This window comes from Lycium barbarum, chromosome 12, assembly GCF_019175385.1.
Source record: "Lycium barbarum isolate Lr01 chromosome 12, ASM1917538v2, whole genome shotgun sequence".
NCBI lineage: Eukaryota > Viridiplantae > Streptophyta > Magnoliopsida > Solanales > Solanaceae > Lycium > Lycium barbarum.
Genome location: NC_083348.1, coordinates 97,037,741 through 97,098,688, shown reverse-complemented (window position 1 = coordinate 97,098,688; position 60,948 = coordinate 97,037,741). Strand labels below are relative to the sequence as shown.

The following is a 60,948-nucleotide window of genomic DNA, read 5'->3' as shown; positions in this document are numbered from 1 at the left end:
GTAGTCCCACTTATCTGTTTGTACTAGTAGTCACAGTTTTGCTCTTTAGTTTCTTGTCCTCTGATTTGTGCTACTATTTGTTGTTTCTTGTACTTCAATTATCTTATTTATGCTGTGGTAGCTCCTGCTCATTTTTTCAGACTGCTTTATGATGGCCTTTTCACTTTCTTCATCTTCATTTTGATACTGCTTTAAATTGCTTGTCCTTATCTAACCTTTTTTGCCATGTTTTTTCTTGAGTCGAGAGTCTTTCGGAAACAGCCTCCCTACTTTCTAAATAGGATTAAGGTCTACGTACATTTTACCCTCTCGAAACCCACATTATGGGATTTCACTGAATATTTTATTGTTGTGGCTGCTTACTTAACCTCATAGATGTGTACTCCTAGGCTGTGAAAGAAAGGGCGGACCAGGAATTGAATTAGATGCATCGAATACCCTACATGTTATTTTTTAAGAAAATTAGGGAAAATTAGTTTAAATCACATGTAAATTTAATGAGAAGTTTTTATGGTATATAAATATTACAATATGTTTCAGATTACAAAATTTTCAAAAATTTATGACTATACAAATATTATTGCATATTTAAAACCGCAAAGCGTCATTTATTATGATTATTATTTAAATCTAATGAAAAAGGTCCCATGGGTCTAGCTTAATAAGCTTCATTGTTACGATGTCGTTACAGTTCCCGCCTCCGCAACTGTCTCTCTCTCTCTCTCTTCCCTACGTATTCGTTTCAATTTTCGCGTCTGCTTCTTCGTCACATCTTTTTCTCCATAGGAATATGTATAAAGTCCCAAGGATATATGAATCACAGCTGTCGGAAAGGGGTAATCACGCAATTTACTCTGTCAATTGCTTATTGGGGTTTAGGGAGCAGGATGATGGCGAGGTCTTTGAAGGATTTCACACGAAATTAAGGCTATAAGAAGAAAAACAAGGTTGGTTGTTCGATTGTCTATTTTACTCTTTTAGTTATCACTCCTATGTGACAAACCTCCATTGACATTAGGCATCACGCATCAAAATGCAAGCCAGTGCCTCATTAGTTTTATTCTTACTAGGCGGACATCCATCAAAAATGAAAACTCTGTATAGTTACTCTAACTACCTTTGGATTTGTATATACGTGCTCGATAGGAGTTAGAGAAAGCTGGCACCAAATCAAGAAAGATATCACTTTGGACAATTAGACTAAGCATCTCCCTTGTTTCTCTTCTTTAGCTAATGATGAAGCGAATCCCTAAAGTTAAACTAGTCCTTCAAAACATGAGTTTTTCCTTTGGAGAAATTGCTTATATAAACAAGGGCTACTCTATTGGAAGTTGATGCTTTTGCGAAACTTTTTTTTTTTTTTTTTTTTTAGCGTGTATATTTGCATTAGGAGATTCAGACCTTGTTTAGACTATAATTACCAGATTCCGTTTTCTTTCTGCATCACAGCTTTAGTAACGAGAATGGAAGTTTGGTTCATTTTCACTGCTTTTCGGAAGTGTAAATCAGCAGGGGGGATTTGATTATAGTACGGGCGATCTTGCTATAGTTTCAAAGGTCAAGTAAAAACTAAACTATGTGTGTTGCTCCCGAGTAATTCGGCGGCTTTCATCTCGTTGGACCGTACAATAGCTCAAAAAGCTGATTAATGGACAAAGAATATTAAGGGTGCTTTCCTATGGAAATTATAATGGGCTATATAACTTTCTTGTTCTAAAAAAATTCCCATTGGTGTAGATAGAAAAGGATCTGTTCTGTTGTTACAATTTTTTTTTTTTTTATGACATGGGAACCCGCAACCGCTACCCTTCGGGTGCGCACAGGGTAGACCCAGCTACCTTCGGATGTTGTTACAATTTTGTCATTGTTTTTACTTTTGATTTGGTTCCACATATGTGAGACTATTTTGATTTGAAAAAAATACATACTGAAGATGATACTCTTGACTCTTTCTTTCAATATACGATTTACGATGTTGATTAATGAGAAGGCAAAAAGTAAATCTTGATCAATTGTGTAAGTTTTTACTTGGTTTGGTTCCACATATGTGAGGTGACTTTGATTTAAATAGAAGATGCCAAAGATAACAAGCGACTCTCTTTCTCTATAATGAATGAAGTAGTTCATCCAACTGAAATGCAAAATAAATGTCCAAACAATGACCAAGAACATTGTTGATAGAATTTAAACAGAGATAATTGCTGAGGTAGTGATATAGGAACAAGGAAGATAGAAATAATTGTGAAGAAGTAGGGGAGAGAGAAGAAAGAGCAAGATAAAATCCAATATCTCAACCTTGGGGATCCTGACATCACACCCATGCCTAAATGCATTGAATTCTTTTACCTAGAATTCAACCATAAAGTCATTTTTTTTTAGAAAGTAAAAAGCTTTTCAATGATGTCAAAAGAGCATTAAGCGGGCGTTGGGCTATTTACAAGCATCAGCGGCAAAAGCCAGCCTTATGTATTCCTTTTTACACCAGCAAGTAAACAGTTAAACTTGATCTTCCAAATAATGTAGGATAGCCCTTCAAAGCGTCTTTGGTTCCTTCCCTTCCGGATAGTCCACCAAATATAGGTTGGGGTTGTGATCCATTTCTTTCTAAGCTTCTTATCTTTGCTATTTGCACCCCAACATTTCACCATATCGAGAGGTGACTTGGGCATTACCCACTGTAGTCCCGTCACACAGAAGAACATTTGCCATAGTTGCATTGTTGCTTCGCAATGGAGGAATAAGTGTTCATTGCTTTCACTATGCATCCCACACAGGAAACATCTCCATAGTTGCAAGCCTCTTCTTTTAAGTTCATAAAGTGTTAGACAAGCACCTTTAGCCACTAGCGAGGTGAAGCAAGCAACTTTGCAAGGTGCATTGGATCTCCATATTTGGGCTATGCCTATATGCTTTTCCAGGAATTGAAGGATAGTGAGAAATTGTATGATCTAACAAAAAAAATTCCCTTTCTATGGGCTTTCCAACCATGACTCCACTGTTAGCTCATGGGTAAGGGGTTCAATGGGTGGAGCTTCTTTTTTTTTTTTTTTTTTGACAAGGTTTGTGTGGTCGATTTTCTGCATCAAAAAATATGTTCAAAATATCGATGTTACTATATTACAAATGCATGAATTTGCACTTTTTCGCTAACCTAGAGGATCTTTGCGAGTCTAGAGATAATGGTTCTTTAAACTTAGAATCTTTCTTTAAGAATTTGTCTATTACTAACATTTAGGTTACCATTAGATCTAATCAAATCTTATTTATAATCTATCTGGAAGATGATCTAGATATAGGCTGGTCCAATTTATATTGAAGATCTGTTCGGTAAAAATGGGCGTTTGACAAATTTAATTATTTATATTATTTTAAAAAATTGCATGTAGGAATATATTGTTTGCATGTAAATTTATAATGTCTAGTTATGCTTTACATTATTGCCATCTTCAAGGTTTCATGCAACGAGATGTGAAGCCTCCTGATGGCATTTTGGTTATGAAAAGCGCAAACCTCGGTTTAATTAATTGGGGACTTTGCATAATTTATCATCCTGGACCTGAATATAATGCTAACTGGTTTCTAGGTGCTCTCTGCTTGTTTTCATATTTGTCTTTTGCCTGTTCGTTTTATCTGACATTTGTTTGCTAAAACAGACATTGTTTGTTTTCCCTTTGGTTTTTAAAGTTAAGCTGGGCGATTGAAATTTAATTTATTGTAGCTCCGCAATATCTATGTTCGGAGTCATGATCTGGATAAACTACTTTGAATTGCTTGCCCTTATACCGAGGATCTATCGGAAACAGCATCTCTACCTCCCGAGGTAGGGGTAAGGTCTGCGTAGACTCTACCCTCCCAAGACCCCCACTTTGTGCGATTCAACTGGGTGTGTTGTTGTTGTATCATCTGGATTAAACAGAGTAAAATCGTTCCCTAAAATTGAAGGAGGCATGCTTTGCTATTGTAGGATCTACTGGTTGTCTTTTGCAGGGGTGGATTGTTGGAAACACTGTGATTCTGCCGATTGTTAAGTTTATCTAATTATTAACTCAGATCAGCTTCTGTGCTGGATTTATTCTTGGTTAGCAGTCTAAGTCCAAGTGTCTATTTGGGTGGGTATGCGCTGTTGAGAGAGAGTAAATCTATTATAGCAAATGAATTTTGAGCTATCTTCTTCTTTTGTGTTATTGGGGTTGAGGCGTAGTAGATGTTATTGTTGTTTCCTTCTAGTTTTATGGATAAGTGGCTCACTGGGGTCGATGAGTGGACTGCCCTCTAACTTAGTTTGAGCATTCCTTCATCATCGGGACACAGGTGTACAACTTAACTGGAACTTATCAAATTTACCTTCTATTAGACAGCTCTGTCTTTTCTTAATAATTCTAGACTGAAAGGTCTACTTTGTTGCTTACTTGTTTCTGGTTTTGTTGACGTGAGTCCACATGTGCTTGTTACTCTCCCTTTTTTTCTTTGGGTATAAATTAGATTAGTACATTTCTTATGTATCTCATCTGAATTGTGGAGGGATGGCTTATTTGCTTATGTCATGTAAACATTCAATTAATTCTTCCGCAGATATTTAGAGGCCATTTACAAGACTTTGACTACTCATTTTACTTGTGGAGTCTTGGTTGTATGTTTTACAGAATGACAATAATGATCAACTTGTGAAGACTGTCAAGGTATGTAAAATCTCCACAAAAAAACTTATCATCGTTTTCTCTAAAAAGCTTAGTGATAGGAAGATAGAATTATTTTCCGCTATATCATATGCATTCTTTGGTGATTAAGCTGAATGTTAAGGAAGTATCAAATTAGGGTTTGCATATCCAGATAGTGGATCTTCGCGAACCGTGTGAAATTATTATTATGGTACTTTACTAGTTTACTTCTGACCTTTGTAGGATATTTATCTAGAAAGCAACATTGCTTTGAGAAAGCGTGGAAGTATGGTCTGAAAATTGTTCTGAATGAACTCAATTGATGTGTAAAAGAAATCATGGGTCATATGTGACGCCTGCACTCCTATTTACCTTATCAACAAAAAATAAAAATAAAAATAAAAAATAAACATGCACTGAGTTGGGGAAGAGAATAGAGTAATCTAGAAATAGAATTCAACTCTGGTTCATTGCTTGATGCTTTTGCCCCCAACCTATCAAATGAAGCTAAATGGTCTCCACTATTAAAATATATCCCACAAAGTTGGGACATATTTCATACATGAAACATGGGAGATTTCAAGTTTTGTTTCTATCCCCCTTCATGTTGCAGCTTGCAGAAGAGGCAGATAATTTATATGTCCGTCTTCTATACTTTTCCTTTGGGTTGTGGGGTGAGGATGGGCTTATACAAGAGCATTACGTCTATCTGGGGCTTCAGGAATCTTCCAACTCAAATAAGAATACAAACTTGAAGGATCTCTTTGATCAGTCAAGTTCTCGGTGCCCAGTCTTTCATCTATAGTGATCCATCATGTATTTCATGTGTGTCCATGTTTCGCATTTTGTTTAACTGTGGTCTTAAGTTACACAATTGCTTAAGAAAATCTTCACATATATAGCTTACTTAGCCGCATGGTAACTGAGGACTTAAGCATCATTAAATCTGTAGCCTCTTAACCCATGATAACTATGGTGATTCCCCTGCAAAATGGAAGTCAACCTCAGTTATTTTGTTAAATTGGCTGCTTAGTTATTTAACTATACTTATCTTACGCATATGATACGGGTGCTTCTGCATAAGTGATTTCTGATGCTATGAGTCAGTGAAAGGACCAACAAGATCAGATTACAACGGTATATGGGGGCTGTATGTTTTGCAATTACATGTCATGCTTTTGTCCGAGGTGCTTTCCTGATAAAACAAAACTGATACTTAGTGCAAACAACAACATATCCAGTGAAATCCCACAAAGTGGGGTCTAGGGAGGGTAGAGTGTACGCAGACCTTACCCCTAAGGGAGGCTGTTTCCGGGAGACTCTCGGCACAAGGACAAATCTGATACTTAGTATCTCTCTAAAATATCTCTCTGTGGAAATGGATAACTGGTTCAAGAGACCGATCAGTTTAGTGCTTATGTAAATAATTACCACAACTGGAATTAGATCCTCATCTTGCAGTCCGTCTTGCCGGTTTGGTGTGGAATCTCATGACGAATTAGAACAACTTATTGTTTTTTCCTAAGAATGATCCTTCTCAATAAACAATAAATGTTTCTATTTCTTGGTTAGACATAGCAGGAAACCGCGGTCAGTTTATTTGAATACATTCCACTTCTTCGATTTGTTGGTTATATCTCTATACCTAGCTCCGACTACTTAACCTTTTCCTCAACTTTGAGTTACCTGAGACCAGAAAAGATATGCAAATCATTTTCTTTGTTCGTTTCCTCTCATTTTTTGCCATGTGGTCATCTTAATTTTGTGCTTTGCTAAATCAGAACTATATGAATTGGTCCAGAGAAGATTAAGTTCTCTTGGAATGTAAGAGAATTTAATGTTACCACTGTCCAATATTTCTTGATTTGTCTTTCATATATTATTAATTAAATAAATAAAAAAAAAGTTTGTCTTTCTTGGCTTGCTACAAGAATTTGATCCCTTTGAGCAAAATGAAAACACTCTAGCATCATGACATTACTTGAATGGACTTGTTTTAAAGGATCATGTGATTGTATATGCTTGAGATCTAAGGAGATGAGGAACCAAATCTGATGGATGAATCATGGCCAAGAGACCAGTAAACAGCGAAAACATTGGATTATCTCATGCAAGAAAACTCTCAGTATTTGAATCAATATATGGAATTACTATGGATTATAATATTTGTAAATATTGAACTTCAGCACTTGAATTCCAACTGAAGTATTCAGATATTGGTTTTGAAGGTGGGATTCAAGTGAAACACCGAAACTAACACCATCAGAAGATGGCACTAAATATAACCAATAAGAATGTGTTTGTATTGTAGGATACAGTGGCTGAACCAAGGACTTTACTAAGAGGATCCAAAATATAAAGAGCAAACATACAACCCATGCATTTTTGCCTCTGAAGGGGTGCAAGATGAGGATCTAACTCCAATTGGTACTTGCTTACATGTAATGGCGGAGCCACATGCATCCAAGGAGTGTCAACCGATACCCTTTTGCCAAAAAATTACACTGTGTAGATACGAAAAAAGATTTTTTTTATGTATATATATTATGTGTTGAATTCCTTTAATTTCGTCGTATATTTACTTTTTTATATTTTACAACCTCTTTGTAAAAATTCTAGTTTACATGGGGATCTAAGTAGGCGTTTGGCCATGAAAACCAAAACTTATTCACTTTATTTGGAATTTTGAAGTTAGAGTTGAAGATGGTGTTGTGTTTGGTTATAGTTTTTGCAAAAAATATTTGATTGTTTAAATATAATGAAAGTGAAAAAAAGTGAAAACAAGGTTTTTGGTGTTTTTTAAATTTCAAATACTACTTCAAGTTGTATTTGAAATTCTCATAGTCAAACGCTGACTTTCAAATAAAGCAAAAAATTCCGGAAAAAAGTGAAAAAATTTCATGGACAAACGGGCCCTAAATATAGCTTCCCAAGTTGGGCAATTCTGTGAATTGCCCTTCTTTTGGGGTGGTCACGGAATTGCCCTTCTTTTGGGGTGGTCTTTAAATTTTGCCACTCATATTTGAAATCTTTAAGTTTTGCCCTTCGGCTAAACCCCATGGGTTCCAGGTTCGAACAGGCATACACTTGTGAAGGAATTACCAAAGTTATGCTGGACCCGGCATACTTATGCCTTATGGGCAGACTTGGCATAAGTATGCCGGGTCCGGCATAACTTTGGTAATTCCTTCACAAGTTTATGCCGGATCCGGCATAAAAGTTTGCCCATTAAAGTATGCCCTCAACGGCATAAACTTGTTAAGGAATTACCAAACTTATGTCTTATGGGCAGACTTGGCATAAGTATGCCGGGTCCGGCATAACTTTGGTAATTCCTTCACAAGTTTATGCCTGATCAGGCATAAAAGTTTGCCCATTAAAAGTATGCCCCCACCGGATGAGGGTACCTAGGAAGAATTTCATTGTCCTCCTTCCATTATTATTACAGAACTAAAAGACTTCATGGTAAAAACTTTGTGCGTGGCCTCTTCCACTCATCGTTATGTAAATGCTGTCAACAATTATCATAGTGTTAATACTCATGAAAAACTAGGCTTAGATATAATGAAACAAAATCACGACAACTACTCTTTTCTAACACTACCCCATAATATATTAACAAGAGCAGTTATAATATATCCAATACAGGAAATGTAGTAAAGAAAGTCTTTAGGCCACATTGACACAAAAACCACTTGAATTTTAATAGAGCATTTTGATGTCACAAAAAATTTGTAAAAAGTTGACATGAGATCTCAAAGTTATGCCGGACCCGGCATAAACTTATGAAGGAATTACCAAAGTTATGCCGGACCCGGCATACTTATGCCAAGTCTGCCCATAAGGCATGAGTATGTCGGGTCCGGCATAACTTTGGTAATTCCTTCATAAGTTTATGCCGGGTCCGACATACACGCGACCCAAACCTTGCCTTGCAGTTTTCTTTTTTAATTTATGCTTGAGCGGGGGTTCGAACTTAGAACCTCATGATTTCTGCGTGAACGTTCAGTGTTGCAATGCGAAGGGCAAAAATTAAAGACCAGCAATATGAGGGGCAAAATTTAAAGACCACCCCAAAAGAAGGGCAATCCGCGCAAAAAAATGTCCCAAGTTTTGCACAGATTGAAAATGAGAAGTGGATATTTAGAAAAGGTAATTAGTCAATTATATGAGAATTTGACAAATTGTCACCGTGTTAGGATTTTAAGTTCCAAAAATTTAAATGCCTTGTTTGTTAAAATATCATGTGTTACAGGAAAATTGAATCTTGTTAAGTGTGGCTAAATATATGAAGGTTCATATTGGAATATTACTTTTAGATTTTACTGAGGAAAACGTATTATCACTTTATAATGAGAGAGCAATGTCGACTCTTTGTTTCCTTATCTTCTTTTCTTATAATGGAATTCTGAACAATGTCATACAAACCAGGTAGGTATTTCTGTTCAGTTTTGGTTGCTGCATTAGTTGGTACATGGCTTGCATCTTGCACTAGTGAATAAAGAGGGCTATTAGTGTAAGGGCCCAAAAGAATCAGAATTCATCTGCATTTTGAAGATAGGTCCAAATCTAAACAAGGCAAATGGGCGGAGAAATTTGGATGAGCTTTTGCGTGAATAAGTGGAGCTATGGTAGGCTAAGAAGTAGACCTGCCTCTTCATAGACTATTAGGTTTCTGGGGATTTTGCAGTGCATGTGGTGCAGCCCACAATTCTGGGGTCTGTTGTTGCTTTGGGCAGTGTTCCTACTTTCCCCCTCTACTTCTCATGGCTCAATGAAACAGATATAGGATACTAGAGAGAGAGAGAGCAACAATGATTTCTAGTTTTCTACTGAATGGAGTGGTCACAAATCATTATCCACGCTCTAAAAGTAGGGTCACTTTCCAAAAAAAGAACTCTATGCAAATTGGTCTTTTCTCTGCATTTGTTAGTAGGCACCTTTTTTAGTGCAGCCACCGACCGAAGATGCAACTAGAGTCTATTAATTTTGTTCCATTGATTCAATAGTTATCAATGCCCAGCTTATCTAAACAAATATCCTTGTCAGTAGGCTACGAATTGCTGTGAGAAGAGTTCACGACTGAGTTACTTTTGAGAATTTTAATTTGACCATAATGTCTCGACGCAAGTTTCCAATATTTTTATCCGGGTTATGGTGCTACATGTATTTCATCACGAGTATTGTTAAACTTTTCTAGTTCAAAAAGATAATACATCTAGCAGTTGATGTGAGAAAGTAGCAAAACGACTCCAAATTCTTGTTTCCGAGGAAAAACAGTTGATTGTTGGAGCAGACTGACGCCGAATTTGTTGACAATTTCCGCAGTTCGCCACCAAATTTATTGGCCAGGCACGCTTGGCTAATCGTTTGCCGGCACCAAAATCTTAGAGATTCTGATATCAATTTGAAGGAGATAATAAACACGTAAAAAATAATTTCAATGTTATCTCTGAATGATTTGCGAACATAAATTCTAATAGTGAAAATCTATTTATTAGAAACTAGAAAATCTAATCGGATGGTATGCTTACTATAAATTCTATTTAGACACGCATGGTCTTCAATATGATTGTTAAGACTAAACATCAAGGCATTTTAGGGGATGATGAAAATTATTTCACAATAAATTTGGACTTAATTTTCAGTGCTTTTAGAGAGAAAAAATTTGGCTTTGTCTTCCTGATCGGAGATGTAGGTGAAACAAAACGGTTGGGATTAGGGTCGCTTTTGAAATTTGCAGTTGTTGATGACCTTAGTGTTTTATCCATACACCGACACGATGCCTTTCAATCAAATTTCATATAGTTATTTCAGTTGTTTTTAGCTCGACACACGTATGCTAAGATTAAATAAAGAAGTCTAATAATTATGTAAAACGACACGGGTATTACTGCCCGAAATGGGGCAAACTTAATCTTTTATCCTGATTTTAGTCTTTGATGTTATTCAATTCACATGAAAATCATAGATAAAAGATAAAAGATAAAAATACTATAGTTCATTTCATGAACGGTCACTGTGCAGTTACTTTATTGCACAAAAACTATTGAATTAGAAATCACTCTACTTTAACAAAGTTAGTATCACATAACTAAACTCTCCTGAAATAGCCCCCAAGTCCCCAAAACACAAAAGGATATGAATGATTCGCAGCCACGAACACTTGAAAATATAATTATATTAATAATATTATATTTAGTATATAAATATAATTGTTATATATTGTTAATTTAATATAAATATTATGAATAAATTGTTTTTAATTTTAGGAACCAAATGATGGGGAAAAAGAAAAGAGGCAGGTTCAGGACAGAGAAGGGCAAGTTTCTTCCAATAATTAATTGAGAAATTTGGCATCTAATTAGATTGCTACTTCTCCGTTTGGTTCCATTGGATCTTTACAAGTTCTATTCTACCCCACCTCCTATTATTAGCCTCTTCCAATTCCCATTTGTCTCTTCTCACCTTACACATGGCATATATTTTACATCTCCTCCCAGTCTACGGTCCCTTTTAATTTGTTCCTGTTCAAAGAATTGTTTAATTTTAGTGTGAAATCTAAGGATGAATTATATAAGATTATCTGAAGCTCGAGACTATCAAATCAAATATTAGGTATAAAAACATCTGAAACTTGCTCGCAGGTTTTGAAAAATCTAACTTCAGGTTCGTATATTTGAAGTTAGTAACTTCAGATGTTGATTTTTTTAACTTCAATCATGTATGTAAGTCTGAAATTAATTTTAAAACGGTTAAACTTATAAAAATTAAATTCAGACTTACATACATGATATTTAAAACGGTTAAACTTATAAAAATTAAAAAATTAATAAACTCGGAGCGGTCCTCAAATTGGCTATCTGTGTACCTGCTCCGTTCAAGACTTTCTCTGACCCGTCGATTCGTAGCTTAGAACTTCAAATATTATGAAAAGTTAAAAAGAACATAATTGGCATATATGAAAGAATAAAAGTATGGTCGTCGAATCAGATATTCTACGGAATAAGGGTCAGTTCAATATGCAATAAAGGTGGATATTATTTTTGGATATTTTGTGAGAACCATTCTACCATCTCCGTCAATCTTAATTAATATATCGTGGGAGAGGTCACATGATCGACAAGTAAATGTTAATGATATAGACATATCATTAAGATGAAAATGAAAATAGACAGAATGGAATGAGAGATTTAATTGGATCTTTCACTTTACTTGAATAGACGCATCACTAGTATATTATGTGTATAAAATAGGCCCATTTTTGACAATGATCGGTCAGGCTCTAAGCAAGCTGATTCTGTAAGCTAATCCCTATTCGGCCAATCCATCCATATTTAAAATTATAAACTTAATCTCTATCGTTAATAAACTTTTCAGCTACATATCAGATTGTATGGGTCCCATGCATGTTTAAGATAAACTTCCCTTGTCCAAAATGCATATTCCGTCAAATCAATTCTGCATCTCAAGATATTGTTCCTAAGAAAAGGATCTGAAACTATATATGATGACGTTTAATTCGTTATAGAGTTCACAAAACTAAATATGATATGCAAAGTCAATGATGATTTATTTTTGTCTAACAAATGTTCTGATATTTTTTTAATTTAACCTTTACAAAGTACTGTAAATTGATAAGTATTAGGCGGAGAGAGTGTATAAACTAAGGTGTATAAACTAAGGGTGTCTTGTATATAATCTAGATAAACAGTATTGAATGACACATTAGGACTGGGGACGAGACAAATAAAGTGAGATAATGCTAATTATGAAACTTGTTTACCTACTTCAATTCAATAAGGGTCGTAATTTTCTTAATTTTTAGAAGAAAAATAACTTTCAAATTATTTTGATTAATCAAAAATGAAAAATTGAAAAACATTTTATCCTTATCAGATACACCATAATAATACACCATAATAATACCCTATTCAGTTTTCCTGCATGGATATTTTTGAGCACCGGAGCATAGACTAGACCGTGCATGTACCAATATATATGCATAGACGACTTGTATGAATATGACATGATGATTAAACATAATACATTAAGGGGTCGTTTGGTGCATGGTATAAGCTGGGATATTCCGGCATAATTTTTTGTATCATATTTGGTAGAAGGTATAAACTTATCCTGAAATAAATTTATACCTTGTACCAAACAAAATATAAAATGCATCCCATCCCAAGAGATGGAATATCCCCTCTTATCCCACTTATACTGAGATTATTTCATACCATCTTTTAGATGGTATAAAATAATCCCGATAGATGGAATAAATTAATCCCATAATTATAATTCTGAAATAATTTTGCCTACCTACCAAATGATAGATGAATGAGGGAAAGGGATGTTATGAATTTGTTCTTATCCTTTCAGAAACTTAAAAGCTTTTAAGCCAGAGAGAGGGTCAGGGGAATGGAGGGCTAATTATCTAAAAGACACTATGCGGCCATGCTTTCTGTTTCAGTAAACTTTTTGTCTTTTGCACCTTATCATTCCCCCTTTCCCAAATTCAGGAATAATGACTTATCTACATCGCAAGTGATGAGGATTCGTATGTTATTTCCTTCCTTTCTTCACAATACTCGTCAAATATAATAGATAGATTTGTTAACTATTATTTTAAAAAAAAAAAATAATAATAATAACAACGACAACAACTTTTAAATCTAGCCTAGAAACCATTTGTGGTACTTTCTCTAATGGGAGTCTTTCAACGAACATTTAATAAGTACCTAAAATAAGTATTACTAAAAAGATCAATATTTATTAATGGGATTAAAATCTTGCACTTATACAAAAATATTAAGTGGTGTTGTAAGTATGAACATTCTGTTTCTCTTTAATTAATTAACGGAAAAGTTATGAGAATGTCGTAAAAGTATAATTCCCTCCGTTTCAATTCATTAATGTATATGAACTTATTTGATTGAGCATAAAATTTAAAAAGAAAACAAGACTTTTGAAATATATGGTCTTAAACATTCCAATAACATTTATTCAACTTATAACAACAACAACAACAACCCAGTAAAATCCCACAACGTGGGGTCTGAGGAGGGTAGAGTGTACGCAGACCTGACTCCTACCAAGGTAGGACGGCTGTTTCCGATTTATTCAACTTATAAGAGTTTTGAAATACGTAATCTCAAACGTGTCATAATATTTCTAAATCTATAGCGATTTCTCAAATTAACATGAAAAGTGAAATTTAAATTCAGTTGTTTCCAAATTTAAAAGGAATCATTCTCTCTTAAAACAAACCAAAAAGATATATATACTAGGAAGTAGGAATACGAGAAAAGAAGGAATTAGTGACTGACAAAATTCTCTTGGTAAACAACAAAAATCCCATGCTAATCTCATTTAGCTACGGATTAGCAACGATTTTATAAAAAATTCAATTAGCTAAGAGCCATTCAGCGACAGATTAGCAGAGAGTTACCGACAAATTTCATATCTAATTTCATGTTTTCTAGTTGTGTGTTAATTGAAATGAAGAGAGCATATGAATAATGATTCTAGCTTTTACGCAACATTATCAAATAGCAATATCGCGGTTTAAAACTCTATAAATAAAATATTGTAGCTATAATTAAATCTCCTTCCCCAAAAGAAGAGCCCGACAAATTTATTAGCAAACAACAATAAACAACTAAACCCCGAACCTTAATTATTAGTAAAACTATTATTGCCATTGTTTTGGAGTAATTATGTAGCTCTGGGTTTTCGAAAGAAATCCAAGATAGCGTCGACAAAGCATCAGAGCCCCATATAATACACAGTCAAATTAGCTACTGACTTCTGTATTTGAACATGTTATAATATAGGGCATAAATTCCTAGAATTAAGAAGATCCGAAATCATAGCATGGTTGTTAATCGTTCGTATCATTTCCAGTATTCAAGATTCAATTCTCGTACTGTTTGAATACTCAGAAGCGCTCATGTAATTGGCGTTCAAGAATTAAAATTGTAGAACTGGAACAAATACGTCATTTATGTATGAGTTTAAGTTGTACATATCTTTAGTGCTGATTTTTTTTTTTTTTACACCATTGAATAATAATAGTTTCTGCAGATAAGTGATCTCCTTAAACTATGAGATTTGTAATCCTGAAAATAAGACATGTTATCTGTTACAACGGATAAAGGTGTCTTGATAGGTCTAAAAAAGATTTTACAACGTGGGTCGATATTAGTTGAACTCTTATATACTCATATATGAACAGATGTCACATGCAATGAACCCTAAATCATCATCCAAAATGCTCCCTTGTCTCCCCTTTAATCTCGTTTAAAATATATAATCCTGCATTTATGCTAGGGTTTGTAGAATTCTCAAGGGACACATCCAGCACCTAAGCCTTGTTAATATACAAATATATATCTGCTGGCTTATCGTTTGTAGCTTCTTGATTAGGTAAAATCTTGGTCAAACACTCAGATGCATGCATATGTATATGATTATGAAACACTCAAATCTTGTTCATTTAATGATTCGCTAATTCTTACAAACTTGTTCCTTCAAAACCACCTAGCTGGTCACATGCTTTTTTCGGAGTAGTTATGGCTTTATTTGTATGAAACTTTGATTAATCAGCGTGCTGTCATGTCTGTTTTAATTACGTGTCTAATCACGCTACCAACAAAAAAATCTTCAGTATATCCCAATTATATATCGAAGATTTTAAGCCACTTGGACGTGACAGGATTATAATTTTTGTCATATAAATAGAGAGACAAGAGACGGCCAAGTAAAGTGTGAACAATATGGCTAAAAACGTGATAAATTAAATCAAAGGCCACATTTAGGATAGCTAGGAAAATATATGAATGACGAAGTACACAGTACAGAGAAACGAATGGTAGTGATCAACTATATATGCATATATAATTCTACACTTACTAGAAAGACATGGATTGCTCATCTGTCATTGTACCCATGCCAATGTAAGGTCATTTCGCTTGATGGAGCCGCAGGAGATATGAATATCGGGCCGTGTCACTGGTAAATGAGCAAGCAAGATCTAAATTCAAAATTACTGTCATGCTTACCATATATAGAGAAAGTTTCACGTACTTTAATCATGAAAAACACTAAGACTATCCTTGAGTTCGCTAATTGAATAACGTCGGTCTCTACTAAGATAGCTCATAAAAGTTGTTTCAGGTTCAAGGTTAAGCTTCCCTTATGAGAATTTCTTCGCTACACTCAGTAAATGCATATAGAGGAACGAACTGTCTTACAATTTTTGTTAGAAAACAATTCACATATACTATAATTATACCAAACAAAGCGAATCGATAACATAAATTAGGTAAATAAAAGGTGTATCATATTTATAAATTTATGATGACGTATATCAAAATACAGAGTGAAAAGATTGGTAAGGGTGATAATAGCTAGTTGTGTTTGGGGGTGGGGGGGAAGGAGACATGGTGCATAATCTTGGGGATTTGGCTAAGCCAAGGCCTCACCCTAGTGTCGGAAACTAGGCGTACAAGAGCCCAAAAGCAAACAAAACTGTAGTTTAAATTAAAACAATACATATGTAGAAATGACAGCTCCTTCCTGTTACATGTAATGTAATGTATATTCATTTCAATCTTCCAAAGTACAAACCAAATCCTTACTATCTCTATCTATCTTAGTATGTTTTTCTCTCTTTCCTCTGCCTAGCCCGACATTCTAAGCTGTACCGCACCAATATTATGGACATTGCCTGCTCTAATTTTCCTCTTTCAATTTTTTATCTTCGGCTAGTGCTAACATGGTAAATCAGTTTAATGAATACCATAATAGTAGTTTTCTCCAATGGTTAGGATGATTAAAAAGCTAGTAATTGATCATAAATCTATTTTCCCTTTTAGAATCTCCACCTAAAATTAAGAGGACACACAGGACTGATCACATGAATATATAATAATTTCCATGTAAATACTGCTATGTCATGATTAACTCACCTTACATCTATAACATCTACGTACGTGATGCCATTTAAATGCAAAAGTTAATTTTTCCGACCCAACCTCAAAGCTGGTGCTTTCATAATGGGACAATATCTTAATTTGGATCAGAAAATGAGTTTTTTCTAACGATGTCACGTGGATATGAAATTAAGATGAGTTGCTGAGTGGCAATTAAGGTACTGAATTTAGCAACTTTCAGCATTTGTTCTCTGATAGTCTCATAGACAAACATACACAGTTGAATTATTCTTTAGTTACAAGAACTACTTTTGTAATTCTAATTAAGGCAATAAATTAAATATTGAATCACACCATCTGCAAAATTAACGTAAGATTAGGGTAAGCGTTAAAAACCTATGGGGAGTATGGTAAAATTAAACAAATTTGAAGTCAGTAGTTTAGTGGCTCAAAACACGCAATATTACACATGTATATTTAATATTTTAATTAAAATATCCAAGTTGACCAGATAGACGAGTGTTGCCAGGTCAAAATTGAAGGTATCGATAACAAAAGACCCTGTCAGATACCAACCGCAGAAAGTCATGGCCAAGCCACCATCTTTTTCAGCTAGACCTATGGATATACTCCCTCCGTTCCGTTTCATAATAAGTATGATCTTAGAAAAAAAAACATGCGTATTAAGAAATTAATTCAATGTGAATTTTACTAAATTATTTTTATATAATAAAAATAAATTACTTTTTTCTTCTTGATTAGAGCATGCACAAGTAGTAAACCTTTTGACATGAGAAATCTAACAATATTAAGAGCCCGTTTGTATTGGCTTATAAGTTGCTTATAAGCTGTTTTCAGTTTTTTTGAGTGCTTGGCTGGCCAGCTTAAAGTCGTTTTGTGCTTAAAATAAGCTCAAAAAAATAATTGGGCCCATTTGACTTAGCTTATCTAAAGCAGCTTATAAGCCAAAAAAAAAAAAAAAAGTTAGACTACCCCAACTTATTTTTTTTTAGCTTATAAGCTGTTTGCAGCTTATAGGCATAAGCCCATCCAAACAGGCTATAAGTTACAATGTAGCTTTTCCAATCATTATTTAGATGGTACTTTAACTAGTCAATTTTTGTCTAAGGGTAAAGTTGAAAAAACTAGTCAACTTGATTACCTAATGTGACACTTATTATAAGACAAAATATTTTGATTAAGATGACACTTATTAAGGGACGGAGGGTATAAACAAATACCAACTCTCACCAATATAAGAAAGCAGCAGATCAAAAGGATTGGTTGAATTAATAAACTAAAAGTATGTTTGGACAATCTTGCAAAAAGTACTTGTATTTAAATTTTAAAAATAAGTTTTCTCAAAAATACTATTGAAAGTTTTAAAAAGCTTTTTTGAAAGAGATTAGTAATTTATTTTTGACTAATCAATTTGTAAAAGTATTTTCGCAATATTAAAACAATAATTTCTGTTTTGCCAACGTTTAAAAAATGCTTCTAGAAAAAAATTAGCTCTTGAAAAACAATTTATGCCGCAACTCCTTTTTTATCTTCTTTCTAAAAGCTTGATTAAACTTCTCAAATCTTTAAAATAAGCATTTTATTATAAAAAAAAAAAATTGTGCAAAAGGTTATAAGTAGTCGTTTGAATTGGTTGATATTTAAAGAAAATGAAGTTAAGTTGAAAAAGTAAATTTAAAAGATTAGGAATCGTGTTTGAACATGAAAAACATAGTTAAAGTTATGTGAGTAAAAAAAATTTAAAACTATTAAAACCTGGTTGAAGTTGAAATAATTGACCAGCTTAACAAAACATTTGTTGAAATAATCCCCGAATAAACTGAGTAAGCTAGTTATAAATCCAAATTATTAATGCCTCGAGCCACACCACCAACTAATTGGGTCAACTCACTCAAACTTCCCTTTCCACCAACTGTCTTTGACACACAAGAATCCTACATTAACCCACCTTGTCAACTTAAAGTCCCCCTTGACCACGACAATTAGCAGCATAATTGTGAACATGTTGAATACGTATCCCAATATTTTTCACTCTTATTAGAATTCATATGATATGATTAGGCAATTAGTTAGCTAAGGTTATAGGGTTTCCAAAATATTTGGCAGGAATATCTACTAAGAATATATTAAGCATGTGGGAAGGGACATTGCATGATATGAGGACTTGGTTGTTTGAGAATGACCCTACCAACTTCTTTGTGCTTCGTGTTCATTTGACTTTCTCAGTATGATTGGCTGAAAAGTTTATGTACGGACATTGAGTTAGATTATGTAAAGGGTGCAAGATCCCTGCCATTATCATAACGAGGCTTTTGTCTCTAATTGTTTTTTCTTTCTTTATCTATTTAATTTTTACTTCTTTATCTTTCTCTGATTCCTTTTCTTTTCTGTCTTAAATTATTTTAGGAAAGGAGTAGCTAGGTCTATGAATTATAGAATAGGTGATAGACGCAAGAAGAGAAAAACGATCATATTGAAATTTGGACCTTGTATTATTTAAGTGTATGTGAAGTTGCATCCATTCAAAACATTATAAATCTAATTCTAACCTCAGGCGCAAAGAATTTATTTTCTGCCCTGTTAAGAAAATTTATCTTGAATCGACTAACACCAAAAGCTAATTCACGAATTAATAGTTGTTCATGACCATTTAAAGATATTACATTACAAGTACAATTAATTACATCGCATAAATAATTATGTTAAGAAAATGAATTTTGAATCTCACGATACATAATTTCAAAAGTCAGTTCATAAATAATCAAAACTAAATGTGGAGATTAGTAACCATATGGGAATCTAAAACTTTCCCTTGTGTATGTTTTTTTGCTTTGACTGAGATTGTTCGCTTTTGTATAATTCTTTCTTAGAAATCTTCTAATTACCGATTGTAGATGCTGGCGGTAATGTTGATAATAGAATCTCTCCTTGTCTTGTGGAGAACCATTCAAATTGAACAATCTTTGTGGTCCTACGTTAAAGTCTTGTCTTGGTTGACTGATTGCTAATGCTGTGAACGATAATGATGTGGCTGAATTATATGACAATCTGTCTTGAAATATTAATCAATCATCGACACGATCAAAAGCTTAATTTCTTTATTTTTTCGAAAGTTTTGGTGGGATTAAGATTGTTAACCAACTCGTTAATCATGTGTCAATGATAATTATTGTGCATAATCACCATTGGATTATCAAATCGTCATCTTCAGATCATGAGATGCTCATCCTCCATTACATGAGCTAATCCATATAACTGACGAAGATTCTTTTTTTCGTATATTCAGTGAGAGCACTAGCTCAAGATTATTATTATTTTTTCATTTTAAATGGCATAACGTTGGCCAAGAAAAAAATAATAATGGGATGAAATTTTAAATATTGAGGAAATCTCTTGGATTATCTTTTCTTGATTCCAAATCTCTAATAGAGTTTTCACAGTGGTCCTTGGTCATGATACCAAGAATAACTATAATTCTCATTAATTTGATCCAGAATTTCTATGATTTCCAAAATTGACTAACGATAGGCAAGAATATCTCAGGGCTAGCTCATGATAATTAGCATATTTCAAAATTCACTTTATTCTAATATTCCAATAATTTCTGTCGCCCTCGAACAGTTGGGAATATATACGTAATATTCTTATTTTGCCGCTTTGACTATCAATCAATAGAAAAAGAGAGAGAGAACATTTCTAATTAATTCATTTATATTTATTGAAGTACGTTTGGTAGAGAACACTGTTAACTGTAGAATAACAAAATGAGATTAATCAAATGTAAAGATATGACATCACGTAAAGTATATATTGGCATTGACAAAATCGTTTTCATGAACACTATACATACATTCAGTAATAGTTTTTCTTTATGCCTGGGAATTCTTTATGAACATGGTACGGTCGTTGTGGTCACCAAATAATTCTTCCACGCTTTGGTTTTCATTTTAGCATCTTCGCACTTAGTTAATTACAAAAGGAAATAGTTGAAAGAATTAGTTCCCTGAGAATGTCTAGTAAGATACATAGATGTAGAGATTTTTTACAAGTTTTTACTGTGTAAGTAGTTCTGTTTGAGGCTTAGATTTCATTAGCACTCTTCCTAGACGGTGGTTAATGGAACTAGGTGTTGTTCAGATTGTTATTATGTTTGTTATTAATAGTAATATTCACAGTTGTGACCACACTTAGTTACTTGTATTATCGTCCTCATTAACATTTCCAAGCTCGAGCTTTCAAAAATTCAAGAAATTAAACTTATTTTTGAAGTTTTGGGAAGTTTTGAAAATCGAGTTTGAAACTTTTAACTTCTTTTTTAAATAGCATAAAAGAGACATCTCTTTTCAAAAACTCAATTTGCACACTAATTTTTTTTAAACAAAAAAAAATCTAAAGAACCTACATTATTAGGGTGGGAATATTCAAGTATTCAATACTTTAGTACACTATATCCTACTTTGGAGATATGTAGGATCATAATATCCTTTGAGAATGTGTCTGGTAGTTTGGTGAAAAATGTTGTAATTTTGTTATATATGTTTCAAACAAATATTAAGACCAAAAGACGGAATAAGAGTATTCTGTCTATTACGTACAAAGTCCTTAATTTATGATATATTATATGCTTTCAGGGTATTATTAACATTAATTAACCAAGTCATTTCGAAAAGGTTATTTCTTCCTTTTAATTTTAGTATAGAAAGTAAGCTTCACTTGTAATATAAAGGTCTTGAAAGTGAGTCTTTAGTGATATCTAACAGGCATCGACAATTTCATGACAAAATAGAAGAATGCTCCAGGAAAAGATAGAGGTATATATATATATATTAGATGCATCTGCGTAATCATTTGTAGGGAATAAATAATATAATGCTACTCTAAAATAGAAGAATATCTCCTCCTTTACAGAGATATATAATGTATTATTTATGTTCCTTCATTATCATAATAGGTGGTTGGTAGCTTGTGGTTTGCTTTGATTTTGGTTCTGTTTTGGAAATTGAAGTTTGTGGCAGGATTTGGATTTGAAAAATGAGTAGTTGAAATTTGAAGAAAGACATAAAACTCAATAGATTGAAAACGTCTCAAATGGATTTTCACATAGAAAAATTTAGAAAAATAAAGCAGATTAAAACTTTTAATGAAAGAAAAAAAAATAGGAATGTTTTGTATTTGAAATGAAGTTGTTTAATTGTTTTCTTTTGTATTGGAAAGAGAACATGTTAAGTGTTTTTTTTTATTTCTATCCGATGTCTGGTATCCGCATTGAAGCCCGACTATATTCAGATTCTTGCCGCGTAAAATTCCATTCAGGGAAAAGTGCTTCCTACCAAAAAAAAATGGTGCACTACATTTGTTGATGGTATAAAGTTATTATTAAGTTCTAGCGGAGGAAAAGGACTATTCAATAGACTATAAAGTACTTTACAAAAGCATATGCTATTAGATTTTTTTATTTTTTTTTGTTAAACAATACGAACAATCAAGATATGCTTTAATTTAACGTTAATTGCTCCTACTTTATTTGCGTATGAATAAATATAGTCCTCTCTCTCGAGTCTCAATCATTAGATGCCTGACTTTGTCATTAGAAATTTTACTAATTAAATAACAATATACTTAACAATAAGTTAGTCAATTCACCAGAGAAATTGATGTGAATCTGCCAAAAAGATAACCAGAATTATAACTTGTAAAAGAAGCGCCATTGGTCCTCCATCCTTTCCTAGTTTCCTTTCACTTTCTTTGAAACTAAATGTGTCTTTAAATACACTCAATTATTTTTTTGGTCATGATCAACTGTACTTTTTAATCAGGTCATAATTGGAAAATATCATGGCTAATATTAATGAACTGCCAAACTATGCTCGTGCGATGAACGGGGCCCAACATGATTAATTTGGTTACTCGATTTAGTTAGTCTTTATATGAAAAGGATACCGCGAATCTCCTTAGTGAGTCTATATTTTTTTTCTTTTCGTCTTATTTTCCCTTAATTTCTCAATTGTTGTTAAAATTTGTATTATTTTGGTTATGTCCGCCTCTTTTTATATTTAGTAAGTTGACAATTCAAATATCTTGCATGTCAAGTTTATAATCACAAGATTCTCGTGTTTAAATCTCTTGACAATACGTTCATGCCTTCGTAACAGAAGAAAAATGGCGGCGAATTTTCTGAAACCTGTATCTAATTCCTATCAATGAATCACTGGAGAACAATTCAGCCAAATTAATCTAATCTTACGTCTTGTCTAATTATTATTTCAATTTGAAAGCAAACATATCAAAATTAGCAACAAAGAAAATTACTTCATCTCATGTTTTTAAATGAGATTAGTTAAGTAACTGTAGCAGAAATTTCTCTCTTATGATTTTACTTTTAAATACTTAAGTCGTTTGGACTACAACTTTTGAGAAAAGTATTTTGGACAAAGAAAATGTAGAAAAATATAGCAGAAGAAAAGTTAATCGGAGAGACCTTCTGCTAGCCCAAGATCGTTAACTAAGATCGGAAGATTCAACTACAGAAGAGGAAGCTATGGAAAGGAAAAGTTTACTTGAATTGGCTTGAATGAGTTGTGTTGGATTAACTTGGCTTGATTACAAATGACTAAGGTCATCCCTATTTATACTGGTCTAAGGATGGTTCTAGATAGAATTATCTAGACATATCTACAAAATATCTAGTTAGCCTTATCTTCTAACACTACTCTAGAATATCTAGATTTTTCTTTAAGATAATTATCCAAGATCCTACACTAGACTATTCTAGATCCCTTACTAAATATCTAGGATTTTTTGTACCTAAAAAAAATCAACTTTACTTCTTCACACTCCCCCTTAAAGTGATTTTTTGGAAATTACCCAGAGCTTGTTGCGGAAGAACTCAACCGAAGCTTTTGGGCTTGCCTTGGTGACGATCTCAGCAATATTTTCCCGACACTTCTTACTTCTTCAAATGATGATGGTTTTCCGCTAATAATTGGGCCTCCAAAGAAACATGAATATGTCTTGATAAAATTTCCATCTCGGTAGCGGGTAGACTTGCCACTATTTCTTTTTGGCCTTTGCGAACCACGTGACTCATCTTCATGCTGAACTTCACATTCTTGAGTTTCCAGGCTCCCTCTTTCTCTTAGCTCCTTGACAATTGTGTTATTTGGAGAAGCACCTAATTCAGTGATGATCTGACCATTAATTTCCTTCGAAGCCTCAACACCAACATAGGATCCACCATTAGATTCCCTTTCCAACTCCTCGATAAATTGTTTGGCAGCTTCAGAGCTTTCAAAAACCATACTGCTTGTATCTCCACATGAAATTGAGCCTTCAAGGTCAACCTTTTCATTTATTTGACCGTCGGCTTCTCCATCTGCTTCCAGTATTTGATCTGAGCTAGTGATTGACTCTGATACGGCAGATGATTGACCAGAGACTTCAACTTCCACTACAACTCCCTCAATGCTTTCTCCGAAATGGTCACCATTACTATATATAGTTTCAGACACTACCTGCTCAGGTTTTACTTCAACATCTCTCACGTCTAGACTTTTATTACCAGCATCAGGATTTGCTTCATTGATTTCCTCGATAGCAGCTGCCACGTCACTAGTCTGAACGTCTTTGGAATCTTCTTGCTTTTTGTTGATGACATCGATGCCTTCCTTCTCCACGTGATGGACTGTATTGTCTCTTGAATCCATGATCCAGTCTCTTTCGAAATTGAAGGAACCCAGGGCATCTACTACTTGAGTCTCAGCTACGACGCACCTTCCCCCGTCCTCTTCTTCTTCAGCAGCTTTCTCAACTTGAGTCATGTTGCTCTCTTTTGTTCGGCAATATCTTTTTATGTGTCCTATTTTACCACACCTATAACACTTCAAAGTCTTCTTATAGTTATTAGTAGACTCTCTCTCCTTTTCTGGCGAGTTGGAAACACTTTGAAATTGGGAGTGTGGCGTATCTGTGAATGTTTTTCCTTTGAAGTTCCTCTTGTCGGCTACAAGAGCATTTCCTTCCCCTTCTTTAAAGCATACACTAGCCATCTGTTTGGCTAATAGCTCCTGTGATGACAACAAATTCTCAAACTCCTCCAAGGATGGTAGTTGAGCCCATCCTTGAATTGATGTAACAAAAGGAATATATTCTGGCTTCAAACCACGAATGATAATTCTTCTCATTCGTGCTTCAGAGATAGCCTCGTCGGGGTTTAATAAAGAGATCCCTGAACATAAATTCTTAAACTTCAAAAAGTACTCAGCAATAGATAGATTACCTTGAGTGGTGTTCGCCAATTCATTCTCCAATATCTGTAGTCGGGCTTCATCCTTCTTGTTGAACAGCCGATCGAGGGTCCTCCATATCTCATGAGCTGATTTGCACCTATAATATGATCAAACAAGTTGTGAGAGATGGGCCTCTTCAGGATGAACTCCGCCTTCGCATTAATATGCTTCCACTTCTTGTATGCACTGCTATTTTTCGGTCCGTCAATAGGAGAATTTGTGTCACTCCCATTAATAACATCCCACAAATCCTCGCCCACAAGGTATGACTCCATATATGTCTACCATACCTTGTAATTGGACTGATTCAACAACTCCATCCCCAGTCCATTAACACGACCGCTCAAATCCATCTAGAGAAACCAGTTGAATCTACCACTAACCCGATCTTGAAACAAAACCCAGCAGCCAACGTATGGTTATGGCTCTGATACCATGCAGAGAAATATAGCATAAGAAAAGTAAATCGGAGAGACCTTTCGCTAGCCCAAGATCGTTAACTAAGATCGGAAGATTCAACTAAAGAAGAGGAAGCTATGGAAATGAAAAGTTTACTTGAATTGGCTTGAATGAGTTGTGTTGGGTTAACTTGGCTTGATTACAAATGACTAAGACCACCCGTATTTATACTTGTCTAGGGATGGCTCTAGATAAAATTATCTAGATATATCTACAAAATATCTAGTTAGTCTTATCTTCTAACACTACTCTAGAATATCTAGCTTTTTCTTTAAGATAATTATCCAAGATCCTACACTAGACTATTCTAGATCCCTTACTAAATATCTAGGATTTTTTGTACCTCCAAAAAATCAACTTTACTTCTTCACAAAAAACGCTACCTTGAAAAAAAAAACTGTCTTAGATTGTTGTACTTTTGCTTTAAGATTTATGAGTGTTTGGTGAGAGGAGTGATTTTCGTCGCGAATTTTTTAAAATAATCAATTCTTCAAAACCTATTTTCTGGAAAAAGCTTCTAGTCTAGAGAAATATAAATACTTACGGAAAATCTTTTGCAAGATTTAAGAATATCCACTACAAAATGCGACCTACATAATTTGTGTATTTTATAAATGAAAAATAACTCATGTAAATAATAAATTACTAGATCCTAATCATAAAATCATCCTAAACGCAATTATTAGTGGCTCACTCGATAATATAGGCTCAAAACGAAACCAAAAGGGGAAAATAGAGAAGTTTTAAATACTTAATTTTACTCATTTTATATATCACGATTACTATTAGGAGTTAATTTTTCGCTAGGAGTATGCTTCTTTCAAATGCGAGTTAATTGAATTCAATTTTGTCTTGTCACGAATGAGTAAATTACCACATCTAACTTCTTTCAAATGTTTTGGACGTATTTTAACGCTAGAACTAGTGATTCATATTATGGTAAAAATCTATCCACACTGGGTGTTTACACCAAATCAATGAATGTACGATATGTGTTTGAATATACACAACTATCACCTAACCATAATTAATTAACCTATAAATTCACTTCATCAAATCACTTAACCATAGTGACACCTAGTATGAATAAGTACTTACCTTTATACTATAATTGAAACCTCATTCCAACAACGATGTTTCTTATGGGCAACTTACACAAATGACTACATTTTGAGTTTTTCTTTTTAGGCATAGCTACACTTTTTCTAATTACATTTCGTAGCTACAGTAGATTGTTTTCAAAATTCGGTTGAGTCAGGTTTCACTGTATTTAAGGCATATTTTGATGTATTCAAGTCCAGATGTATTTAACTAAGCTATACTCAAGTAAAATGTATTCAACTCAACTGTATTCATTTGTAGCTACTTTTACACTATAGTCACTTTGTTATATCTAAAATCGGTTCTATACTAAAAACTATCCTTCAAAATACAAGGAAAAAAATACATACATAAACACTGGTATTCACACTAAAAAAATTAACGAATACACTCAAAATACTGAATACAAGGAATAAAATACACCCCCAAACACTGAATTTGCACTAAAAATTTAACGAATACACTCAAATACTGAATACAAGAACAAAATACACCCCAAACACTGGATTGTACGCTAAAAAATTAACGAATACACTCAAATATACACCTCCACCTCAAATACAAGAAAATAAAAAACACGAGTATTTGAAATACAAAAAAGTAAAATGCTCATATCTGAGCCGGCAAGCAGGAAACGACCAGATCTGGAGAGCGCCGGCAGTCGTGACAGTAGCAACTCTAGAGAGATGAGTCGGCGGTGGTCACGACGAAACTTCAACAGCGATGGGAGGCATGGCATTGCTGCTAGATCTGGATAATAAAGTGTATAACCGGAGATTAGAGAGAGATACGGCAACGGCGGCTGAACTCGCTCGAGATTAGAGAGAGAGATTAGATGTTACAGTTGAATAGAGAGAGAGTTTCGACGGTGTTTAGGGTGTTCAACGGCGGCGGAATTCGTCGGAGATTAGAGAGAGAGACGCGATGGCGGAATAACTCGCGGGAGATCTCCGTGGTGGCCAGTGGTGTGATGTGCCGGGGATTTATGGCACATTCGACGCTTTTGGCTATAAGTTTTACTTGTGTTTTAGCAAGTCTTGGTCAATTTAATGTGTTTTTGTTGTGTTTTAGGTATTTGGCATTGTAGGAGTCCAAAGATTGAGAATTAAGCAAATTGGATAAAAACGCAAAGAAGGACGGGACGTACATCAAAGTACGCCTCATACTGTTCCCCGCACTTTGAAAGAAAGTCACTGAAGTCTCTGTAAGACATGAGGGAAGTACGTCTTGGAAAGTACGTCCCGTACTTATAAGGACGGGCCGTACTTGTTGCCCGTCCATGGACTTGAAGTAACAGAGAGGCAATACATCTTTGAGGGAAGGAACGTCCTGAGAATACGTCCCGTACTCCAAAAGACGGGACGTACATTTGCCCGTACTTTTTCCGCACCTTGAAGTTATTCAGATGCCATGCTTTGCAAGGACAGGACATACTTTAATGTACGTCCCGTACTCTTTCCGCGCGGGTGACATGATTTTGTCCATATTGAAGAGGGATTTAACTCTTATAAATAGCCAATAGGGTTTTGAATATTTTTTTTTTTATCATTTTTCATACTTTGAATTCTAAAAATTCTGAGATTGGTGTTTAGACAATTTGTTCTTAGTATCTTTCGAAGGGTTCAAGACAATTACAATCGTTTAATTTCCAATTTTATTCGTAAGTTTTAATACCAATTCAATTATGCAATCTTCAATCTTTTATTGTTTTCTTGTTGCCATGAGTAGCTAAACACCTTTACTAAGGTTGTGAACCCAAGGATAGGTGTTTTGTGATTGGTGATTGTGATTGATATACGCATAATGGATTGTTAGGGTTTATTTGTTCTTCGTTTTTATCATATAGTTAGTGGTTGCAAACATTAGCTAACGCCATAAACTGTAGTTTATTTGGGAAAATAACTAGGGTTTGGTAAGAATAAATAACAAGAACTCAGGGCATACCCCTTGTTTAATAAATTCACTTAGGAATAAGAGGAATGTACTTGGCATAATTAACCGTTCTTCATGCATACTTTCTTATCTTTGGAAAAAGCATAGAAAGAAATAATTTTTGTTTATTGGGAAATAGTCTAGATTGATATAGAGGTTAAGTGCATCCATACAAACGATCCATTAGAAGTATATCAAGATCAAGATCCATGATCAAACACTTTATCTAATGGGGACACAACCTTGGTTCTTTTTCTCCATATATTTACAACTTTAAATTCCTAGTCACTTTAAATTAGTCCACAAACCAAATCTCCTATAAAACCCTTTTTCTGGAATACACCAGGATCGCAAGATTAGTATAATACTCGTTTAGTAAACTTTTCACGCCATATTCTCTGTGGGATTCGACCCCAACCTCGTTGGGTTACTATATTTGACAACGTCCGCATTATACCATTAATAAGTGTACTTTGAGCGTATCACGGTGGCGGAGAGAAGAAGCATCTCAAAGCCAGCCCTAAAATTCTTAGTCAAGATAAAAATAATAAAAATAGAGAATTCTGCTTTAAATATATAATATAGCTATGATAGGTAATTCATACAACCTTTAGCTATAAGGAGTAATTAATGCAAACTATAACTAATAAATATATTTACCTACTACAGTTTGCCGCATCATGTAGATTTTTCGTTTCTTATTTTATACTATTACGGATTGAAAATTGAATTCAGTTCTGCTTTGTTACCAGGGGTGGATCTAGGCCCACTGAGGATGTTCACCCAACACCCTCTGCAAATAAATTATACTGTATATATAAGGTATTTTTTATTTTTTAGGTACATATATGAGTTTTGAACACCCTAAAAAAAAGAGGAGGTTTGTTTAGTGGTTTAGAGTGTTCAAAATTTATCTTGAGATTTCAAGTTCAAATCTCAGTCAGTAAATTACCATATCTAGCTAAATCTAAGGAAAATATGCACTATATGATTTTTATAGAGGTTAAAATATTACAATTGTATCACTCATGAGTTTAATTATTAACTGTAAACCTCATCAACTGGATCCCTAATTTATTTATTTAAAAAATCTCAATTTTATATATATATTATAATAAAGAAAATGATGAGAGGGTCAGTGCTATAAAAATGATTTTCACCTGGGCAAATAGTAGGGAGACTAGTGTGTTATAGACTGTAGAAAAATGCGGCATTTAATTTCCTGGGGTCACCGAACGGTTGCGATTCTCGCCACGTCTTTTTTTGTACTGCAGTTATGTGTAAAAGATGTATTGGCCTTTTATTCATGCTCGTATCGTGCATTATCACGCATTATAGAAAGTGCCATTTCATGCATCATCACTTGTTTGGTTTTTGTGCCGTTTACCCAGCTGTTATACCGCTAATTATTCTTTATTTTTCTTTTTTAGAAATAAACGTTTTTTTTTCCCAGAAATAAACGTTATTCCCACTACATTTTAACACTACAAATCACAACTCACAAGTAAAATCAACAGTAAATCAGTATACGAAATTGAGCATACTCTCTACGTTCATTTTTGCTTGTTCACTATACTAATAATATACTCTGCTTTCATTTTTAAATCAATTATAACCCCAAGGAGCTGATTTTATAGAAAGCAGAATTCAGAGGATCCAAAATGCCAAAAAAAAACAAAAATAAAAGGGGAAAAAGTGCAAAAAGAACATTACATTTGTCAAAAAAAAAATGTACTCTTTTCGTTCTAATTTATATGACACCATTTGACTAGACACGGAGTTTAAGAAATAAATGAAGACTTTAAAATTTGTGGTTCAAAACAAGCATTACATACTTGTGTGGCTGTAAATCATATCATCAAGGTTAAAAAAGGAATTTTAAAGTTAGTTTATTTCTACGCATAGAAAGATGACATTCTTTTTTGGACAAATTAAAAAGAAAAGTGTGTCACCTAAATTAGGGTAGATGGAATGATTCAGTTTGGAAAATCAAGAGATCATTTATCATTTTTATACATATTTACGCTTATTATTAATATTTTAATTATTTTTAGTTCATTTTCTACTATTAGATGACTTGTGATAATTAGGGGTGATACAGTATAATTATATTATTATTTGTTGCTTCTTAAGAGGTGTGTCAATCAGACATGGACAAGTAAAGATGGACGGAGAAAGTATTATGTTAAGATTTGCTCTAACTGAATATTTTATGTCTCGTGAACGACGCGTTTTAGTTATTCATGATGATTCCGAATAATAAGCACAAACGTGTCGCTACATATCTGTCCACTTTCAAGAAATTATCTAATCGTGAAACTTATTCGAGAGATGTTTCTATTTGCAATCGCGTCTTTTGAAAGAAACACGTGCGTGCGGTTTTTCTCATTTGAATCTCTTGTCGCTACGTGCATGCCTTCGTGATAGAATAAAAGGAAATGGTGGCGAATTTCTGACACCTGTATGTAGTATTCCCTTCATCCAATTTTACTTATCCATTATACTAAAACTAGATGTCCACTTTTACTTGTCTAGTTTGGAAAACCAAAAAATAATTTATCGTTTTATACCCACTTTACCCTTATTATTAAATACTATTCATTTCCCAATGCATTTCAAAAAATATTGAATTTATTATATTCAAAGGGTTGATATAGTAAACTTATCATTTTATTAGTTACTCATTAAGGGTTGTGTCAAGCTAAATACGGACAAGTAAAAATTGATGAAGATAGTAGTTCATATCGATGAATCATTGGAGAACTATTTGGCGAAACTAACCTCTTATCTAATTTATTTCTTCAATTTGAGAATAAACATATTAAAATTAAATATACATACATACAAATACATTATACATCTATATAAATATCTACTATCAAAAGATTTAGCAGTATATATTACTACTATGTATAAGGGAGAATACAATTTTTTGTCTCTTTTTACCCCTAATTAAAGTTTTTATTACTTTGTGAAATCTTATAAATTTTGGTAAATTTTGAGAACCTTAAGGGCTTTTTTATGCCACTAAAGATTATGATGCATGGAAAATATTAGTGGTCCCCACAAAACATGCTTATACATATTTGAGTCTTTTATGAGAAATATTAAATTTGTTTAAAATTATATTTTTCCTTAAGAATTTATTATAGACACTTAAAGAATATAATTATCATGGCAATCAAATTCTATAATATAGGCTTAATTATTGAATAAAAATATTATTTTATAATACTATTTATTATTTGTTGATGTTAATTACCAATTATCATTTGCTATTTAAAAATTTTATTCGTCCGGTTATAAAGAAGTAATTAACAAATATTTCACTTAGGGTAAGATTAGGTTTTAAATCAAAAGAATAAATACAATTAGACTATCATTGTTAAATATACTTAAAAATGAATCGAAATTGTAAATTATAGTCTGAAGTACGTTAGTTAATTAATCAAATTTACGTGCACATGCTTTCAACATAAAACTTATCTAATAAATTACTATATTAAAAGAGGAACTATAAAATATTATAGTTATAAAAACACTGTAGTTATAGAAACCAAACAATAATAATAATAGACAATTGCCAAAAGTAGAGTATATTTTTTACCTTTTTAACATTAAAATATTTTGCAAACTACCATATAACCAAAGACAAATAGTTAAATTCAACATGAAAAAGTTATTACAATGTGAATTTCATAAAATGATTTATTAAATTAAATAAAACAAAAAGTTATTATTTCTTTAACATGCATCTTTTGGAAGGAAAATGAAAGCCTAAAGTAAGAACAATTTAATTTTATGGATTTTTCAAAAAATTTTCGTGTGTTTAATTTGAAAAAACATCTTGTAATATTAAGGGTTTTAATTATTTATGTTTATTTATAGGTTAACTTTATTTATTTCATCATACAACAATATTTTTTGGCAGTAAATATTAATTGAATATTGTAATATTTTTTGGTAAAAAATAAGTAAGTTTAATTCAAAAGACAAATGAAATTAATTTAACATATGAAAAGCCGAATTTGAATCATCGGAGATTTCAGTCTCAACATATTTAAGTAAATAGCAATTAGAAAAGCCAATGTTTGATTATTTTTTTAACAAAAAATCTAATACATAAACTAAAAAAAAATTTCCTTAACTTTCGGGTAGAAGTCTATTAAAAGTATCAAATTGATGTTAGAAAAACAAAGAAATAATAGCAGAATTTTTTTCCAAATACCTACAAATTAAATTTTGTAAGATCAGATAAGCCCGAGCCAAATGATACTAGTATATATATATATATATATATATATATATATATATATATATATATTAGTACTATATAGAAGCATGGGTTTGTACCCATGCTTCGTCGTCCGTTTTCCACCAAACAAAAAAAAAAGGTGTGGCCCCAACTAAACATCAACCAATATAAGAAAAAAAGGTGTGGGCCCCAACTAAACATCAACCAATATTAAAAACACCAACCAATATTAAAAAAAAAAAAGTGGAACTCACCATCTCTAAACACACGAAAAAAAAAGTGGACTCCATATTAACAAAATCAAGCAATATAAAAAAAAATGCATCGCATATTAAAAATCAAACAATATTTATGTAATTTCCAAAGTATCTCATTAAATCAATAATGATGGATTCATTGCCACATGCATATCAATCCATTAGTGGGAGCAAATGAAATTATTGTACAGAAACATACTTAAAATACTTATATATTAAAATAAGATATAATTTAATTAATTTTTTATTTTTTCCTTACTCTAATAAATGTGAAAAGAGATTAATATCATAAAATAAAAAATAATATTAAATGGAGATCAAATAATTAATAAGGTAAATTAGTGAAATTATAATTCTAATTGACGTTCCTTAAAAAATCGTGCAAAAGAAAACATGACAAGTAAATGAGTTAAACCAAAAAAAAAAAAAAAAAAAAAAAGTGGAACTCACCATCTCCAAATTCACGGGAAAAAAAAAGTGGACCCCATATTAACAAAATCAAGCAATATAAAAAAAAATGAATTCCATATTAAAAAAACCAACAATGTCAAAAAAAAAGTGCAGATTTTGTATTAGTAGCAAACACTAATATAATAGAGTTTTAGATACGGAGCACAAACTACAATGTTATATTAATCGTGTTTTGAACATAGTATCCCATATTGACAAAATCAAGCAATATAAAATAATAAAAAAAGATGAATCCCATATTAAAAAAAAACAATGTAAAAAAAAAAAAAACAGTGTAGACTTTGTAATTATAGCAAACACTAATATAATAAAGTTTTAGATATGGAGCACAAACTACAATGTTAGATTAATCGTGTTTTGAACATAGTATATATATATTATATGCATAAAAATAGTGCAAACCCATGCTTCTATATAGTACTAATATATGCATAAAAATAGTGCAAACTAATAATGTTCAAAAAAAAAAGTGCACCCCTTAAAGGGTGGACCCCATACTAAACAACATCAAACAATATAAAAAAAAAAAAAAAGTAGAACCCACCATCTCCAAACTCACGGTAAAAAAAAGTGGACCTCATATTAACAAAATCAAGCAATATCAAAAAAAAAAAATTGAACCCCATATTAAAAAACAATAATGTCAAAAAAAAAATGCAGACTTTGTATTCGTAGTAAACACTAATATAATAAAGTTTTAGATACGGAGTACAAACTACAATGTTATATTAATCGTGTTTTGAACATAGTATATATATGCATAAAAATAGTGCAAATTAATAATGTAAAAAAAAAAGTGCACCCCATATTAAAAAATCAAACCATATTCATGTAATTTCTAAAACATCTCATTAAGTCAATAATGATGGATTCATTGCCGCGTGCGTATCAATCCATTAGTGGGAGCAAATGAAATTACTTTTCTTCAAAAGGTTAAGTAGTCAAACCATACAATTTTTTTTTTTATATTAGCCTGAGATTTAATGTAAATATTAAACTGTTGTATTTGTTATTCCGCCATGTCATTTATTTGTTATGTTTACTAAAATAAATATACTTAAAATATTTATATTTTAAAATAAGATATAATTTAATTACTTTTTTATTTTTATTCTTACTCTAATAAATGTGAAAAGAGATTAATGTCGTAAAAAAAAATATCAAATGGAGATCAAATAATGAATAAGGTAAATTAGTCAAATTATAATTCTAATCGACGTTTTCTTAAAAAACCATCCAAAAGACAATATGACAAGTAAAATGAGCTAAACCGCGAATATTTACCAAAAATTAAAAAATAGTATTTATTCGTTTAAATAGAAAATCAATTTCTACTTGGTTTCGTCTTAAACATGTAAAATTAATTTAATAATTTGAATTAGAATTATCCAAATCAAAATTTGATAAAAAAATAATAAGTATTTTACACCTTTAAATTAATCGAATTAAAATTGAAAGTATCAACTGATGCTTAAATATTGCTATTGTTTTATCTCAAAGAGAGGAAAATAGTTTCCTTTTAAACAAATCTTCTCTTTTAAAAAATATTAATAAATTTGCCAATTTTGTATTCGTAGCAAACATTAATATAATAAAGTTTTAGATAAGGAGCACAAACTACAATGTTATATTAATCGTGTTTTGAACATAATATATATATATATAATCAATATTCAAAGACAACTACATACACATAGATGCACTATAATATAAAGTGTTGAACCTGTGGTAGGCCGTATATATATATATATATATATATGCAGGTAGGGATGATTATTTGCATGTCGACGAAGGCATGCGATGGCATTATGAGTATTGAGGCGTTAAGGCCTTATCGTATGCCGAGATGGTGAAATACGGAAAGAAAGTAATTAAGGGTATTTAAGAGCTTGATAATGATTACAAATTTTGTCATTGATAGGTATTTAACATTGGAAAAGAAATAACAACCTACAATTGGGAATGGGACTGCGCAGCCACAGCCGCCATTTCTCTTTCCCCACACTTTTTATTCTGATCATCATACATGAGTAATTATAAATTCAAAAAAACAGTTATTAATATTAAGTAACTCCTTCATTATTAGTCCCACTCATATAAAATCAAAGGGACAGCAATTATTAATACTAGTCCCACTAAGCAAATCAGATATTCATTTTGGTAACAAATTAAAATTTTCTTTTGTTATAGTAAGCAAAAGACAAAAACACAAATAAAAAGGGAGTTTGTTATACTACAGGGTATTTCCTATGCATTTCATTTTAAAAAATAAATAAAAAGGGGTTTGGGTGTGGGACGTGGGGGTGGGGGTGGGGGGTGGGGTGGAGATAAGAAAAGACAGCCCCAGAAATCAGTATAAAAGGAAGAGTGCTGAGTGCATCAATTTATTTCTTATAGTTCTGAATAATCATGAACAACTACTCACTTCACTAATAGCAGCACCCAAAAAAGAAAAGAAGAAGAGCTTTTTAACGGCCCCTTTTCTTTCGAAACCTTTTTTTCTTTGATTGCTCTTTGTCGTTCATATATCTTTCTACTTTCGTTGAATCCTCCTTTCGTGTTTTTCTTGAATTTCGATAACCAAAAAAAAAAAAAAAAAGAAGCTTTTCCTCTGCCTCTTGCTTTTTTACCTTCCCCTACACGTTATACTTACTATCATAAAACACCTATATAAACCTCTCTTTTGCTCCTACAAATATCATTAATTCAGTCTAAACTTTTTTATTACTAGCATATATAGTGAAAGAAAAAAAAAAAGATGGTGGAGAATGGTGTAGTGTCGATAGTGGTGAGAGAATTTGATGCAAAAAAAGATAGCAAAGAAGTTGAAGAAGTTGAGAGAAGATGCGAAGTTGGGCCAAGTGGTAAACTCTCTCTTTTTACTGATCTTTTGGGTGACCCAATTTGCCGAGTTCGTCATTCTCCTGCCTATCTCATGTTGGTAAGTGGTTAACATGCATATTAAATCTCTAAATTCTTTTAGGATATATTTGTTTTGTTACTATATTTAACAGCCTATGGATTATGATTATCAGGTAGCAGAGATAGTGGTGCATAATGGAAGAACTGAAGAGAGAGCAATAGTAGGAATGATAAGGGGCTGTATTAAAACCGTTACGTGTGGAAAGAAACTTTCAAGGAATGCCAAAAATAGCTCTGAATCCACTAAACCACTTCCTATTTTCACCAAACTCGCCTATATTTTAGGCCTCCGTGTTTCTCCTTCTCACCGGTAACTACTTACTCCTATTATTTTTCTTTTTATTCAGTGATGCCGACAATCCATATAATTAAATATTGATTGTTTTAAAAGTTCATTTTATTTTTCTTATTTTTGACTGGCTTATTAAGCACTAGATCTTCACTTTAATATGGACCCGACCAATGATGGTTTTGGTTTTTGCTAAAAAATGATGATTGTGTGGACACATTCTAAAGACCTTTCTTTTTACTACTAATAAATATTCACTCTCGTCTTTAAAAAATTACTACTATTTGTTTTATTTTGGCATCTTCTTAAAAATAACTAGTGTTGAGACAGTATAATGACATTTTTTTAAAAATGTTTTTCAGGAGAATGGGAATTGGGTTAAAATTGGTGCACAAAATGGAGGAGTGGTTTAGAACTAATGGTGCTGAATATTCATACATAGCTACTGAAAACGACAACCAAGCTTCCATACAACTTTTTAACCACAAATGTGGTTACTCCAAGTTCCGCACACCGTCCCTTTTGGTCCAACCCGTTTTCGCTCATCGGGTCAGTGTATCGAATCGGGTCACTATCATCAAGCTCAGCCCAACTGACGCTGAAACCCTATACCGTCACAAATACTCCACCACTGAGTTCTTTCCCCGTGACATTGATTCCGTTCTCAACAACCAACTCAATTTGGGTACTTATTTAGCGGTTCCAAAGGGCCTTTATTCGGGCCAAACTTGGCCCGGTGTGGATAAGTTTTTATCGGGTCAGCCCGAGTCATGGGCTGTCCTCAGTGTGTGGAACTGTAAGGACGTGTTTAATCTTGAGGTTCGTGGGGCGTCGCAAATGACAAAAGTTCTTGCTAAGACAACTCGTTTAGTGGACCGGGCTTTTCCATGGCTTAAGATACCGTCGGTACCGGAGATTTTCAGGCCATTTGGGCTTCACTTTTTATATGGGCTTGGTGGTGAAGGCCCATTAGCTGTAAAATTCATCAAATCACTGTGTGATTTTGCTCATAATTTAGCAAAAGAATCAGAGTGTAGCGTGGTGGCGACTGAGGTGGCAAATAGGGACCCGTTGAGGTCAGCAATCCCACACTGGAAAAAGCTATCATGCGCAGAGGACCTATGGTGCATGAAACGACTAGGGGAAGACTATAGTGACGGGTCAGTAGGTGACTGGACAAAATCACAACCTGGTCTTTCTATTTTTGTTGATCCTAGGGAAGTCTAACTTTATTATAATAGGGGCTCCATGCCCTTTCAACAATAGGACTAGGGAATCTAGTTTTAGAAGTTCAAAGAAAAAAGCAGGCGGTAAAAGTTATATTTCCTTTTTGGTAGGTTCTGTTTTTTCTTTTGTTTATTTCAATTCAGTTTAATTAACTAGATAAGTTGAAGAAGAATGAGAAAATATGGGGGTAGAAGAGAAGACTTTAATTTTTTTGAGTTGTTGTTGGTTGCTGTAAACGGGGGTGGGGGGGTGGGGATTATCCCACATTTTATGTAAATGGATGTGGCTTTTTAGATCCTCTTTCGGCCAAAGAGAAGCTGTTTCTGTTGTTATATGCTGGATTTTGTTATCTTTTGGGTTTCCTATCTCATCCTTTTTGTCTTTCCTTGTTCTAAAGTTTAATAGCAAAAGTAAACGATTTAACTAAACCGGAATAATAAAAAAGTATGATCATATATTTCACAAAATATTCTACTAGCTAGAAATACCTCTCTCCGTCTAAATAGATATATCAAAGATTCGATGGTACAAAAAGGTTGTCAATGGCACATCAAATCGTAGACGAGAATTCTGATGTTGATTTTTATTTTTAGGTTTTAGAAGACAGTAAAAGTTGATTATGCCAATTATATTATTAACCTCTTTATTTTTGGAAATTCTAAAATGATATTTTGCACAACTTAACATTTTGCAAGAAACTCTAATATGATATTTCTATAGCAAACAACTACTTTTTGTTCAATCGTCTTTTTGAAATTTTCTTTCACTATCTTAATGTGAAGTAAGAAGTAGAAACTATCATTTTCTATGATAATTTTTTTGGTTTTTCTTCACTCCTCAAGAATGTTATATTCTGAGTAGAAGACATACGGCGTGTGTGCAAATTGGATTGATCAGTTGCATTTGGCCTAGTTTTCTATAGGCAATATAGTTGTACTTGGCCTAATCAAATATTTCGGGTTCAAGACCTTAAAATTAAAAACAAAAATTAGCGGTGTGAAGCGCTTTCCACTTAAACAAACTTTACCCAACACGAATTTGAATTAATAAGAATTTCCAAGCGCATACTATCGATCGAAAAACGAAGAAAGCGCCAGTGCTTGGACGGGAAAGAAATACAATGTGCGTTTTTCAAGTAACTGAAAGAGGTAGAGAGATTGACAAATATATGGGGGACCCTCGTCAAAAACATGGAACTAGATGTGCGAGTGCTTAGCTAGGATAATATATATCCATGAATATGTGTGACGAAGTCATTACGATAAGATAGCCGAGCACCTTTTCTTTGGCTTGGTTACTTTCTTATTCGTCATATTCCTTGTCTTTTCAATACAAATACTACTCCACCTTCAATTTGTTATGATAGGCAAGAACGTATAAATTGTGGTGAGCTGTGCAACGGTGCTTTGTCTCTTTGTGAAAATCCAAACATAATAGAACTAGAAAGATAGTAGTGATTAGGGATCACTTGGGGTAGGGGATCGACGTCATTCCACTTATTTCTAACTGCACATGAATATTGAGGGACCATTTTGTTCCCACTATAGTTTTGTTTTTTTGTGGTTTCCATTAGCTTTGGGACCAGCCACGAATTTCTCCGAGTGTAATGTTTATGGAAGACAAGGCTTCTGTAAATACATTATACTGAAATTACTATATGAGTAATATAATATGAGTAACAATTGGAGATGGTGGGGAAGTAATTAAATCATACGATTTTTTGCTCCTTTCGGCGGTGCGAAAGTGTGTTTAGCATGGCAGAAAAATTATTAGTCCGAAGATTACTATTGTCTTTCTGATCTGCATATAATATTGGATGGGAATAGGGATATCTTTCAACAGACAACAGGATGGTGGCGTTTGGGTGAAATCAGACCATCATATTGTTATACACGATCAGTCACTATCATATCTTGAAATATAAAACTACTGTACACTTTTGTCCTGATAATTCATTTGATATTATATTATATTAATAACTAGTAGAAGGAAAAAGTTTCTGGAGGGATCTGAAGCCTTTTATCTACGGTAAAATTGTCTTTCTACCTATAGATTACGAGTTTAACCGGTGGAATCAACCACTGATGTTCTTTATAGAGTGAGGCCTTTTTCGGATCCTACCTGAATGTGGAATGATTCGTGCACCAAACTACCTTTTTATATTTAAGAGCCGATCATATCTTTTTCCTGGCATGATTCTCCTGAATTCCCACTTAAACCCTATAATAAGGTAGGTGCCATGTGACATGCAAGTTAAAACCTTTTCTTGTCATGATTGGTAAGGTTTTCATAAGAATTATATGCAGATGGAGTTCAAAATAGTAACAAGTTTAATGCATGGTTATAATAATAATAATAATAATAATAATAATATTAATAATAATAATAATAATAATAATAATACCACATATGTGAAAGCAGTTTACAATATTTTAATTGATCCCTTAAATTTACTTCTTCAAGTAATACGTTCTCAAGCTATATTATGGGAATCTAGAATAAGAATTGAAACTTGCCCGTACAATCAGGGGCGGATCTAGTAAGGCGGGTGGGGATGCCACGTTACCCGCACACCTCGAGCAAAACCTTGTATATATATGTGAGTATATATGGGAAATAGTATAAATATGTAAAATGACACCCTAACTAACAAATGGTTGTTTGGTGCCACTGGTGAAAGGTTGAAAGTTGTGCCCACAACACCTGGGATTGAGTCCAACTTGCACCAATTCTTTTAAAATTTTCTCTTTTCTAAGAAGCTTATAGAAGATTCGTTCTCCTTTTTTCTTATTTTCTTTTTCTATTTTGCTTCTTCTTTACTTTATTTTCCTTGTTTCTTCTTTTCTTTTTATTTACTTGCTGATGTTTTTTTTTCCCTAATGAGTCACATTGACTTTTTAAAATTTTATAAATCCTTGCTTCTCTTTATAGTTCATAGTGTTTATTAATTTTTTATTTTGATATCTAGATGTGCATCTAAGTTGAGTTCTAGTTCTAGTTCTAGTTGATTAGTCTTGAGTTAGCTGATAGCTTCAAAACATAACTCTCAATTATAAATGAATAATATAATTTTGTTGATATTAGTAATACTATTGAATTTTTATGCTCTGTTTAAAATTATCATAATTATTAAATTATTTCGTTTAATCGATGTCTATATAAATCGAAAAGATGAATAATCCGAATTGCGGCAGTAGAAAAAATAAATCAAGTTGAAATCCAAAATAGTGTGATAATCGGTTTGTCTATATAAATGGACGGAAGATGTTTCGCTCCCCAACTCGTTTAAGTCAACTGATGCATTGGGTCATTCCCTTGTTTACGGAACTGGGCTATGGAACGCGTCGAGAAAGCCGACACTTCTGCCTTTCGACGAGTTAAACATTGTAACAATAGAAATACTTGTAGCTAAGATGAATAACTCGAACCGAAGCTCAAAATAAATCAAGTCAAAAGCCAAAATAGTGTGATAATCGGTCGGTCTATATAAATTGGAAGACTGAATAACCAGAATCGAAGCCCAAAATAGTGTGGCACCCGGAATCTCAAATTCTTGGATTCGCCTCTGCGTACAATGATATGTCTGTTTCATATAAATAATAAAACGTCGTCACGGGAAATCGTTTTCTATCTAGTTGGAACGTAGTTACATGATCACACAATTCATGAGGCTTTAAGGCTACTTTCAGTGTATGGTTGCTTTACTTGGTGCTGACTTATATTTTGTGTTGGATCAAGTGTGCGTTGTCATTATGGATAGTCAATTTCAGACAACATAGTCCACCTAAATAACTTTAGCCTAATGTGCTTCCATTTCAACTATCTATTTTCAAGCAAAAAAGCGAACGCTTCGTGGAGGAAATAAGGGTCCAATCTATCCACAATCTTACTTGGATTTGAGATGTTTTCTTATTGTTAAAGACATAAAACACAGCCATATTACTTGAAAAAAAAATACTATATATTTTCATTAAACTAGAATGAAAAATAAGGGTCCAATCTATCCACACTCATACTTTGGATTTGAAATGTTCTTAATTTTTTAAAAAGACATAAAACATGGCCGTATTTACTTGAAAAACATATACTTTCATCAACCTAGAGTAAAAATTTGAATAAAGATATCTTTTAACAAAACACTAATGCAAATATTCTCAAAAGATAGTCGTTACGTTCTATCATCTCACCCAACGAGATTGGCTCAACTACAGAAGATAAGTGTATCGCAAAGTTTTTTGTTAGAGTAATTTAGAAGATGTCTTCTATTTTATTGGGTAGACAAAAGCTATCGAGCCAATCCTGGAGATGAGGGTGATGACTTGGAATCCTTTAATAAGGGGCATAGATTTATGTTTCTAACTCAATGATCCCTGTCCAAACAAACATGCTCTCCCCTCCCCGCCGCCCCCCCCCCCCCCCCCGATCCCCCAAAAATGTAGGTTTCAGTACCAAAATATCCCAATGCCACGTCATTTTTGCCTCGCTCTCTTGTCAGTTGTTATTTCAACTTCATGATTATCAAAACCAAATTAAGCACAAAAATAATCTCAGAGCTGAATGGATCATTAATTTGGTAGACTCCTTACATTCAAAGTTCAATGTTATAATTCCCTTATCTGTATCAGTAAGGTAAAAAGAAAACGAATTATGCAAGCATTGACCGGTGCACTGCGAAACTTAGGTCTTAATCATATTTAATTACGTATAAACTAAACTAAACTAAACAATACCAGCAAAAACAAAACGGTGCCCAACATTGTTCAAATCTGAAAAGAATTCCACACCTGGCTCGATCCTCGATAGTTGGTTTAGGTAAGGTGGGAGAAAAGTAGCATTAATTTTCACTACAATTAAGATAAGTCAAGTTTTGTCGGCCTTAATTGTTTTTACACTATTTCAACGTACTTAGTCAAGGATTAAATCTCTTTCATGTCATGAATTTTGTTACTAATCTCTCTCTAGCGATGTTGTTTTGGCAAATTTGGTAACTCTGTTCATCAAAATTGAGACGGCTGGAAAGCAGTCGACTTTTTTTTTTTTTTTTTTTTTTTATCTCTGCTTGATTGAACCCGTGTTTCTCATAATTTTTCATTCATTTCATTTGATTGCTAGACCACATCAAAAAGTGCTCTCAGTGCTATACTTTGCAAGTGTCACAATTGATGCAATGATAAAGTATGCAAAACCATAATTCATAGACTGATTGAAAGTAGTACGTAGTAGTGTACAGTTTGAAGTGAAAGCTCAATAATCTGAAAGAAATTGCTTTTGTCCTTGTAGTTCAATTGAAATCTGGTGGAACACGGTATGACGGTAAGAATGACAACAACTCAGAATTAGAGAAGAAACATTTTCAGAGGCAAAATCATGAACAAAGATAACACTCTAATGTGAAAACAAAGTACCATAGTTGAATGTCGGTAGGCGTAGGATACTTCCATTTGCTGTGTTTTGTTTTTTTGGAGTGTCATATCTCGCGTGTGTGGTCAAGTACGGTCTGGGCTTCTTTATTTCATATTAAGCCTGGGTTTGTGGGGTTAGCACTTAGATTTTGTGGCCCATATTAATATTTGCTCACTATATTTTTAGAAATCTTCTCTTCATTTTGTTTTGTTAAATTTATATCTTTTTGTCCTTTTGTGGATTCACCTGGGAAATAGGATACTCGTATAAATGTAGTTATTAAAAGCAGTGTTTTAAGAGGCGGGAGCGCCAGACGAGACGTTTTACGCAGCACGGGGCAAGGCAGTGGCGAAGCCAGAATTTTAGCCAAGGGTGTTCAAATTTTAAAGGAGTGAATAATTTTTTTTTACAGTCAAGTGGGTGCACAAAACATTTTTTTATTGATTAGTGGGTGCACCCAAAATTTAAAATCAAATTACATATCATTTAACTAAATTAATATGAAAACTTAGAACTATGATACTATCAATTGTATAAATCCAAAACTAAAATAGAAAAGTCAACAAAAACAATTTTAGCAACTAGTTGAATTATATAAAGAAACACACACCAAAACTAAAAATTAAAAATTAAAAAAGAATAATCGTGCAACATAAAAGAAACTTAGTACCTATTGCTATTGGTAGAGTAAAAAAAAAAAAAAAAGTTGTAGGCCAAAACAATCTATAGGGAATATGAAAAAAAGACAAAGAAATAGTAGTTGAAATGAAAGAAAGTGTGAAGAAATAGTAGTTGAAATGAAAGAAAGAGTGTCTCTAAGTATTTTTCTTTTTTTATTGCTTTATTAACTGAAAAAGTAGTAACGAGAAGAAGAATATGGACATTTTTACTTGATGTGCAATACTTTAGATGATGCATTTCTAAAGTTTATAGACTGAATTAAATATAAAAAAAGATACAAAAACAATATGTTAATTTGTTCAAAATTAAAAAAGAATTGGCAGGGTCTAATAAAGAAGAGAATAAATATGTTCTAGTTATAGAATCCGACCTACCAATCCTCGTATCACAATGTTAAGATTTGTTTGTTTTATTTCAGTTTACTTAAAAACGACTACAAAAGGCTAAAAAGTGCTAAGAGCGAGGATCGAACCACAAACCAGCATAACTCAAATGCACACCCTTACCGATGGACTGTCACTCCCAATTGTGACACAGCTTGTGCATTTATCAATATATCCCAATATTCCAGAATATTTCACCTATATATAGTCTAATTTTCCGGCGAAGGGTGTTCACGTGACCACCCTTACTTGGCTGTAACTCCACCCTGGGGCGAGGCGAAATCCCCGAGACACGGGGCGTAAGTCCCGTGGATCTACGGGGCGTATGTCTCATGTATCTTTAATTTTATAATTTTTATTACTAAAAAAATGAGTAAGAGTAAAATTTTCATTAAACTCTGCAAATAAATTCAAATAAACCACTAATAATATATATAAATTTTTTATTATAGTTATTATTTGAGAAAGGTAAAAACAACACAAAAAATGATAATAGTCTAGATAATCTTTAAAATGAAATCTTCATCCACTTCATCATCAATCTCCACGTCTATTAGTCCGTCCCACCCTCAACTAATATTTGCAGTTTTTATTTATATATTTCAAAGAAGGAGAAGGGTAAAAAGTGAAAGAGTAATAACAAAAAATGGATAAAGTTGCTTCAGGAATATTATGCTATGAAATCTCTATCCTATCAATTTCAGACATAATTATCTAAAAAACTATTTATGGCAGTGTTACTTTCTATGAATGATGCTTTCTTTATTTATATATTTCAAGGAAAATTACTACAACATGAAAACATGACAACATAAAGTATAAATATCATTACATTAATAATAATAATAATTATAATCTATAGCAGAAATACTTTTAAAACAATAAAAATCAAATTTAACGCCCGGGGCGTACGCTTTTACGCCTGGGGCTTACGCTTTTGCGCCCGGGACTAACACCCCAAATTCTAGGACGTACGCCCTATGAATCTACGCCTTTAATTTAAGCCCCGAAACGTTTTAGGTACAGAACTCGCCCCGAAAACACCTCAGAAAACACTGATTAAAAGTAAAGTTATGGTGAACATATAAGAGCAAATATCTTTGTACGAATTTATAAGGCTGATACATTTGAGTTTGACAACTCATTTAAGTTTTTGCATGGATTGCCTTCAAACATACAGGTCCTTAATTATTGCCTTTCATATTTGTGGTTTTTAATTTTTGCTCATGCTGCTCATTTAATACAAATATCCAGACATGCTTCGCTCGGCATAAGTTCTATAACATTTATCTTCGGAAATTGAACTTTTGCTTAGCTCGGCATAAGTCTAGTAAGAATTAGTTATGCATAACTTGTGTAGTGATGTGCTACGGATTTGTGGCACACCTTTTTACTATGAATTTTGATTGTTTTCAAGTAAGTCTGGTTCTCGTTAATATGTTTTGTTGTGTTTTAGGAAAACAATGGCCCAAAAGCAAAAAGCAAAGAACAAAAGAAAAATTGGCCAGAAATGAAGAATCGACGTTCCGTCGATCAGCCGACGAACCTTCCTTTGAAGCGTCGATAAGATCGATTTTCCAGTGATGAGAAAGTTGAAGACGACGAAGGACGGAGGCATCGACGAAGCGTCGAACTGATCGACGATTCGTTGTTTGTGTCGTAAAGCAGGATCTCTCAACAAGAGGAGAGAAAGACGGAATACTCGACGGAGCGTCGAACTGGTCGACAGCACCGTTGAATGGAACACATGGCTGAAGGTACAAAGGACGGAGAAATCGACGGATTGTCGAACGATCGACGGTTCGTCGATCTTGCTATCGGGGGAAATTTTGTCAGTTGCTGCTGTGCGTTTTTTGGAGCCTATTTAAAGAACATTTTAGGTTATTTTTGGCAGCAGATTTTTATTATAACCACGTGAACAAAGTTTCATTGGTGGGTGAGCATTGAATACTCCCCTTTTGGAGCTTAGTGAAGACAACAAGATTCCATTATCCATCATCTTTATTACACTTTGTAAGCTTTATGTTTCATTTATTGCTTACTATTTTTGAGACCATAATGTGTGACTAGTTTCTTTAATCGAAGTTGTGTACCCAAAATGATGGGTGTTATGTAAGGTGTGTCTAACATTGTATATATATAATGGGTTGTGATGTGTTTTATTATTTCTCATATTCATTGTTCATTAGTGGTTGCAAACACTTGTTCATGCACAAACCCTAGTTTATTTGGAAAGATGAACTAGGGTGTGATTCGAAATAATATAACAAGGGCTCGAGGCGCTAACCCTCGTTTAATGGACTCGCTTAGGGATAAGATGAGTTCTACTTGGCATATTTAATCAATCTTATTTACAACTTTTCTGCATTTGGGAAAATCATGAAAAGAAATACTTTCTAACTATTGGAAAATATTAGAAAGTGCATTAGAGATTAAGTGCATACATAACTCCGACCCATTAGAAATATATCATATTGACACCCATAGCATAACATCTAATTATCGCGGGGACACAACTTTGGTTCTCCAAATCCAAACAAATTCCAAACACTTCAAAATAGAGAATGCAAACCAAATCTCTTTTCAAAACATTCGGAATAGGATTAAAGCCTTTAAAGACTAGTGTCGCATACAATTAGTACCCTTTTCTCTCCATATTCCCTTTGGGATTCGACCCCAACCTTGTTTGGGTTACTATATTTGACAACGTCCGCTTTACGCTATTAATAGGTGTAATTTGAGCGTATCATGTAGTATTTAAGATTTTTGTTATAGTGTTCAGAAACTAGAGTTATGATTTTCGGGGCATATATTGTTTATCCTTTTAAGTTGAATAGCGTGCTTGTTTTGTGGAGTTTGATGTTTTTTGGGCATTTTTATATTGAGTTTTGAAAGTTTATCCATCTCCGGCATACTTGTGTTATATTATGATACAAAAATATAAGCTTTATGTTGGGCAAAAATTTCTGACGGACAAAAATTAAAGACGACAGATTTGAGGGCCAAAAATTAAAGACCACCCCCAAATAAGGTATTTGTGCGAATTACCCAACTCATTTTATTATTTGTATAACCCTTTTAATTGTCGGAACTTCAAAATATAATTTACTTCTATTTTGGAAGGCAGAAAGCAGCTCGGGTAAATTTGGCCGAATAAGTAGGCTGAATCAATAGATAAGTTATTGTCAATAGATAAGTTATTGTCAATAGATAAGTTATTGTCAATCTTGCCCAAAGGTTATTTGGATTGAGATTGGTTGAACCAAGATGAATTAAACATTGGGTCATAATTCAACTGCCCAATAAAATTTAAATTGATTTATTTGTTTCATTATAATTTGTTTTATTACCAAGCAAAACTATAAAAGAAATTGTAATTATGGCTATATATAACTGTAGGTAAAGAAATTTTAGTAATATTTAATTCAAAAGAAATTCAGATTACATTCAAGATATATTAGTCCGAATAAATAAATTGTGGGCTAATAAAGTTGGGTTAATTATTTAAATCCAAAAAATATGAATTTAAGTAATGGTCCAATTTCGTTGGGCTAGTCCATTTAATTGGGCTACAAATGATGAGCCCACTTTGTCAAGCCCAAGATATCATCTTATTCAAGAGGCCCAAATTGGTGCCACGTATCAAATGGCGTGGCACACCAAGTCAAGTAAAGGAGCCTATAGAGTCATGCCATGTGTCAAAATGATGCAGCATGCTTATTCAAATCAAAATGTCAATTAAGATGTGCCACGTGTACAAGTGACATGTTCCGACCAATCAAATATCGATGTGTCAGCTTAAATTTGATTGGCTGAAAGAAGTCTGGCCTTAGCACAACTCCTCCATCCTACAACTATAAATAGGGGTCTCATAATTCAGAAAGGGGGACAGAAATTCTAACAAGAAGCAAGAGAGAGCTCGTGGATCAAACGTTGTAGATTTCTCTACAAGCTAAAAGCATTCAAGTATTTCTCTAGAAGTTCTAGAGATCAAGACCCAGATTCAATATCAAGCTCAACAGCCCTTGAATTCAAGTACAAGTCAAGATCAAATCCATTAAGTTCAAGATCAAGCTCAAAAGCTCTTGAATTTACTATAGAAAAGGCGAATCAGAGGAATCATAGAGATTATAACACTCATATTATGAAATTAAATACAACGATTGTTGCGATATTTTCCTGTCTAGATTATTATTTGTCGACGCAAATTTTATTGTCTACAAATTCTGGCACGCCCAGTGGGACAATCTCTACCTCTCATCTCAACTTTTCAATCATCAAAGTTTAACAACATCGAGATGACTTCAGAGAAGATTAGCTCCAAATCAATTTCCTCTAAGGTTGCTAGCTCCAAGTTCTCTACTGATGTGGAAAGTGTCACGACCCAGCCCCGTAGGCCGCAACTAGTGTCCGTGCTGGACACCTAAACGTACCCAATACCCCAAACCAGCATATTAGCAGATTATATGAATAGAAAGTCAGTCGACATTGCTAGTTATCGCAGATGAACATATATAGTACATGGAAGCCGACAAGGCTATCCTAGTTCATAGCAACCCAAAACATATACAGAACCCACACAAGTATGTCTACAGACCTCTACAGAACATAACAGAATCGTAAGACGGGACAGGGCCCCGTCATACCCCTGAATAACATACATACATACAATAGCAGCGGACTGTACCAAGGTATAGGCTCTGGACAAAAGAGCGCTCCAGAATAGCAGAATGATGTCCTATGCAGGCGAGTCAGCAAAAGCAAATCTGTAGTCTGTACCTGCGCGGCATGAAAACGTAGCCCCCGAAGAAAGGGGGTCAGTACGAAATATGTACTGAGTATGTAAAGCATGGAACGTAATAAACAAAGTCATAATCGGAACAGAAGATACAGAAAGTGAACGGAATATCCAGATTAGCAAAATGTTGATCATAAAGCATAAATAGTACTTACAGAAAACGTATGCCATACCTGGTCCCATCACGGAACAAAATCATACCCGAAACAGGACGTACGGAAATGTGAGTGAGATGTCCAGAGTATCAAATGTATATTTTCAAAACATGAAGAGTGAGTACAGAAACATATGCCATATCATATCCGGCCCCTGTCAAGGGACTCGACAGACAGAACGTGGTCACCCCCCGACACTGGTGCCACAACATATAAGGATCAGAAAAGGGGAATAACCCCGTAGCATAGCATATCATATCAAATGGCCATATCAGATCATATCATATCATATCAGAATAATGTACATGGCACATCATACTCCACAACCCATGTACATGTATACCTGCCCCCTCACGTCGAGGCACGACGAATAATGCAGTGGAAGACGTTTGAGAACATATCCTGGCCCGGGCTCAGTGTGGGAAACATTGGGGCATCCACGAGTGGAGTAGTGAGAAACTAAATGCAATAAAAATAACACATATATTTCCAGAGACTCAACGAGGCATATCGAATGACAAATCAAATCAATGAAATCGGACGGAGTCATAGTAAGTGAATTTCAGATGTCATAAGGAGTTACGGAGGCATGTTTCTTTCTGAGATCGTTTCCAAGGTCCAAAACAATTTATAAACAATAGATAGAGGAGTAGTTAAAACGTTTTTCTTAAAAGCCGCTCGAAGACCAGTCCAAAATACAAAAAGGGTAAAATCGGAAATAGTGGGCCCACCTCGGAACAAATGAAGCGGTGGGCTCAAATTACGTATTTTTAGGCTTATGAGGTCACCTACAAAGATCCTAGGGCATTCCATAACTTTCTAGGCAATTTGGGGAAATTTGCATAATTTTCCAACAAAGGATACTTAAGGAGTTCAATCCTATTGAACAAAAATGCGACAATTTCAATCGTGGATTCCGGTGGACAGAATATTCCCCGAAGCGTGATTCCAATCCTAGTACATCTAGGACATGCCAAGAGAAGAATCGGGATAGCTTTACATACCTTTCTTGCCCTTTACGCTAGCCAAAACTCAAATCCCGTTTCGTCCAAAACCTACAAATGGTCACATTTACCAATTTACTATTCATAAGACTTAAAATTTCAACCTTGACCAATTCTTGTCTATAAAAAATTGGGCAGCATCTCCCCTATATATATATCATCCCCGAGGTTAAAACTCGGCTAAACAACAACAACCATACCAACAACAATATATACAACATCAATAATCGACTAGGAACGCATTCTAGCGTAAATAGTCTTATTTTCCAAATAATGTGACAATTCCAAATCCAACTTTGCACTTACAACCCAATATCAATATTTTCATATTCACATACTAATATAAGACCATTCAAACATAAACCAAAAGTATTCCAAGCTATATATTCAATATTCAACAATTCCATCAACTTCCATATTCAATCCAAAATTCTTATATATGCAACAAAACCATTCCAACACATTTTCTACTTACTAATTCATCTCCAACAACAATCTACACTTTAACAACTTCATTATCTTAATATCATAAAATCACATTAATGTGTATAATTCTCTACATTCCATTTTCATGTCAACTTCACTCATATAATCTTCCTTTGCATTGTGAAGATCACAATAACACAACTAACATGTTAAACAAAATAAATCCAACATTATCTCAACAACATATACCACACGGCCAACATGGCTTCTTTCCAATTTCATCCAATTTTCATTCAACTTCCATTTCCAATACAAATTCCACAATAACCACAACTAGTATACAACTTAAAATTCAACTCATCACAATTATACATTTAACTCACACACACGGCCACACATACATATGCACACCCACTTTGCAAACTTCCATCTTTTCATAAATCCTACTCATTTCCATATACTACCACACAAACAAACCTTCATAACATAATAACAAGGGATTAATTCTTACCTTTTTCTCCTTGATTCTTCACTTGTCCAAAGTGTGAGATTGAAGAAACTAATGCTTAATCTTCCAAAACAACTACACCAAGTTGTAGAGGGACCTTGATTTAGTAGGAATATAACAAGAAAATAATTTTTGGGACAAGATTTTGAGGGGTGAATTTTCCCATGGCCAAGCCGAAATGCCTTCTTTTTTTTGTTCTTGTTTTTCTCTTGTTTTTCCTCCTATTCTTTCTCTTGAAAGTTCTATGGAATTTGGATGATTAAGTGGTCTTTTATTCATTGACCACATGACTTAATTCCATGGGCTTGGATCCTTTTTATGGACCATGGCCGAATGGCTCCTATTGGGCCTCTTCTTCTCCCTTTATTTTTCCATGGGCCTAATTCGGTTGGCCCCGAGTTGGCCTAGTCCACTGACCTTTCGACCTTAAAACGTTCATATCTCCTTGTACCGACGTCACATGGGAACCCACGACCTATGGATGGAAAGCTAATTCAATTATCTACAACTTCTATTTCTTGGTACTTTTCCAAATTCCAAACTTATAATACCGTTTTTGCCCCTCAAAGTCAGGTCACCCGAAAACGTTTTCTTAAAAATATTCGTTTGGAGGGCTTCCACTTTGATTTGGCCCAAGAGTACCTCATGAGTTGTGTTTAACTTTACATATGTGATTCATATGACTTTTCAAATGTTCCAAAAAAAAATCTCGGCGTGTGGGGCCCACCCCAGCAGATACTCCGAGGTTCAAAAATACGGGATATAACAGAAAGCATCCTCGACATTACCTTTGGTAGCATTAGACCAGTTACGAAGAGCAAAGCAAGCATGTTGGGACAACAAGCACTCCAAGTGTCGTCCGTAACAACTCCTGTTTTCGGATCTTCATCTCCAAAAGGAGCGAGATCCTCTACTGATGCATCGGAGGAAGAAGTAGCATTGCTGAAAAGATGAAGAAGACTCTAGCTCTACTTGATCTCTCTGGATCCAAGAACTCTGCTATGAAGGAAGATGATGATACTTCAAGTGACAGATTCTCTCCACTCACACCATATGAAGTAGGCCAGTCAAATATCAACTTATGTGATAATCCATGCTATTCTCCAACATCCCCAACAATCATGCAAGCAATGGTAACTAACGTTTCATCAATGGAGGAGACACTGGCAAACTAGGCAAAGGTGATTGATGGCTTGGACAAGCATGTGCAAAATCAAGAAGCTCAGATTGAGAAATTGATGGACAAGATGGATGGATTAATGGAAGGTGAATCCAACCACGCACCTAGGAAGGGTCCAGAAGTACAAGAGACTGAACCTCGTGCAAAACAAGTACCACCTACCAAGGAAATTCCTGTTTCTTCTGAAGGGGCGATTCCGTTTGACCGACTAAAGGAGTTCATCGAAGGGACTATCAAGGATAAGTACGAAGTTGCTGCCAAGTCTTCGTTTACTTACGGAAAGCCGTACACTACAAGAATTGATAGCTTCAAGGTGCCCGCCGGTTATCAACCTCTCAAATTTCAGAAATTTGAAGGCAAGGGAAATCCAAAGCAACATGTTGCACATTTTGTTGAAACATGTAACAACGCTGGGACCTATAGAGACTATCTCGTCAAACAGTTCGTCCCCTCCCTCAAAGGAAATGCCTTCGACTGGCACACTGATCTTGAGCCTAATTCTATCGATAGTTGGGAGCAACTAGAGCATGAGTTCCTCAATCGCTTTTATAGCACAAGGCGTACTGTGAGCATGGTTGAACTTACAAGCACTCGCCAGAGGAAAGGCGAACCAATTATCGATTTCATCAATCGATGGAGAAATGCAAGCCTAAACTGCAAAGATAGGCTCAGCGAAGCTTCTGCAATAGAGATGTGTATCAAGGAATGCATTGGGGGCTTCACTACATCCTGCAAGGAATTAAACCAAGGTCTTTTGAAGAACTATCTACTCGTGCTCATGACATGGAGTTGAGCATGTCTTCCACTGGGAATGAAGTATGCCCATCTATGACCCTCGCAAAGGAAAGGACAAGCAGGAACCCAAGAAATGGAGCAAGACTTTCACAAGAGTGACAACAAAGAATCTATGAACGTCAATGTCTCGCCTATAAAGTTTACTACGAAGGTGAGCAAGAAGCAGAGTATGAAAGTAACTTCCTTCCAAGATAACAAAAGTCGAAAGTCGACCTTGAAGGAGATGCAAGAAAGAGAATACCCCTTCCTAGATTCTGATGTCCCTGAAATTTTTGATGAACTACTTGAGCTGAAACTCATTGAGTTATCAGAGATGAAGCGGCCCAATGAAGCTGGAAGAACAAACGACCCGAACTATTGCAAGTATCATTAACTTATGGGTCACCCTCTTGAGAAGTGCTTTGTCTTCAAGGACAAAATTATGCAGTTGGCTAATGAAAACAAGATTCTGCTTGATGATAAGAAGGCAAGTTCGAATCAAGTCTCTATCACCTTTGGTTCTTTCGATCCGGTCCAGATATGCAGTTTTGAAGAACATGAGGGAGGATTATTGGAGGAAGATAGAGCCCAAGTTGATGAAGCCAATGATGAAGGTTGGATTCTGGTGACTAGGCGAAAACGCTGTAAAACAAGTCCACAAAAAGAATCATCTAAACAACCAACTAAGAAAAGGATGGTTAGAAGACCAAGGAAGCAGAAATCAGTTGAGCATCCGAAGAAAGCAAAAATGGAGGAGAACTACCACCAAGAACCACGACGTCCCGTGACTTTGGAGGAATTCCTACCAAGCTGGTTCCGCAATAAGACTGTCGAGACAACATTGAGGCATCATGCTTCAATACTGATAAAGAGGAAGCAAATGATGAAAGCCTATCAACATTGTCTCTATCATCATCTGAAAAGCCTGTTGAATCTTCTTCGAAAGAGGTACACACATGTGATATAAGAATCACATTGACCGATGATGATCTTCTACTTGGTGAAACACTACACAATCGTCCATTGTACATGGTGGGTTATGCCCTCGAGAAGAGGATAAACACAATATTGATAGATGATGGATCTGGAGTTAACATTTTTCCTATTTGCACAATGAAGGAACTTGGCATCACAATTGAAGAACTTTCTGAAAGCCGCTTGATGATACAAATATTCATTCAAGGGGGGCAACGAGCCATAGGTGTTGTCAAAGTAGATATCACCATCGAAGATTTGCAATCAAGTGCATAGATGCATGTCATTGACACAAAGACTTCGTATAATATGTTACTTGGCAGGCCATGGATACACGATAACAAAGTAGTCCCATCCTCCTACTATCAGTGTTTGAAGTATCTCGAAGGCAGTGACGAAAAGAAGATAGTTGCTGATGATAAGCCATTTACTGATGCAGAATCACACTTCGTCAATGTGAAGTTCTACTTGAAGAACTACAATGTGAGAGAAGTAAAAGTTGACGACATCGCAATGACCAACAGTGAGAAGGTCGCAACTAAAAGAGCTGATGAGACCATTGGAAAAGCTGGAGTCGATACTGAGGTGCCGCACCCCAGTTCGAATAAAGGGAATATTGTGTCTTGGAAGAAGAAGAAGAAGAAGAAGACAACTCCCGTGCTCTGCTATGTTCCAAAGTTGAAGAAAAAGGAAGGGCAACCATCTAAATCCCAAGGAAATGTGCTAGGGGGGCTAACATTCCCTATCAGACGAATTGACGCAATAAATTTGTCCTCAAAGCTATTTGGAGAATTCGTAGCTCAGAATCCGCCGCAAAAATATGGCACTCCCTACAAAACATACAAATGAAGGCTTTGATCCAAATGCTTACAAGTTATTTGTTAAGGCTGGGTACAACCCCAACGAGCCTTCAAAGTTAGGGAAACTTCCATCAGGAGCTACCATGATGCAATCACATGAAGGTTTGGGATACAAACAACCTCCGCCAGTTCGCATCTCTATAAGAAGGGCAAGTACCAACTACATCACTAGGGAAGATGAGTCTGTTGCTTTCAACAAAAAGCCTTCAGTGTTTGATTGTCTTGGAAAGTCGGCCGCAAAAGCTTCTGTGTTTGAGAGATTGGGGTCGTTGAAGCTGAAGAAGAAGAGGAAGAACAAGTTCCACAGAGATTATCAAAGCATTAAAATGCTCGCTTTGCCTATAACCCAAAAGGATATACAAAGTTTGATTCCTTCTAGAATAAGGCGACAAATAAACCTTGTGGTTTCATGTGGGGAAGTGCTAAAAGCAAAGTCTCACACTGTGGTGTATACCAAGGAGCGTGACAAAGATGAGGAAAATATAGGTTCTTCATATCATATTACTACATAAAGTGATCAAGATACTTCATTTCAGATGGAGGTTGCTGAGAAGTTGGAGGACAACTCCGTGTGTTACCACATATCTTTCAATGATGGTGATCCTCAAGAGAATGAAGATGCTAGAGATGCTCCTCCAGAACATGAAGAAGGGGTGAAGACCACATTAGACTCCTTGAAAGAATTTAATCTTGGTACTGATGAAGAGCCAAGGCCCACCTACCTAAGTGCTTTTCTAACAGCTGATGAAGAAGACACTTACATGGGAATACTCAAAGACTATAGGGATGTTTTTGCTTGGAGTTATAAAGAGATGCCTGGATTAGATCCCAAAGTAGCGGTCCATCATTTGGCAGTCAAGAATGGTGCCCGTCCTGTTAAGCAAGCCCAAAGGCATTTCAGACCAAATTTGGTTCCTTCGATCGAAAATGAAGTTAACAAACTCATTGAAGCTGGTTTTATTCGTGAAGTTAAATACCCTACATGGATTTCAAGTATTGTTCCCGTGAAGAAGAAGACTGGCCAAATTCGAGTTTGTGTTGACTTTAGGGATCTTAACAATGCATGCCCTAAAGATGATTTCCCGCTTCGCATCCCAGAGTTGATGATTGATGCTACCACTGGTTATGAAGTAATGTCTTTCATGGATGGTTCATCCGGCTATAACCAAATTCGCATGGTGCCAAAAGATGAAGAGCTTACTTTATTTCGTACACCCAAGGGTATTTATTGTTACAAAGTGATGCCTTTCGGTTTGAAAAATGCTGGTGCCATTTAGTCGTCTCATGAAGAAGGGCACCCCTTTCAAGTGGGACGAAGCATGTACTAATGTCTTCGAGAATATCAAGTCATATTTAATGAAGCCTCCAGTTCTAGTAGCGCCTGTACCTGGAAAACCATTGATACTATACATTGCAGCACAAGAAAGGTCAGTTGGAGCGTTGTTGGCCCAAGAGAATAGTGAAGGGAAAGAAAATTCTCTCTGCTACTTGAGCAGAATGATGACACCAAATGAGCTGAATTACACGCCAATTGAAAAGTTGTGTTTGGCACTAATCTTCTCGATTCAAAAGTTGAAGCACTACTTTCAAGCTCATAGTGTTAACCTTATTTCCAGAGCAAATCCCATCAAGTTTGTGATGTCGAAACCAGTCCTCAGTGATCGACTAACAAGGTGGTACCTCCATTTTCAATAATTTGAGATTACATACATCCCTCAAAAGGCTATAAAAGGACAGGCATTGGCGGATTTCTTAGCGGATCACCCGATACCTGATGATTGGGAACTAACTAATGAACTTCCCGACGAAGATGCAATGGTCGTTAATATTCAACCTCCGTGGAAAATGTACTTTGATGGTGCTGCACAACGTGATGGGGCTGATGCTGGTGTGATGTTTGTTACTCTACAAGGAGAAGTTCTACCATACTCTTTTACTTTGACACAATGTTGCTCCAACAATGTCGCTGAATATCAGGCACTAATACTTGGACTTGAAATGGCCATCGACATGAAGCAGTTGCAGTTGCAAGTCTTTGGTGACTCTCAGTTGGTGATTAATCAACTCTTGGGAAGCTATGAAGTCAAGAAACCCGAATTACTCCCCTATTATGGTTATACCTAGAAGTTGATAGGATGGCTTGGTGACGTGACCCTTCAGCATGTTCCTAGGAGGGAAAAATAAGAAAGTCGATGCTTTACCTGCTCTAGCTTCAGCGCTCACTCTGCCAGATCAAACAAAAGTGACTATCTATAAAAAATGGGTAGTACCTCCACCAAATGAGGATGAAGGCGCGAAAAATGAGATGGAGCATCTCGTAGCTATTTCTGAGGCTGCGAAGGAAGACTGGCGACAACCCACCATTGACTACTTGAGTTATGGGATACTGCCAGAAGACACAAGAAGAAGAATCGAAATTCATCGTCGTGCACCGCGATTCCTTTACTACAGGGATACTTTATATAGAAGATCTTTTGAGGGAGTACTCTTGCGATGTTTGGGGGAGGATGAAGCAGTCCAAGCTTTGCAAGAAGCACATTCAGGAGTATGTGGATCACATTAATCTGGACCAAAAATCTACTTTCACATAAAAAAGATTGGATATTATTGGCCAACGATGGTGAAAGATTGCGTGGACTACGCTCGAAGATGCAAGGCTTGTCAGTTTCATGCGAATTTTATACATCGGCAGCCCGAAGCATTACACCCAACCGTCGCATCTTGGTCATTTGACGCTTGGGGGTTAGACGTCGTTGGTCCATTGCTGAAATCTTCTGGTGGACACTTGTATATCATGGCTGCAACCGACTACTTTTCAAAATGGGCTGAAGCTGTCGCTCTTAAAGAAGTGAAGAAGGAGGATGTCGCGAACTTCATCCGAGTAAATATCATTTACCGTTTCGGCATTCCTCGTTACATAAAAACAGACAATGGCAAGCCATTTGATAACAAACTGATGAATAAGATTTGTGATCTCTTCGGTTTCAAGCAGCGTAAATCTTCTATGTATCATGCTGCCGCCAACGGTCTAGCTGAAGCGTTCAATAAAACGCTGTGTAACTTGTTGAAAAAGGTTGTCTCCAAGTCCAAATGAGATTGGCATGAACTAATGGAAGAAGCTTTGTGGGCATATAGGACGACTTACCGCACACCAACGCAAGCAACCCCATACTCGATTGCTTATGGAGTTGAAGCAGTCCTACCACTTGAGCGCCAAATACTTTCTTTACGATTTGCTATTCAAGAAGCGCTCACCAAAGAGGAAAATGCTCGATTGCGTTTTGCAGAGTTAGAAGCACTTGACGAGAAAAGGCTGGAGGCTCAACAAAATCTTGAATGTTATCAAGCCCGTCTATCTCGTGCCTTCAACAAAAAGGTTCGCTTGAGGTCCTTCCAAGTGGGAGATCAAGTTCTTGCAGTAAGAAGACCCTTCATCGTTTTCCATAAGTCTGGGGGAAATTCACCTCAAAATGGGATGGACCATATGTCATACAAGAAGCATATTCAAGTGGCGCTTACAAGCTTGTTGATACGGATGGCCTGAGGATCGGTCCTATCAACTCAAAGTTTTTGAAACAGTACTATCCTTGAAGAAAGATGACTCTCCTTAAGGTACGAGCATAAACTGCATGTAATTCCTGGCCCGCAAGAGTATAAACTGTGCACGGCCCCCAAAAAAAATATCCACTAGATTGAAAATCTCGCAAGAGGCGGCCTAGGCAAAAGTTAGGACTCAAAAAAAAAATGTCCGCTAGGTTGAAAACCTCGCAAGGGGCGGCCTAGGCAAAAGTTAGGACGCAAAAAAAAATGTCCCCTAGGTTGAAAATCTCGCAACAGGCGACCTAGGAAAAAGTTAGGACATAAAAATGTCCGCTACGTTGAAAACCTCGCAAGGGGCGGCCTAGGAAAAAGTTACGACAAAAAAAACTCATTTTTCTGAACTACGGAATGACTTGATCCTCTTCACCGAGGTACGTAGGCCGCTTAGAGTTTTATTCTAGGCTCAGTCTCATGAGTTAAAAAAAATAAATCATTCTATGTGTTGTTCAAGTGAAGTATGATGAAGTGAACTCCGCCTGACCATGCACATGCAGATCATATATACAAGCATCCTTTCATTAAAATTCGAACCTTCACCAAATTCTGATGGTTCAATGGGGGGAAATCTTCATTTCCATGGGTTTCTCCAATGGGATGACTGTAATCTCTTAGCAAGTTGAAGTCTAAAAGTGCAGCAAGCCTTCAAGTGGAAGTTTCAAATCCACCATGTCTGCAAGTTAAAATCTTAAAATTTAGCAAGTCTGCGGGCTGAAAGTCTCAAATCTACCAAGTCTGCAATTTGAAGTCTTCAATTCCTCTGAATCTTCAAGTTGATATTTCAAATCTACCACATCTGCAAGTCAAAGTCTTTAAATATGCCAAGTCTGCAAGTTGAAGTCTCAGATCTATGAAGTCAGCGGGTTGAAGCCTCAAATCTACCATGTTTTCAAGTTGAAGTCTTTAAATCCTCCAAGTCCGCAAGATGAAGTCTCAAATCTTCCATAACTGCAAGTTGAAGTCTTCAAATCCTCCAAGGCTTCCCAAGCTTACCGTTCTTAGGGCGGGGACGAGTATCCATCCCTTTGCGCCCTAAGATTACCTTACCGTTCTTAAGGCGGGGACGAGTGTCCATCCCTTTGCGCCGTAAGATTACCTTACCTTTCTTAAGGCTTGGACGATTGTCCATCCCTTTGCGCCGTAAGATTACCTTACCGAGTGTAAGATTACCTTACCGTTCTTGAGGCGGGAACGAGTGTCCATCCCTTTGCGCCGTAAGATTATCTTACCTTTCTTAAGACGGGGACGAGTGTCCATCCCTTTGTGCCGTAAGAGTACCTTACCGTTCTTAAGGCGGGGACGAGTGTCCATCCCTTTGTGCCATAAGAGTACCTTACCATTCTTAGGGCGGGGACGAGTAACCATCCCTTTGCGCCATAAGATTACCTTACCGTTCTTAGGGCGGACGAGTATACATCCCTTGGCGCCATAAGATTACCTTCGTGCAAGGATCGTCCCCTTGAACAAGAACACATCATTCTGATCTACAAAAAAAAAAGGAATAAAAAGAAAATGACAATAAACGAAAGCGCTGAAAAAGATATTACCTGTCGAAGATGAATTGATTTGTGAAGACAGCACATTGATGCTCAACAAAGACAAGATCTTGGGGTGAACATATAAGAGCGAATATCTTTGTACGAATTTATAAGGCTGATACATTTGAGTTTGACAACTCATTTAAGTTTTTGCATGGATTGCCTTCAAACATATAGGTCCTTAATTAATGCCTCTCATATTTGTGGTTTTTAATTTTTGCTCATGCTGCTCATTTAATACAAATATTCATACATGCTTCGCTCGGCATAAGTTCTATAATATTTATCTTCGGAAATTGAACTTTTGCTTAGCTCGGCATAATTCTAGTAAGAATTAAGTTATGCATAACTTGTGTAGTATTTAGGATTTTTGTTGTAGTGTTCAGAAACTAGAGTTATGCTTTTCAGGGCATATATTGTTTATCCTTTTAAGTTGAATAGCGTGTCTGTTTTTGTGGAGTTTGATGTGTTTTGGGGCATTTTTATATTGAGTTTTGAAAGTTTATCCGTCTCCGACATACTTGTGTTATATTATGATACAAAAATATAAGCTTATGTTGGGCAAAAATTTCTGACGGATAAAAATTAAAGACGACAGATTTGAGGGCCAAAAATTAAAGACCATCCCCAAATAGGGTATTTGTGCGAATGACCCAACTCATTTTAGTATTTGTATAACCCTTTTAATTGTCGGAACATCAAAATATAATTTACTTCTATTTTGGAAGGCAGATGGGCAGCTCGGGTAAATTTGGACGGATAAGTAGGTTGAATCAATAGATAAGTTGTTGTCAATCTTGCCCAAAGGTTATTTGAATTGAGATTGGTTGAACCAAGATGAATTAAACATTGG

At 34.8% G+C, this 60,948-nt stretch overlaps 1 protein-coding gene and 1 long non-coding RNA gene across 2 annotated transcripts; both read left to right on the top strand.

The window, feature by feature from the left end:
• Positions 1-638: 638 nt before the first annotated feature.
• On the top strand, positions 639-7,360 carry LOC132623315 (uncharacterized). Its single transcript, XR_009576194.1, has 3 exons — positions 639-947; positions 4,573-4,679; positions 6,970-7,360. It is a non-coding gene; the product is annotated as an uncharacterized LOC132623315 (long non-coding RNA).
• Positions 7,361-35,692: 28,332 nt separating this feature from the next.
• LOC132623531 (probable N-acetyltransferase HLS1) lies at positions 35,693-37,957 on the top strand. Its single transcript, XM_060338302.1, has 3 exons — positions 35,693-36,316; positions 36,411-36,607; positions 36,949-37,957. Exons 1-3 carry the CDS (start codon positions 36,134-36,136, stop codon positions 37,811-37,813), a joined length of 1,245 nt encoding a protein of 414 aa, XP_060194285.1. The 5' UTR covers positions 35,693-36,133; the 3' UTR covers positions 37,814-37,957.
• Positions 37,958-60,948: the final 22,991 nt, after the last annotated feature.

Bases quoted from the DNA above. Each gene is read 5' to 3' on its own strand.
- LOC132623531 (XM_060338302.1), top strand. From the start codon at position 36,134: ATGGTGGAGAATGGTGTAGTGTCGATAGTGGTGAGAGAATTTGATGCA. The intron at 36,317-36,410 runs GTAAGTGGTTAA...TATGATTATCAG, and splicing joins CTCCTGCCTATCTCATGTTG to GTAGCAGAGATAGTGGTGCA. The intron at 36,608-36,948 runs GTAACTACTTAC...AATGTTTTTCAG, and splicing joins CGTGTTTCTCCTTCTCACCG to GAGAATGGGAATTGGGTTAA.